General features: G+C 39.8%; 2 protein-coding genes across 2 annotated transcripts; one reads left to right on the forward strand and one right to left on the reverse strand.

The window, feature by feature from the left end:
- Nucleotides 1–4,090: 4,090 nt before the first annotated feature.
- On the reverse strand, nucleotides 4,091–36,953 carry LOC122208821 (zinc finger protein 708-like). The gene is made up of 8 exons (XM_042920279.1): nucleotides 36,889–36,953; nucleotides 35,329–35,532; nucleotides 34,985–35,090; nucleotides 22,001–22,127; nucleotides 21,403–21,498; nucleotides 5,957–6,654; nucleotides 4,735–5,797; nucleotides 4,091–4,488 (listed from the first exon to the last, which is right to left on the reverse strand). The coding sequence occupies exons 1-8, from the start codon at nucleotides 36,951–36,953 to the stop codon at nucleotides 4,091–4,093; spliced, it is 2,757 nt and encodes a 918-aa protein (XP_042776213.1).
- Nucleotides 36,954–37,835: 882 nt separating this feature from the next.
- Nucleotides 37,836–38,707, forward strand: LOC122208822 (putative protein ZNF720). The gene is made up of 3 exons (XM_042920280.1): nucleotides 37,836–37,856; nucleotides 37,977–38,103; nucleotides 38,598–38,707. The coding sequence occupies exons 1-3, from the start codon at nucleotides 37,836–37,838 to the stop codon at nucleotides 38,705–38,707; spliced, it is 258 nt and encodes an 85-aa protein (XP_042776214.1).
- Nucleotides 38,708–53,916: the final 15,209 nt, after the last annotated feature.

The following is a 53,916-nucleotide window of genomic DNA, read 5'->3' on the forward strand; positions in this document are numbered from 1 at the left end:
TGATGCTAGATATGGGTCAATCTTACTCCAATGTCTGGTATCCTTATAAGAAAAGAAAAATGAAGACACACACAGAACAAGGTGTGATGATGAAGGCAATGGTGGAGTGAGATACATCAACAAACCAAGCCAGGCCAGGGACAGCTGGCAGTCCCCAGGAGTTAGAAAGAGCCAAGTCTCACTTCTTGAGGTACAGTGTGGCCCTGCCAGCTGCTCGCTTCAGACTTCAAGAAACTCCAGAACTGTGAGACAGTAATTCCTCAGTGTGCTTAGACTAAGAGACCAATGCGGCATTGCTCATTTTAGCCAGCCTATATTGTATATATGCAGCATATTATCTACACAACTGACTATGGACACAAGTTATTTTCATGTCTTGGTTATTATGAATAATGGGGCATGTTGCTTAGTTTTTACATATTTGTGAGTTTTCTAGTTTTGTCGTTTTACCTGACTCTAGTTTCATGCCATTGTGGTTGAAAAGCTGCTTGATGGGATTTCACTCATAAGTTTATTAAGACTTGCTTTGTGTGCCAACATATAATCTATACTGGAGAATGTTCTGTGTCCGTGTGAGAAGAATGTGTTTTCTGTTGCTGTTGGATGCAATGTTGTAGGTCCGTCTGCTGAATGTCCTTGAAGTCCGATGTTTCCATCTTGATGTTGTGTCTGAATACTCAATCCATTATTGAAAGTGCAGTGCTGAAGTCCTGCTGTATACATATACAGGTGCTTTTATGCGGGGGGGCGGGGGATAAATATTTATACAAGTTCTATCCTTTGGTGGAATTCATTCCTTTATTTTTGGAGTTTTTTTCTTAGCAAAAGCAGCTTATATTTATTTCAAAACACTATAAAAGTTGAGTATATATCTATAAAAGAAAATTGATTTAAAAATAAGTGATGTGTATGTATCCAAATGTGACCAGATCAACACAACAATTCAATGCACAATAAGACTATTATGTAACTCGTGGAACAAAAAGCAAGACACAACTAAATGGTTTCTCAATACAAATGCTACACACATTTACAAACCTACAGCTGTAATGCAACACAAAGAAATCCTAAGTCCATGGGATAGCTACCTTTCTCCTACATTAAAGGAGTGAATGTCTTCTATGTAGTAAAGAGACATATGATGTATAAAAACCTTAGTCACATGTAATGTAATCTAAAATGTGGGACCCAAGTGGAATGTAAGATTAGCTTATGGGAAGATGTACATTTCAGAAAGAACTCAACTTGAAATAAATCTGCTATATTGACACGGTGACCCATAAAAAACCCATCATTGCAAATGTATACACAGAACTGCCCAGAAATATCAGAAATCTTACTGAGAGGTATTATGGTTGAAATAAAAAATAACTTGCTTGATGGGTTTAAAAGAGCACATAGCAATGAAAATCATATAACAATGTGAGTGAAAAAAAACTGCAAGATATAATAGCATGATGTTTGAAAAGTGAATAATCTGGGAAAGATGTATTAGCCTGTACAAGTTGGTTTTGATGAACTATTGGCTGCTTTTGCAGTAAATTACCAAGATTGTCATTGCAACAGTATTTTCCCACACACTTCAAAATCTGGAAGCAATAGTCTTTCTCACATTGTCATTTAGCGTTCTTTTTTTTTTTTTTTCCCCAGCCCTCTAAAAGTAGCAATCGGTTTTTGAATATCAAGTAGCCATTTCGAGGAGTCATAAGATACGGATGTTCAGAAACATAACACAAACTACAATTCAGGCATCTGCACAAACACCACCCACACTTACAGAAAAAGGTGTTTCTTTTCAATGTGTCAGTACGTGAGTTAAAAAACCATACTATTATTGTCTTCCAAAACCAAAATGGGGGCAAACTTTGTTGCCATTCTGCCAAACAGCACATTAACTAAAAATTCTGCACAAACTGACCCGTTTGTTTAATACTGACCTTTGCCGCGTCTTATTATAGTCCTTGCATTCAAGTCTATTTTGTCTGAAGGATAGCTACCCCATTTCTTTGGGTTTCCAATGGCATGCAATATCGTTTTGAATATTTGCACTTTCAGGCTGAGTGTGTTCTGAAAGCAGATGGGAGTCCCATGAAGGCAGCATAGCATTGGGTCTTGGATCTCTTTCCATTCAGCCAATCTCTATCTTTTGATTGGGGAATTTAGTCCCTTTATATTTAAAGGAAGTATTGATCCAGGCATGGAGTTACTGTTGTCATTCTTCTCATGGTTTTCTGGCTACTTTAGAATTCTTGCTCCCTTTCTTCTCCATTTTCTCTTTACCTTTGTGATCTGATGATTTTCAAGAATAGTAAACCTTGATTCTTCTCTCTTTATCTTTTGGGTATCAATTAACAGTTTTGCTTGGTGGTTACCATGAGGACTCAGAAGACATGACAGTCTATTTTAAATTATGTACAGCTTAATTTTGCCTACTGAAATTCTTTCAGGCCTGAGGTGATTCTTCAAACATGTGAATGTAGAATCCTAGCCATCTTAGGAAGGTTTTGCTCTTCTCTTTCTGATATCTGTGAACATTTCTTCCTTTCAATCACATCAGTTGATATTCTGTACTTGTAACTATCGCTAAGATGAACCTGCATCACGTTTTTCCGTGGACTGACCCTCTTTCCCTTAAAGACCATTTAGTACAACTTTTTATTTGTGATATACACTTTTAGTTGAAATAAATGGACAATGGTGTCCTGAACACCTCTTTCATGATAATTACAGCAAGGTTAGAGGCACAGAAATTATCTCCATTTAGATTTTATTCAACTCTTCTTCACCTTCCATGGAAAATTACATATGTATGAGTCCCACCTAAGAAAGAAGGGAACTCATATCATTGATGTAGCAACACTCAGCCGTGTACATTCACATGCCCACTAGGAATAAATGAATTTTCTGAAGTGATTTGAGAATAAGAAGTATATTGATGTTTACTAGTCACAAATCTTAAAAAGGTTAATGTAAAAACATTGAGATTATACCTATGCAAAAATCCATCCCTTTTATCATTTAAAGCATAATAGCGTATACATTATCTAAATGTTTACCTTTGTATTATTCCTTCTAATAAGTATTTTGATGTAATGTCTGAATACACTGACTTATTGCTTTCTGCTGTGAATCCTGTGACACGTGTTGACATTTTATGTTCAGTTACATATGTTTTTAAACGTAATTTTCTTTCAACTTACTTTCCTTTTGGTACTCTCTGATGTTTTCCAAATGGTGTATTTATGAAGAAGGGCTTTCCTCATGCATTAGGTTTGTATGGTTTCAACTCAGCATGCATTTAGGGATATTGAATAAGGATTGAACACCAGATGAAAGCTTTGTCATTCAATTTACATTTTAGAGATTTCCTCTGATAAGGGAATTATGATGTTGAATAAGTTAGGACTTCCACCTAGGGGTGTGCCACATTCATCACATTTGCAATGTTCCTCCTATGTATGAACAATGTGATGGTGAGTAAGGCTTGAGCCAAGTGAAACGTTTCACCACATTCTCTACAATTGTAAGGTGTCTCTCAAGTATGAATTTGGTGGTATGGAATGAGGCTTAAGCACCATTAAAGGGCTTCCCAGATTCTTTTTTTTTGTGTAAAATCATCTCTATAACACATTCTCTGACAAGAAATCAGGGATCAGCATTGGTTAAAGTCTTGCCACCTTGTTTACTTGGGTATCGTTAATCCTCAATGTGGATTCTGTGATGTGGAGTAGCGTTGACCCCTCCTTAAGAGTTCTCTCACTCTTGGGGTGCCTGGGTGGCTCAGTCAGTGAAGCCTCCAACTTCACCTCATGTCATGATATAGCAGTTTATGGGTTGGAGCCCTGCATCAGGCTCTCAGCTGTCTGTGCCGAAACCTTGGAGCCTGGAACCTGCTTTTCCTTCTGTGTGTGTGTCTGCCTCTGCACCCTCCCACTCATTCTGTTGAAGAAAAACTTTTTAAAAAGTGGGGGGAAAATTCCTTCACAGTCTTAAACTCTGTAACATTTGCTCCAAGATGATTTCTGTAATCTTGAATAAAGGATGATTGGTGATTAAAGCCTTTTGCACACGGTACATTGGTAAGGTTGGCTCAAGTATGAATTCTGTGATGTTGATGAAGTTCTGAGCATTTGGTAAAGCCCTTGCCACATATCTGACATTGGTAAGGTTTCTCTCCAGTATGAATTCTGTGATGGACTTTAAGTTTTGACTTAATCCTAAAGGCTTTTCCACATTGTTGACATTGGAAAGGTTTCTCTCCAGTATGAATTCTGTGATGGTAATTAAGGTTTGACTTCAACCTAAAGGCCTTGCCACATTCTTGACATTTGTGAGGTTTCTCTCCACTATGAATTCTCTGATGCTGACTAAGGGATGCTTGCTGGCTAAAGACCTTGCCACATACTTGACATTTGTAAGGTTTCTCTCCAGTATGAATTACATGATGCTGAGTAAGTGTTCTTCGCTGGCTAAAGACCTTTCCACATTCTTGACATTTGTAAGGTTTCTCTCCCGTATGCATTCTGTGATGCCGAGTAAGGGATGATAGCCGCATAAATGCTCTACCACATTCTTGACATTGGTAAGGTTTCTCTCCAGTATGGATTCTGTGATGCTGAGTAAGCCTTGAAGGTAAATTAAAGGTTTTGCTGCATTTGTTACATTGGTAAGGTTTCCGTCCGGTATGAATTATGCGATGTAGAAAAAGGGTTGAGTATCTGCTAAAGGCCTTACCACATTCTTTGCATTTGTAAGGTTTCTCTCCAGTATGAATTATGTGATGTTGAGTAAGCTGTGAGTACACTTTATAGGCCTTGCCACATTCTTTACATTTGTGGGGTTTCTCTCCAGTATGAATTCTGTGATGTTCAGTAAGTTGTGAGGAACAGTTAAAGGCTTTTCCACATTCTTGACATTGGTAAGGTTTCTCCCCAGTATGGATTCTGTGATGCTGAGTAAGGGATGATGGGTGGCTAAAGGTCTTGCCACATTCTTGACAGTTGTAAGGTCTCTCTCCAGTATGAATTCTGTGATGTCGACTAAGGGATGATTGCTGGGGAAAGGCCTTGCCACATTCTTGACATTTGTAAGGTTTCTCTCCAGTATGTATTCTGTGATGCTGAGGAAGGGATGATTGGTGGCTGAAGGCCTTGCCACATTCTTGACATTTGTAAGGTTTCTCTCCAGTATGTCTTCTGTGATGCTGAGGAAGGGATGATCGGTGGCTAAAGGCCTTGCCACATTCTTGACATTTGTAAGGTTTCTCTCCAGTATGTATTCTGTGATGCTGAGAAAGGGATGATTGGTGGCTAAAGGCCTTGCCACATTCTTGACATTTGTAAGGTTTCTCTCCAGTATGTATTCTGTGATGCTTAGTAAGGGATGATTGCTGCTTAAAGGCCTTTCCACATTCTTGACATTTGTAAGGTTTCTCTCCAGTATGCATTCTGTGATGTTTAATAAGGTATGAGTGACATTTAAAGGCCTTGCCACATTCTTGACATTCATAAGGTTTCTCTCCAGTGTGGATTCTTTGATGCTGAGTAAGCAATGATTGCTGGCTAAAGGCCTTGCCACATTGCTGACATTTGTAAGGTTTCTGTGCAGTACGGATTCGCCTGTCTGAATGGAGTGATGACCCATCCTTAAAGGTTTGACCACCTTCTTCACAGTTGTCAATTTTCTTTGCAGTATGCATTTGCTGATGTTGAGATAGTTTCGAGTGCCTGTCAAAGGTTTTGCCACATTCCTTGCCAATGTACCTTTTCTCTCCAGTACCACTTGTCTTATACGTATTTAGGCTTAATGATTGATTAAACATGTTCCCAGATTCATTATATGTGTATGGGTTTCCACCGCCATGAATCCTCTGATGATCAGCAATACTGGAGGACTGCTTCAGAGCTTTCCCACATTCATCATATTTAGAAGTAATTTCTCCCCTCTGTGTACTCTTACTATTGGTATATTTGGAGTTTGGATAAAACACTTCCTCATCTTTATTAGATTCAAAATGGTTTTCTTGCAGAGTCCTCAGACGTTTGCTAACATGAGAGCCCTGGTTAGACTGTGCCTCAGATTCACTGTATTGAGCCAGCGTAGCTCCATTGAAAATGCTCTGGTAATGTTGCGGGGTCACCTCCTCTGTGAAGCACCTCCCAAACTGAGACGTCCTAGGCCTTTTATCTTCATTTTTGAATCTCTGAGTTTTAGAAATATTTGACTGAAAGGTCAATCCAATCCCACTTTCACAATGGTTCACAGCATTGTTTTCAGTGTGGATGAGGTAATTTTCCAAATGTTCCAAATTTTCTTTGCACAAATATGTATGTTTGCATGTTTGATTGGAACTTCTGCTTACAGATGCACACTGCTTTGCACAAATAGTGGATGTAAAAAGGGCGGTTTTCCAAGATGTTTTATGTCCTTCATCACTTGGGGCCATGAGGTTCTTATTATGGGCAGTCATCTCAATTGGACTACGTCCTTCATGAAACTTCTGATGTGCTTCATTCTTTCTACCACTGTCCCAGTTTATCATTAAGTGTAAATTCTCAAGGGCATGATGTTTCCATGTACCCAGTGACACATTTTGTAAAGAGGCTTCTATGCATGGCTTTGGCAGGAAGCTCTGGGTGCCATGTGAAGATATAGCTGAAAGATAGCAAATAACAAAAAAAGGAACATCATTCCAATTACTACTTTCACATGAAGGTACTGACAACTTCTAATATACAACCTTCAAATCAGTCTGAGAATGTCAGGAAGATGGTTGAGAAGGATTCATCGGGACTTCATTCTTCCTTGACACAGAAGATTACACACAATGTGAAAACGTAGCCTAATAGATCATTCTGTACTTGTTTAATGGTGTAGCACAAATCATATTCCTGTGTCACAAAGAATCAGGAAATTACCCTATGAGCCAAAATTTAGAAGGAAGCACATTTAATTTAAAAGTCAAACAGAAATTATGAAAATACGATATAGCAAAAGTAGGAATAAAACAACAGGACGAGTTTGTTTTCAGAAGTAACCCAAAAATTGGACAGACCTATAACACCATCAAGTAAGGAAGAAAAATTGAAGTTCACCTAAAATCGGAAGTGAAGAACTAAAACAAGACACAGTACATGTGATATCATAGAAATAAAAGTAATCATAATTGGGAAAAAGGATAATTACATGCTAACAAATAGGTATCCAAAAAAAAAAAAAAGTACCTATTTCAAATAAGGTATAACCTACCTGACATCATCATGGAGAAAAAAATGTAATGAAAGAGGAACCTGGGTGGCTTAGTCGGTTAGGCATCCAACTCTTGATTTTGGCTCAGGTCATGATCTTAGGGTCATGTGATGGACACCCGTATCAGGCTCTACCCTAAGCACGAAGTCTGTTTAAGATTCTCTCTATCTCTCCCTCTGCTTTCTCTCCCACTCACTGACTCTCACACTCAAAAAAAAAAAAAAAAAAAAAAGAAAGAAAGAAAAGAAAAGAAAAAAGTCAACAGATCTACAACTACTAAGTACTTTAACACTGTAATAAATAAAATCCCAATGGGACACCTGGGTGGCTCAATTGGGTAAGCATCAGACTTCAGCTCAGGCCATAATCTCACAGTGCATGAGTTCAAGCCCCTCATCGGGCTCTGTGCTGACAGGTTAGAGCCTTGAGCCTGCTTCGGATTCTGTGTCTCCCTCTCTCTCCTACCCTCCCCTGCTCATGCTCTGTCTCTTTCTGTCTCTCCCTGTCTCAAAAATAAATAAAAACATTAAAAATGGTTTTTTAATTAAAAATAAATTAAAAAAATAAACTCCCAGCAAGGAAAACTCATATGCCACATGAATTCACAGAATAATTCATAAACACACATGACAAAGTACTTGAAATCGCCCCAGACATTTCTAGGGAGTGAAGAGAAGGGAGATTATGAAAACCCTTGACCATACCAGCCTTAACAGGTTATCAAAGCTGAAGGAAGATGCTACAAGTATAGAAGACTATGAATTACCATCTGTGGGGAATATTCATGCAACGTCCACCATAAAACTAAGCAAATAGGGGAGCCTGGGAGGCTAAGTTGGTGAAGCACCTGACCCTTGACTTCAGCTCAGGTCATGACCTCACTCGTGAGATCAGGCCCCATGTCCAGCTCATTACAAACTGAAAAACCTGCTTGGGATCCTCTTTCCTCCTCACTCTCTGCCCCTCCCATTGTCCTCTTCCTTCCTCTCCCTCTCAAAACAAATAAACAAATGAAAAACAAACTGAATCAAAAGCACATTTTACCATTTTACGACATAATCAACTGGGAATTCTTCCTGAAATTCAAGAGTGTTTCACCATATGGAAAACTATCGAGTTGGGACTGCACATTACAGACTAAAGATCACAAAGAGAGGATTATCTTAATTGATACGGGACAGGAATGAGCATATTGGACACCATTTCATGATTAAAGATACTCAATAAGGAAGAATCCAAGGAAACTACTTCATCCTAATAAAGATCATGTATGTGTGAAAAGCTGAAATCCAACAGAATCGATGAGAAGGCCAAAAGCTCCTCCTATAGGATCACAAATAAGATATTGAAGCAACTTTCCCATGTCCATTCCACACAGTACTGGCACTATTCAGAACAATTAGGAAAAAAATACATAAAAAGAAACCAAATTGGGGGCGGTAGGTTGGATCACTTAATTGTCTGACTCTTGGTTTTCAACCTGGCACTATGTGAGTTTGAGCCCCGCATCAGGCTCCATGCTGACAGCACAGAGACTGTTGGGTTTCTCTCTGTCTCTCTCTCTCTCCCTTTCTCTCTGCTTCTCCCGACTCTGACTCTCTCAAAATAAATAAACTTAAAACAATTCTAAAATGGAAACAACTTGGAAGAGAAAAAGCAAAATTATCGCTGTTAGAGGATGACATTATCTATACAAAATCCAAGGAAACTTTTTTTTTTGGTAATCATTATTATTCATTTTTTCCTAATTTTTCTACTAGACCCTCCACTTTCAATTTTTTATGCTATAAATGATTGAGTTAATTATTGTATTTCACCTTTTTCTTTTATTACACCTCAATCAACAAAAGAATGAAGAAATTTAGCTAAAATTCTGTAAAAGGAAATGCTAAAGAAAAATAAGAAAGAGGTAAAATGAAGACCCAAATAAACATAACATTGAAAGTAATTCCGTTTCTCCAATACAACAAACAAACTTGACAATACTTTAAATATATTTACAGTGAAAAAAAAAAACCCACCAACGAAAAAGAAAAATGGTAAAGAAAACGAGGCAACAGTTACACACAGAAACATATAGTGTGATAAACGATTCCTAAAGCAAACATACACTAACATATTAGACAATTTGGAAAAGACCAAGACCACATGCCTTCACTGGTCAATGGACCAAACTTTTAAACAAGTAATTCCTTGGATGCCCCGGTGGCTCAGTTGGTTTAGCATCCAACTGTTGGTTTTGGTTCAGGTCATGATCTCACTTTGTGAGTTCCAGCCCCACACTGGGCTCTGCTCTGATAGTGGGTATCCTTCTTGGGATTCTCTCTATCTCTATCTCTCCTTACCTCTTCCTTCTTATCTCTCCTCTCAAAATAAATAGTTATTAAAAAGGTAATGGAGAACATTATATATTTTTAAAAAAGCAATTGCTGATAAAATTCATCAAAATTCTACAAATAATAGAATACAGGGAACCCATTGAAAATCATTCTAGGTGGCAGGCATTACCCTGGTACCCAAGAGGACATAACCACAATACAAAAACGAAAAAAAGGCTAGCTTGTCGAATATAAATATTGCTACACTGGCCTTCTTTTGACATCCATTTGCATGATAACGTTTCTCTAGCCCCTCACTTTCAACTGGCAGACAACTTCAGGTCTAAATTGAGTCTTTTGTAGGCAACAGGTTAACCGGTTTGGGTTTTTTTTAATCCATTCAGACACCCTATGTGTTTTGATTGCAGTGCATAGTACATTTCCCTTCAAAGGAATTATTATTTTTTTTTTTTAATTTTTTTTTTTCAACGTTTATTTATTTTTGGGACAGAGAGAGACAGAGCATGAACGGGGGAGGGGCAGAGAGAGGGAGACACAGAATCTGAAACAGGCTCCAGGCTCTGAGCCATCAGCCCAGAGCCTGACGCGGAGCTCGAACTCACGGACCGTGAGATCGTGACCTGGCTGAAGTCGGACGCTTAACCGACTGCGCCACCCAGGCGCCCCAGGAATTATTGACTAGATACTTATTTGCTGCCATTTTATTATTACTTTTGGCGTTGTTTCTGGAGATTGTTTTCTGATACTTTCTTGTCTTTCTCACTTTTGGTCTCTCCTCTGAAGTCAAAGACTATCCTTAAACATTTCTTGGAGGGCTGTTCCAGTGGTCACAAACTCCTTTAGTTTCTGTTTGACTGGAAATCTCTCTCTCTCCTCTAGTCTGAATGATAGTCTTCCTGGATAGACTGTTCTTGGCTGCCTATTTTTCCCCTTTCAGCATTTTGAATCTGTCATGTCCCTCCCTCAGGGTTACCAAGTTTCTGTTGAGAAATCTTGAGCTGGCCTTATGCTTTTCAGGATGGGTGAAATACTTCCTCTGTGTTGCTGCTTTTAAGATTTTGTCATTATCACCATAGTTTGCTAATTGGATTCCAAGATGTCTTGGTGTTGGCCTCCTTTTGGTGATTTCGATGCAGTTCTGTGCCTCCTGAATCTGCAAGTCTGTTTCCTTCAACTGATTAGGGATGCTTTTTTCTATTATTCCCTGAAGTAACTTTTCTGACCCCCTTGCTCATCTTCTTCTGTGACCCCTGTAATATAAATCTTATCACTTTTGAGGGAGTCCCTGATTTCCTAAGGCTATTTCATGTTGCATAGTTCTACTCTGTCTCTCTGTCTCTCTCTTCCTTAAGTTTCACTATTTTCCATTATTTTGTCTTTAAGGCACCAATTTGCTGCTCTCATTCTTCCAACATGCTGTTCATTGAATCAAGTGCATTTCTTATCTTTTATTGCATTTTACATCACTCTTCCTTTGCTAAGCCTCTTATCTCTGTAGTAAGAGCCTCACTGCTGTCTTCTTTTCACAAGCTCAGTGAGAATCCTTATGACAGTTGCCTTCAATTTTCCATTTGGAATGTTACTGATACTGTGTTTCACTGAAATCTCTGGCCACGGCCATATCTTGTTGTTTCATTTTGGAAAAATTCTTCCATCTTGGTATTTTGTCTACATCTCCACCACCCTCTGTATGTTAAAATAGCCACTTATGTCTCCTGCTCTATCTTTGACGCCAGTGGTCTGCAGAAGCTCTCCTGCCAGTGTTTGGACCCTGTCCTCAATGGGGCGAGTTTTGACTGGTTATGCTGTGGTCTGCTTGTGAGATGAGACCAGACATCAACTCCACCAGAACTGAGGCCATGCAGAACTGTGTGGTCACATGTGGTGTGGGCAGCAGATTATGCAGGTCCCCTGAGGTAGGGGCCAACCTTGCTGGGATTGAGTCAGGCTTGACTGAGAAGGGCAGTTCCACCAGAGCATAGGGGCTTGGGGCTTGTTGTAAGCAAGGGAGGCAGCCAGTGTCCCCGCTGAGCCCTTTCTCTCAGAGTGCTCTGTGTTCATGCTGAGGAACATGGGAAGGAAATGGAACCAGTCAGCTCCTTTGTTCCCCATCATGCACCTCATTGAAGGGCCCCTAGAATATCAAATAATCTCACTCATCTGTGCCCCAAATGCTCTTCACATTGCTGTTTCCATGCTCTACCCCCAGGTTGTGAACCTACCTTCTGTCCAGGACAGTGCAGTACCCTCCTGGACTTTCCAAGCTAATTCCGCCGACTTCCAAACTCAAGGCTTGAAGCCACACTATTTGTAAGAAAGCACAAAATGCAGGCCTTCTCCTTTTCCAAGACAATGACATTAGGGAAATGTTCTCCTTGTGCATTCTTTCTTGGGCTCCACTCTCTCTCTTCCTTCTCCACAACCACAGTTCCCTGCTTTCAGCAGCACTATAATCTGTTGCTCCCCCAGCCAAATCTCTATACTTCCTACAATCTTCGATGTGCCTCTTCTCTCATCAGCTGGGTAATTCCTCTGTCAGTCTTAAGGTTGCTTTTTGGGATACGTAGGACGGTTTGGTGGTTAGCTAGATGTGTTTGTGGGATGTGATGAGGGTAGGGTACTCCTAGTCTGTCACGATACTATCTTCTTCTCTGAAGAATCCCTATTTTTTTTTAATTTTAAATTATTATCTTTTGAGACAGAGTGTGTGTACAAGTAGGTTAGGGGCACAGGGAGGCAGAGACTCTCAAGCAAGCTGCATGTTAGGTGTGGAGCCTGAGGCAGGTCTTCATCCCATGACCCTGGGATCATGACCTGAGCCAAAAACAACAGTCAGACATTCCACCAACTGAGCCACCCAAGTGCCCCTAAAGAATCCTCATTTCAAAAAACCTGCTAAAACTCAAGCAAATTTTACAAAATTGGAGATCACAAACCCAACAAATAAGAATTCATGGTGTATACACAACAAAAAACAATCCCCCCCCCCAAATATAATTATAGTTACAGTAGCATCACAAAGAATAAACTACTTAAGACTTGACATAATGCTAGAGGTCAAAACTGGTGCAGAGAAAACTATAAAATATTCTGAAGGAATTGAAAGAAGAAGTAAGTGAAAACACATCCATGTTCTTACATTGGAATACTTCAAATTATCCAACTGTCGCTATATTCAAAGTGATCTACTGATTTCATGTGACCTCCATCAAATTCCCAATGACATTTTTGGCAGAAAGATCACAATCAAATGGAACATTCACATGGATGGAATAATATATACCCACAATAATCTTGAAACATAAAGAGTATTCTGGTGGCACCAAACTTCCTAATTTACAACATACCACAAAATCAGTTGTCAAAATGTACTACAGAAGAAAACAGACACAGAATAATAAAAAAATGATGGTGAGCTACGCGTGCACTTCAATGTCAATGTGACACTGTCAGTGTGATGTATGAAAACGAACAGAGCATCTTCTTAAAACTCACATTCTGATTTCCAATTTTATGTGGGGTCTGAGTTTCTACATTTCTCACAAACCTGAAACTCATGCCAACATCTTCACTTCAAGAGCCACACTTCTATATTCCAAGAAAAAAAAAAGCACAGAAGAAATCATGGAGGACTTTGAACTTGAAGAATGAGGAAATTACTAAGCCTCATATCATGAACAGAAGCAACCATTCTCCTTAAACACTTACTACACAGTACAGACCATTCTAACAGTTTTGCATGAATTCACCCATCTATCCCAGTAATCTATGAGAACAATAGTGTTGTTTTTCATCTTTCAAAAGAATATCTGGCAAAATTGCAATAATACTATAATATGTGTCTTTATCCAGATTATCCGACTTTAAATTCATCTAAGAGGAACACACCAACCATTATACAGAGACAATCCTAAAAGTAAGTTTACCGAAAGTTTCAACGTGGTGATGGTGATGCAAATATATTAAAACCATGAAACTGAGTAACATAAAGAGAAAAGTGAAGATTCCACATAAAATACAAAAATTACCAATTGAATACAAAAGAATAAAAGTGATAGAATGAAAAATGTTTACTCTCCCTGAAACTAAGAAATGTTTTCAGTGACATACAGATTATACATCTATTTGTGGAGAAAGGTTTTTGTGACTTGCAAATACACCACAAACACACAAACTCAGAAATACAGAGGAGGACAGAAGGAGGGGAAGATGGCAGTGTAGGAGATGCTGGGCTCACCACGTTCTGCTGATCACTTAGATTCCACCCACATCTGCCTAAATAACCCAGAAAACTGCCAGAAGACTAGCAGAATGGACTCTCTGGAGCCAAGCGTAGACAGGAGGCCCACAGAAGAGGGTAGGAAGGGCGGAGAGGCGGTGCGCACTACATGGACTGGTGGGAGGGAGCCAGGGCAGTGGAGGGGTAGCCTGCCCTGCAACGCAGAGCCCCCAGTCTGACTTGCAAATGTAGAGGGGCTGTACTGAGTGTTTTCTGACAGCCAAGCGGGACATAACATCTGGAATGTCATAAGTCAACAGTTCTTCTCGGAGAGCAGAAGGGCTAGAAATAATGGGAGGAATAGTCGTTGAACCCTGGGGGACAGAGCTCAGCTCACCAGGGAACAAAGGTGCTGGCCAGCACCAACTCCCTCACCCATCCACCTGCCAAAATTTCAAGGGAACCAGTTCCCATCACAGAACTTGCTTGAACTGCATGAACACCCACACTGTGCTTCTGTGGAACCATCCCTCCAAAGGGTCTGCCTCCCTCCCAGTGCTGCAGGGCCCCTCCCGCAGCGGACCTTGGAGCACCAGAGGCAAAGTGAGCTGAACCTGCCCCTCTCGCCCCTGTGCACCGTGCGGATCCACCCCGGTTAATACGCCAGATCCCACAGAGGAAGCACCACAAGCCTGGCAGTGTGGAAGTAGTCCAGACAGGGGCCACACCACTACACAGTGAGTCCTGCCCCTGGGAGAGGGGAAGATAAGGTACACAGCAGTCTGACTGTGGCCCCGCGGTGGGCTGGGGGCAGACATCGGGTCTGACTGCGACCCCGCCCACCAACACAAGTTACCCCAGAAAGCACAGGGGAAGAGCCCTGCAGTTCTGTGCCACTCCAGGGAATATCCAAAATGACAAAACGGAAGAATTCTCCTCAAAAGAAATGCCAGGATGTAGTGTCAGCTAACAAACTGATCAAAAACGAATAAGCAATATAACAGAAAATGAATTTAAAATAATAGGCGTGCCTGCATGGCCCAGTCGGTTAAGCATCCAACTTTCACTCAGGGCATGATCTCGGGGTCCGTGAGTTCGAGTCCCGCGTGGGCTCTGTGCTGACAGCTCAGAGCCTGGAGCCTGTTTCAGATTCTGTGTCTCCCTCTCTCTCTGACCGTCCCCCGTGCATGCTGTCTCTCCCTGTCTCAAAAATTAACTAAATGTTGACAAACAAATAAAATAAAATAAAAGCCATAAAATTAATCATTGGGCTTGAAAAAAGTATAGAGGACAGCAGAGAATCTATTGCTACAGAGATCAAGGGATTAAGAAACAGGAGGAGCTAAAATATGCTATAAATGAGGTGCAAATTAAAATGGAGGCGACCACAGCTCAGATTGAAGAGGCAGAGGAGAGAATAGGTGAATTAGAAGAGAAAATTATGGAAAAAGAGGAAGCTGAGAAAAAGATAAAAAAAAAATCCAGGAGTATGAGGGAGAATTAGAGAACTAAGTGATATGAAGAAACGCAATAATATACGCATAATTGGGATTCCAGAGGAGGAAGAGAGGGAAAAGTGTTGAAGGTGTACTTGAAGAAATCATAGCTGAAAACTTCCCTGATCTGGGGAAGGAAAATGGCATTGAAATCCAAGAGGCACAGAGAACTCCCTTCAGACGTAACTTAAATCGATCCTCTGCATGACATATCATAGTGAAACTGGCAAAGTACAAGGATAAAGAGAGACTTCTGAAAGCAGCTAGGGATAAACATGCTCTAACATATAAAGAGAGACCGATAAGACTCGTGACGGATCTATCTACTGAAACTTGGCAGGCCAGAAAGGAATGGCAGGAAATCTTCAATGTGGTGAACAGAAAAAATATGCAGCTGAGAATCCTCTATGCAGCCATTCTGTCATTTAGAATAGAAGGAAATAAAGTTCTTCCCAAACACTGAAGGAAATCATCACCACTAAACCAGCCCGACAAGAGATCCTAAGGGGGATCCTGTGAAACAAAGTACCAGAGACATCACTACAAGCATGAAACCTACAGACATCACAGTGACTCTAAACCCATATCTTTTTATAAGGACCCTGAATGTAAATGAACTAAATGCTCCAACCAAAAGACATAGGGTATCAGAATGGAAAACAAAACAAAACAAAACAAGACCCATCTATTTGCTATCTACAAGAGACTCATTGTAGACCTGAGGACACCTTCAGACTAAAAGTGAGGAGATGGAGAACTATCTGTCATGCTACTGGAACTCAAAAGAAAGCTGGAGTAGCCATACTTATATCAGACAAACTAGACTTTAAATTAAAGACTGTACCCTTCATAAGTATACAAGAATTGAGATCATACCATGCCTACTTCCAGACCACAATGCTATGAAGCTTGAAATCAACCACAGGAAAAAGTCTGGAAAACCTCCAAAAGCATGGAGGTTAAAGAACACCCTACTAAAGAATGAATGGGCCAACCAGACAATTAGAGAAGAAATTAAAAAATATATGGAAACAAATGAAAATGAAAATACAACAATCCAAACGCTGTGGGATACAGCGAAGGCAGTCCTAAGAGGAAAATACATTGCAATCCAGACCTATCGCAAGAAACAAGAAAATTCCCAAATAAAAAATCTAACAGCACACCTAAAGGAAACAGAAGCAGAACAGCAAAGACAACCCAAACCCAGCAGAAGAAGACAAATAATAAAGATCAGAGAGAAATAAACAATATAGAATCTAAAAAAACAGTAGAGCAGATCAATGAAACCAAGAGTTGGTGTTTTGAAAAAATAAACAAAATTGACAAACCTCTAACCAGGCTTCTCAAAAAGAAAAGGGAGATGACCCAAATAGATAAAATCATGAATGAAAATGGATTTATTACAACCAATCCCTCAGAAATACAAGCAGTTATCAGGGAATACTATGAAAAATTATATGCCAACAAACTGGACAACCTGGAAGATATGGACAAATTCCTAAACACTCACACACTTCCAAACTCAAACAGGAAGAAATTGAAAGCTTGAACAGACCCATAACCAGAGAAGCAATCGAATCAGTTATCAAAAACCTCCCAACAAATATGAGTCCAGGGCCAGATGGCTTCCCAGGGGAATTCTACCAGACATTTAAAGCAGAGATAATACCTATCTTTCTGAAGCTACTCCAAAAAGTAGAAAGGGAAGGAACACTTCCAGACTCATTCTATGAAGCCAGCATTACATTGATTCCTAAACCAGAGACCCAGTAAAAAAAGAGAACTATAGCCCAATATCCCTGATGAATATGAAAGAAAACATTCTCAATAAGATACTAGCAAATCGAATACAACAGCATATAAAAAGAATTATTTACCATGATCAAGTGGGATTCATTCCTGAGCATCAGTGCTGGTTCAGCATTCGCAAATCAATCAACGTGATACATCACATTAGTAAAAGAAAAAATAAGAACCATATGATCTTGTCAATAGAGGCAGAAAAAGCATTACACAAAATTCAGCATCCTTTCTTAATAAAAACCCTTGAGAAAGTCAAGATAGAAAGAACACACTTAAACATCATAAAAGCCATTTATGAAAGCCCACAGCTAATATCATCCTCAATGGGGAAAAACTGAGAGCTTTCTCCCTGAGATCAGGAACACGACAGGGATGTCCACTCTCTCCGCTGTTGTTTAACATAGTGTTGGAAGTGCTAGCATAAGCACACAGAAAACAAGAGGAAATCAAAGGCATCAAAATTGACAAACATGAAGCCAATCTTTCACTTTTTGCAGATGACATGATACTACACGTGGAAAACCCGTGATAGACTCCACCAAAAGTCTACTAGACCTGATACATGAATTCAGCAAAGTCGTAGGATACAAAATCAATGTACAGACATCAGTTGCATTCTTATACACGAATAATGAAGCAACAGGAAGACAAATAAAGAAACTTATCCCATTCACAATTGCACCAAGAGGCATAAAATACCCAGGATTAACCTAACCAAAGGTGTAAAATATCTGTATCCTGAAAACTATAGAAAGCTTATGGAGGAAAATGAAGAAGATATGAAGAAATGGAAAAACATTCCATGTTCATGGATTGGAAGAATAAATATTGTCAAAATGTCAATACTACCCAAAGCTATCTACACATTCAATGCAATCCCAATCAAAATTGTACCAGCATTCTTCTCAAAGCTAGAACAAGCAATCCTAACATTTGTATGGAACCACAAAAGACCCCGAAAGCCAAAGTAATATTGTTGAAGAAGAACAAACCGGGAGGCATCACAATCCCAGACTTTAGCCTCTACTACAAAGCTGTCATCATCAAGACAGCATGGTATTGGCACAAAAACAGACACATAGACCAATGGAATAGAATGGAAACCCCAGAACTAGACCCACAAAAATATGGCCAGCTAATCTTTGACAAAGCAGGAAAGAATATCCAATGGAAAAAAAGACAGTCTCTTTAACAAAGGGTGCTGGGAGAACTGGACAGCAACATGCAGAAGGTTGAAACTAGATGACTTTCTTACACCATTCACAAAAATAAACTCAAAATGGATGAAGGACCTGAATGTGAGACAGGAAACCATCAAAACCCTAGAGGAGAAAGCAGGGAAAAACCTCTCTGACCTCAGCCACAGCAATTTCTTACTTGGCACATCCCCAAAGGCCAGGGAATTAAAAGCAAAAATGAACTATTGAGATCTCATGAAGATAAAAAGCTTCTGCACAGCAAAGGAAACAATCAACAAAACTAAAAGGCAACCAACGGAATGGCAAAAGATATTTGCAAATGATATATGAGACAAAGGGGTAGCATCCAAAATCTAAAAAGAACTCCCCAAACTCCACACCCGAAAAACAAAAAATCAAGTGAAGAAATGAGCAGAAAACATGAATAGACACTTCTCTAAAGAAGACATCCAGATGGCCAACAGGCACATGAAAAGATGCTCAACGTCGCTCCTCATCAGGGAAATACAAATCAAAACCACACTCAGATACCACCGCACACCAGTCATAGTGGCTAAAATGAACACATCGGGAGACTATAGATGCTGACGAGGATGTGCAGAAACGGGAACCTTCTTGCACTGTTGGTGGGAATGCAAACTGGTGCAGTCGCTCTGGAAAACAGTGTGGAGATTCCTGAAAAAATTAAAAATAGCGCTACCCTATGACCCAGCGATAGCACTGTTAGGAATTTACCCAAGGGATACAGGAGTGTTAATTCATAGGAGCACTTGTACCCCAATGTTTATAGCAGCACTCTCAACAATAGCCAAATTATGGAAAGAGCCTAAATGTCCATCAACTGACGAATGGATAAAGAAATTGTGGCTTATATACACAATGGACTACTACTTGGCAATGAGAAAGAATGAAATATGGCCTTTTGTTGCAACGTGGATGGAACTGGAGAGTGTTATGCTAAGTGAAAGAAGTCATACAGAGAAAGACAGATACCATGTATTTTCACTCTTATGTGGATCCTGAGAAACTTAGGACTATGGGGGAGGTAAAGAAAATAAAAAAAACAGGTTAGAGAAGGAGGGAGGCAAACCATAAGAGACTCTTAAATCTGAGGACAAACTGAGGGTTGATGGGCGGTGGGAGGGAGGGTAGGGTGGGTGATGGGTATTGAGGAGGGCCCCTGTTGGTAGGAGCACTGGGTGTTATATGGAAAACAATTTGACAATAAATTTCATATTAAAAAAAAAAAGAAATACCAGTAGGTATTGTTTTTGAGTCTTCTATAGCATTAAAAGTCTAGGTCTCCTTTATGTTTTGTGCTGGATTACATTCACAATTTTAAGGCATTTGAACTAATGTGATACACATTTTCTTTATTTGCAGCAACAGAAAAGAGATAAGGAAGAGTATCTATGGGACATGAGGGCAGAATAAAATGGAAGTTTACAGGGCAGAACTTTCATTCACAATCTCTACTTTAAACAGCAATTCCTACAGCAAACATAGGAGGAAACCTTCATTTTCCAAAGCAGACAACAAACAAGGTGAAATGAAGGAGGAAGCTTCCAGAATAAATGAGATGATTAGTGCACATCTTCCCATAAAGATACTTAATGATAACAGAGAAAAAATATCAACCTTCTAGTGGAGGGATCCAGCAGAGAGCACACAGGAAATAAGGAACCTGTAATGGGTGACACTGGGATCAGGTGGCTAATGTTCTTCAAAGGACACAGAATGACAGCTGTGAAATAAATGTCCAGAACAAATATGTAAATCACAGTCTAACACCGAAAAGGAAAATAACCATTTTATTCAAATATCAAGCCACTATTCCATGGCAAACAATTCAAATGATCATCTTAGAGAGACTTATGGAGGAAGAAGAGAGAACAGGTAACTAAATGATATCAGGAAAACTCTGCAAGACCAACAGGTCAACCCAAATGATCTACCTCATACCTCATGATGCACATGCAATGTCAGAATTTTCATCTAATAAGTCAGAAATGAATCTCATAAAGAGCCACGCAGAAAGTGAAAACATTTATGACAAAGGCACAGGAAGTTTCTATTATACAAGAAAAAAGATGAAAATTATGAAGTTACTGAGAAATAACGTACCCATTGAGTCTTTATTGTAGGCTGTGAGTTCTAAGTTCTCAGTGTTCTAGTTCCCCTGTGGCATTAATGTTGGTAGGAATATTAGAATACACATGGACAAATTATTTCACCATTGAGGAATGGAAGACATAAATTGGAAATTTCTTATTATCATTCATAAGAAAAATAAGCTTCTGAAGTGAAATAGAGCATGAGATTTTCTCATTTTAGAAAATGCTTTTTTATCTGAGGGAATTACTGAATCTCAGTGTTGTATGATTAAGCCTAAAGCATCAGTGGGGCGCCTGGGTGGCTCAGTTGGTTGACCATCCAACTTCAGCTCAGGTCATGATCTTGTGGTCTGTGAGTTCGAACCCCACATCAAGCTCTGTGCTGACTGCTCAAAGCCTGAGGCTCCTTCAAATTCTATGTCTCTGTCTCTCTCTGCCCCTCCCCCACAATTGCTCTGTCTGTCTGCCTCTCTCTGTCTCTCTCTCAAAAACAAACATTAAAATAAAAGAAAAAGATTATAGCCTCAGGAACATTGGAAAGCATAAACCGGAAATCACGTGATCCCTGTCTCCAGTGCTCCTGGGATTTGGACACCAAAACCCACTCTGTCCACCACTACTATGACACACTTCTCACGAAAACAGAAACTGGGAATGACTTACAATAGAGTTTCTCAGAATATGGAGAATTCTCCAGGGCCTTCAAAGCAAAGGAGAAGCTTTCAGACTTTGGAGATACTCAACGCACAAGGGGAGTCTCCTGGCACTCACTGTGGATGTGATGGACCATCACTGGAGCAGAACAAAGAATCCTTCGAGAATGTAAGAGTATGACGGGTTGGAAAGCTGATGTCCCGCTATGAGTGGGACAGACATAAAACTGGGCTTCCAAACTAATTTCCATTCAAGGAGAGCTACTTGAGCCATATTTTAAATATTTGCATATCACCACTGTCATCTGTTTTGTTCATGCCCACCTACCTGCTGGTGAGGCTACCGTCTTCTTTCTCTTCACATCCCAGAGCTCCCTCTTTTGTTCCAAAAAAATGACCAGGTGTGGTTTTGACACAATGAGGCCTGATTATCAGAAAAAAAAAAAAAAAGAACATACCTGTTTCTCAGATTCTGTCACGCCAATACTGTGCTCAGTACACGAGAGAGGACATTGTAGAATTCCAGAAAATGGTTTCTGAATGCTGTTGCCCACAAGCCCCTTTAGTATACTTGACAGGAATTTCCAACGTTCACATCGTGACCTCACATCCAAGTACTACCACGACAGGAATGAGTAGCAGTTGGGAGCTTAAGTGGGCAGTACCATTTTATGCCACTCAATGTTTACAATTACCACTCATCTACAGATGATGATGCTCTCACCTCACCGTAAAGAAGGGGAATCTACAGCTGGAAAGGAAACCTCATGAAGATATTTCTCTATATCTACAAACTCAACTTCTTTCTCTGACTGCAGGGATCTGAATCCCAGTCATGCAAAGAGGATGTTTCCAAGAGACAGTCTTCCAAGGAAGGAACAAACCCGCGAGTGTGGTTTGGGAAGTCTGGAAGGAGTTATCCTCACCCAAGAAGAGGAGGTGTCCATAGGTCTCTAACATCACATCCCTGTACAGTTCTCGCTGACTCTGGTTCAGGCATCCCCATTCCTCCTGAGAGAATTCTATGGCCACATCCCTGAAGGTCAGCAGTCCCTGCAACAAATACCACAGTTACCAAGTAGCCATAGGCAGCATTCATAATGGTACCTAAGATGCAAGAGGGAGTTAATGTCACCAGCTGGACCCCAAGACCTGATCTTCACTGCTTACTTGTTGATACCCACTGCCCTTAGTCCCTCATTTTATTTCACTTGTTCTTTCAACCTTATCTGTTACTTCAGGCAACAACACCCCAGGGCCATCGTCTCTTGTGATGGAAACAGAAAGTATACAACAAAAGGTATGTCATCTGAGAAAGAGCTTATACCCACCGTGTCTGAGCTCATCCCCTGACTCACGCCTAAGCAGGTAGACAGTGGTGCCAACCATGGGGAGAGGATTGTTACCATGACCTCATTATAATACTAAACTCTCCACCTAAGAGCGAGCACAAACCTCATTTACTATGTAACATCCAGAGTAGGTATGGAACTGCTTGTTTTCAAAAAGTAAACATTCCAATGTGTATTTACTTATCTTTGAGAGAGAGAGACAGAGCAGGAGCAGGGGAAGGACAGGGAGGGAGACAGAATTGGAAGCAGGCTCCAGGCTCTGAGCTGCCAGCACAGAGCCCAGTGCAGGGCTCGAACTCACAAAACGCAAGATTTCGAGCACACAGACTGCATGATCATGACCTGAGCTGAAGCTGGATGCTCAGCCAACTGAACCACCCAGGCCCCCCTGTATACAACTGTTTTCTTCAGCCCCAAGTTTAACCTGATCTGCACCTTTACATAAGGTGATGGGCTCTCCCTCTAATTCTCCACCCTGACTATATATGAAACCATTCCCTTCCCGGGGTCTCTGCTTTGGAAGTGATTCCCTGTGATCTCCTTAACTGTTGAAAATCACATTTCCTTTGTGTGACAACCCCAGCTGGTATGGATTCTATCTGTGACTCACCAAGAAGTGAATTCTTGTTTGTTTAGGTATATTGGGAAAACTGGTTCTGACTTTGAGGAGTTTCCTGCTTTCCGCAGGAAGACATTTTTCAACACAATGATATGCTTTCATCTATTTTCTTACTTTGAGGTAAGAACCAGTGTAAATATTGTGTTTATTCAAGCGAATTTATAAAATGAAGGCATCAACAAAGGCATCCACATTTTTAAATACTATATTCACATCACGTAGTATACCTGGTGTCTATTTCTTAGATGGAAAGTCTGGGTGTGTTACAATGTACGTAGCATATTCTAATATGAATTACAATTTCACAATGGTGCATTGAAGAGCTTTATTTTTTTTAAGTTTATATGCTTATTTTGAGAGAGGGGGAGAGAGAGCAATGGGGGAGGGGTAGAGAGAGGGAGAGAGAGAGAATCCCAAGGAGGCTCCCCACTGACAGTGCAGAGCTTGACTTGGGGCTCCATCTCAGGAACCATGAGCTACTGACCTAAGCGAAATCAAGAGTCAGATGCTTAACTGACTGAGCCACCCAAGTGCCCCCAGATTCTGCATTGCTGACAAGACATTAGCCTATTGGCCAGGGAATAGATATTTGAATAACAAAGAGCAAGAATTCAAAGGCAGGAACTCATGGAGTACTTGGAACTAAATGGGTTTTATAACAACCACAGGTTCTACTAGAATAGCAAAAAAGGCAACAAGGCGCCTTTCTGAGCATTTCCTACTTAGTAGATAGCATCTACTCATTTTTCATAAATTAATGGAAAATGAATAATAATCATAATTATAAACAATTATCATCTATGAGAGGAAACAGGTTATTCTATTTCTCTGTGGATATTTTGTCAAGCATCCAGTACATGGAAGAGATTCCGTTTTAACCTGGGTTATCTGACCTAGAGTTGATCTAAAATGACACAGTGGTCAATATCCAGACGGGACCCTAAAGCAACGTTAGTAACACGTGAGAAAGGTGAAAAGAATGATGGAAACCAGAAAGTGTCCACACGAAATTGATCTCCTGTTTTACACTTCATGCACACACCCATACATTTAGAAAGCAGTTATATACATATTAAAAGTGATAGAGTGGAGGGCCACCTGGGTGGCTCACTTAGTTAAGCATCTGACTTCTGATTTTGACTGAGATTGTGATCTCCAGGCTCCTGTGTATGTGCCCTACATTGGGCTCTGCGATGATAACAGGGAGCCTGCCTTTAAATTGTCTCTCTCTCTTCCTCTCTCTCTCTGCGCCTTCTCCACTTGTTCTCTCAATCTCCCCGTCTCTCACACAAACTACAGGAAACAAGGGAAGAGAAGAAAATGGTCGTGGAAACTAAGAAACATCTTCAATGACATTACACTCATAAATCTAGTTTTGGATAACGATGCTTAGGTCTTTTATTCACACTGTCAACACAAACACATTGAATGATATACATAAACCAGCTATTATTTCTGGATCTAGTATGATGAGGGATACAAACAGGAAAATGTGCACCTCCACCAGAGAAGCCTGACCTAGAACCTGCAGAGTTTTAATAAGCATCAAGTAAGTGCTGGTTGCTACATTCTTAAGGGGTCTCCTGACTGCCTATACATCTCAATAAGTAACCTTGAACTGAATGGTAATCACCAGAGAAATCCTGCAGCAGTTTTACACTCAGAAATTCAAAGGAAGGGCCTCCTCAGTTGCTCAGCGGGTTAAGCCTCTGTCTCTTGGTTGTGGTTTCGGTCATGATCTCACAGTTCATGAGTTTGAGCCCCCAGGAGGGCTCCATGCTGCTGAGTATGTGGAGCCTGCTTGCGATTCTCTTTCTCTCCCATTTTTTCCCCGTTCCCCCCCTCACGTGCTCTGTCTCCTTCTCAAAATAAGTAAATAAACTTAAAAAAAATAAAAGGAACATTTGTGATCTAATACTGCGTGCAGCTCCCCTTCCCCCCAGGACATATAAGCTTCATGAAGCCACCGTATGGCTCTCTCTGCCCACAGGTCCAGTCTCTGTGCTACTCCAATAAGCTATCTTGCATCATCCAACATCTCCAGAATTGTTTCTTGACCATTGTGCTTGATGATCCCACCATATACTGTTTCATTAAAAGCTTTTGTTTCAATCCTCATTTCTGCTCTATTCTGTTTCAGGTTTCGAAGGTGCAAGCATGTAAACTATGGGATTCTTCTTTTCCTGTTCTGAAAATACAAACTAAATAGAAGAATAGATTTGCATCAAGAATGTGGAGTAAACTAACAGTCTACAGGATGGAGGTCTGAGTGATTTAGAACCTCCACTCCCAGAAGTCATTATCTCTACTACACAAAGGTGAGAGCCTTCATTGTCCAGTGGCAACGGGTGGGATGTGGGTTGGGAGCAAGTGGTCAAGAAAGGATTCTGGAGACCTCTTTGGTCAAAAAAGCTGTTTTCATGAAAGCACAGGGAGAGGAATTGTGGGCGCCAAGGGCTGCAGTAGGATTTGAGGAGACACTGATGGTATGCTTTAAGTTGGAGGCATAGAGATAAAAGAAGTTTCTAAAGCATTTTCAGATAGTCAAGAAGACTTACAGGATACTGGCAGTCTGGCTCTCCTCAAGCTGAGCTTCCCTTTTGCCTCTGGCAAAGCATTCACATGAAGGCAATTCTGAATTCCTTGAGCAATGTTATATTCTGCCTATATCTAGTGTTTATCAATGGATGGCAAACTGTAAGAAAATTTAATCCTATCGACATTTCTTTTACCTCTGTTCCTTTCATCAGAAACTACAGGCAAAGAGAAACTTTGCCAGAAGAAAGATTGTTCCAGTTGAAATGGGATGGTTTCTGCATATCACTCGGTAAATCTACCTAATGAAATAAATTGAAATGAAATTGTAATGAAACAACCTGAAAATGGGGTATCTTTTTAACATTCTAAGCAGCAAGAGTCTTCCTTTTATCTGACAACTTTGGAGTTAATCCGGACCTCATATCTATCCTGTGTATTTGTGCATTTTCTTCATCCTGGTCTCTAGAGAGGTGATTAAGCATCCAGATCTGACCTAAATGGGAACGGTTTTCCTTGAGTGCTATGCAGGACCAGACTCCACCAGCAACAGGAATCTTGGACTCAACGCCTTCCCCTGTGGATCGTTCACAAAGGGAATATTTTCAATACTTGCAGAACTTTAATTTGGAGTTGGAGAAGGGGGAGAAGGCTCAGCGATACAAGGGAAGAGTGTTCTACAAACCTAATCTTGAGTATCATCTGAAAAGGTTAAAAATTGGGTGAAAAAATAAAGCAGAAATCTCAGAACTAGAAAAACCAACACTTGCGATTTCAGTTTGCATGGGCCTTCAAGAGAAAAACAGGGCAGGGTCCCTGCCCTCAGATGCACAGCTTACCTGAGAACTGGCCATTTCTTCTTTCACCTGGTCCCCTGGGTTTCTTCTCTGAAGATTTTGCTGGAGATCTCACAGCTGCATCAGCAGAAAATGTCTTCCAAGCCACTAACACAGCCTCTACACCTGTAAACCGATCACCTGCAGGCCAGACTTTGAAATGTAGAAAAGGCCCAACTTCCTACTCCTTTGTGTAAAAAGCTATTCAGAACCTTTTGAGCTCCTAATTGGATGCCAACCTCTGAGTTTTCCTCTTCTCCTTTCCACAGATGCTTCTCCTCCCACAGATGCCACTACACCCCACAAATGCTGCTACACCATAGGCACACTTTGTTACACGGCCTTGATCCTCTCCAACTCCTATAGAGGAGACCCTGGCACCTCTCCTAGAGCCAAAGCCTGCACTCACCCCTCCTAAATTGTTGGGAAACCTTTGTGCTTCATCCTGGATTCCTTTAGAATCACCTGGAGCACTTAATTAAAACAACACCATTGTTTCAACAAACATTGATTGACAGAATCTGGTGGGGGGGGGGGGCGATATGATCATTTTTTGAAATTCCACAAGTGATCCTATTGGGAAGTATTTAGGAAGTTGACCAGACAAAAAGCATGATCATAGCTATGGTTTTTGTCCATATTTAAATCCATGCCTTCTCCACTGATCAGAGTTTCTGGAGATTTACACATCCCCCCTCTTTCTTCTATGCAGTGGGAGACACCCTTCCACAGGGAGCTTTCCCTTATACATGCAAATGCCTCTTTCAAAAGGGTTTCAGACCTTTTCCTTTGTCTGCTCCTTTAAAGTAATCCTTATGCCAAAGAGACACTTTTTGGAATGGTAAAATGCTCCCATTCAGTAGCAAAGTTTACTTCCTAAATCACCGCTAAACAGTTTTCCCAACTGAATGCATTTTTTAACTCCTTCCAGGAATATTTGAGATTTCTAATTCCTCATTATTTTCACTGAAATTTGGTGTTATCCTCTTTTCCTTATTTTGGCCATTCTAGAAAATATTGAGTGGTTTCTCACAGTAAAATATAGAGTGATCTAAGACAGTTGTGCTGCTGCCTGAAATTGAAACCACTTAAAAGCATAAAGTTGAACAATTCAAAATGGTGGCATTAAAACATCAACAAAGCTTCCTACTAAACTTAGTAACCTTTTTTCTCTTGGGGAAACCTCCCATAATTCCTTCTTAACCACCCCCCCCCTTTTCTTTTAACCAAAGAGTACCAAACTGGAAATATGATGACCAATGTTTGTAGCACAAAAACAACTCTTGTCAAAACAAGATGGATCCTGTTTTTCCCTATAAAAATCCCCAGCCCCTTCCTCTGGGTGGGCTTGCAATGTTGAAGGCCTTAACCTACTTCAGCCTCTTCTGCCTGGGAAAACAATAAAGCTCTTATTCCTCTTTTGCCCAAACTCTGTCTTCACATTATATTTTAGCTCTGAAGAACAGAAGTCAGTTTTCAACAACAGGATGAATGTGTACGAGAAGGAAACATTTTCCTTCATCTGTGCTCTATTCTTTGGCCAGTCTAACGATTAAACTGACATCAGGCAGGTTCAAAAGAGAAAAATAAGAATTTCTTGATGATGGGAACCTCAAAGATTTGAGGCTCAAAGACAGGCAATCGATGCTTATATGCCATTTGGAATGAAGGAGAAGGGGGTGGGGCTTTACAACTCAAGGAGGAACTATATCTACATGCAATGAAAAAGGAAAGAGCAAATGTTTATCAAACATGTTTGCACTGCCACGCACATAACTCTTTATAAATGGTTCATCGCTGGGGACACCTGAATGCCTCAGTCAGTTAAGTGTCCCTCCTTGGCTTAGGTCATGAACTAGCAGTTGGTTAGTTTGAGCCCCACATCAGGCTCTCTGCTGTCAGCACAGAGCCCACTTCAGATCCTCTGTCTCCCTATCTGCTCCAACCCTGGTCATTCTCTCTCTGTGTCTCTGGAATAAATCAATAAACTATAAAAAAATAAAATAAAAATTAAATGTTCATCTCTGCTATTAACTCCTTCCTAGTAGAGGTCCCTCATCTAATTTATTCTTGGTATATGTATCAGCCTCCGGAAAGAAGGACATTTTTCCATTGCCAGCAACTTAGAGGTTGCTAGAGGATATTTTGTTAAGTTAAATAAACCACATACAGAAAAATATATACTGTATGAAATCACATACACGCAAATCTTAAAAATTGTAATGCCTGAAGTTCCAAAACCTCCCACAAAAGACCACCAGAGTTGTAAGTCAAAGCCAAGCGGCAAGGGTCGTTTATTGCAGGTTCGAACCTGGTCCTCTGCGCACTCGTCGCCGGTGACACAAGAGGCCACGATTAGGGTTGGTATAGCGTTTTTATAGACAGAGACAAATAGCACAGGGGAGGTTTTTACTTGTGGCGAGAGGAAGAAAAGGGGAAGGGGGTAGGTGAGGAATGTGCTAAGCAAGCAGGTTTACAGAAGCGAGAAATGCCGGTTAGTTTGTATACAATCACTCATTCCATTACATATCAGACTACATTTAGGAAGTTTTACAGCCCATTCTACAGTGGGTTACAATCAGGAAAGGTCTCACAATGCTCATAGCAAACAGCAAGCAAAACAAACTTCTCAGCAATTGTATTTCTTATCAAACATCCATAATAAGCAGAAAAGAGAACCTAGCTTTAAACTAAGGCGGGGCTGTCATTTGGATTCAAAGCTGTTCCTTTCAAAATGGCAAAATTATTAAAGATTAGCAAGTTTGTTGCCAGGGGCTGAGGATGGGGGAAATGTTTAGATGTTGGTCAAGTGGCAAAAAGCACTACTAATGCAGGATGTGTGAGCAGTGAATGTTTACACCTCGGTGAGTGTGCTTAATACTAGTGTGTTGTACCCTTGAGATTTGCTAAGAGAGGCTATCGGAAGTGTTCTCAAGACACACGCATACACACACACATATTAACAATGGGAGATGAGGGACATGTTTATTGGATAGATGGTAGTAATGACTTTGTAAGCAGGACCCAAGGGTACAGGAGCACCTGGTTCCAGTGGCCCCAGACAGACCCAGTTCTGCCACTCATGGCTGACCAAATCCAAGGGCAAGACAGAGGACTTTTGCTGCCTCAATTTTGACCTCAAACTTGCTCACTGGGTTCCTTCCAGCTTGTCTCCTGGCTCAGGAGGAAGACCCTGAGGACAAAGTATCCCTCAGGGGAACTGGAACTACCTCGCATGCCTCAAAGACTGCCCTGAGCCAGAAAGACCCCACCCTAGACTGACTCCTAGATGACAGACTTCACTGTCTACCTGCAGGTCCTGACTCCTTTTGCCCCTCCACCCACCTCTCCCCTTTTCCCTTCCATAAACCTGGAAGTGTATCCAGCACTTTGGAGACAGTCCTTGAGACGTTATTCAGCCATCTTTGCAGTGTCAGCCTCCCTGAAATAACTTCCTCTCGTGTTTCGCCACCTCTCATCTCTCTGCCTTTGGATTTTGTCAGTGGTAAGTGGCCAAACCCGGTCTGTGTGGGACCCCCGGAGTCGGCAAGAACACCGGCGAGATGAATGGTGATAAAACAAGGAGATTTTCTTCACGGAGGCCAACACTGAGAAGAGAGGTGACCAACATCTCAAACACTGTCCCCAACCTGCTGAAAATCCTTCCAGGTTTATATAAAGAAAATGTAGGACGAAGGGTGGTGTACATGCAGGTGGTGAAGGTCAGGCCAATCACTGCATTGCTGTGAGGCATGTGGGGTCTTGCTGGCTCAGGGCAGTGCCTGTTGCTGGAGGGGGTAGTTTCCTTTCCCATCCTGGGATGCTTTGCCTGCTGGGGCTTCTTCCTGAGCTAAATGCTGACCTGGAAAGAAGAATGGAATCAGCTAGAAAGTACAGACGAAGGTCAAAAGAGAGACAGTTGAAGGCACTGCTGGGCCCTCTTTCCATTTCACAAAGTCTATGTATATTTACTTTTTAACACTTGACTGACGTCTAGATGTTCAGAAATGGAAAACAGGGTGATGAATGGGTTGGCTCCTGAAACTCCCATGGAGCAAGAATGTCCTATCCCCTTTTGCGGGTGCCAGAATTCCTGTCTCTTTCCAGTTGTTCAGGCTGAACTAAGAAGTTGACATGAGACTGGGTGGCTCAGTTGGTTGAGCATCTCTTGGTTTTGTTTGTGAGATCAGGGATTGTGAGAGCAAGCCCCACATCAGGCTCTGCTCTGACAGCGCAGAGCCTGTTTGGGATTCTCTTTGTCCCTCTCTCTCTCTCTGCCCCTCCCTGGTTCTCACTTGCTCTCTCTCTCTCTCAGTCTCCCATTCTCTCTCTCTCAAAATCAATAAACTAACATTTTTAAGAAAATCGAGACTGGCAAAGACTATCCTTGTAACCTGTTTCTTTTCAAAAGAATCAATTGACATCGAAGCTCAATATAGACCAAGTGAACTTCAGCACATCTATTTCAGTGCCTCAGCCTGGAATGTCTATTCATTATTGACTACCTACAAGCATTCTTTTTATATGTATCAGCTGACTCATCTGCCTGCATTTTCTTCTGTCCCAGGCAGTTCACTATTACACTTATGACTGAAAACACTTAAATATGCTAATGGATTTCCTTGAGCATTTCATCTATCAAGACATCAACATTTCTCCTAGGACACAAGGCACAATGTTCAACACTTGGTCTCGAATGCCTGCATTCCCTAAAACCTAGCTTTCCCTACACCTTCACCTGTGGTCAATCACATTAAAGTTCAAAAACAGTTTCCCTTACCCCTATTTCTTGAAGGACCTTTGAACTGTCTTTGTGCAACAGTCTTCAAACTTCATGCCCAGATAAATGTTGCACAACTATAATCTCTCATATTGAAAGATACACATTCAAAGATAATTTAAAGTATTTCTTCAATATTACAGGACAAACTGTTATATTACTGATGAGATTCTGGCCTGATTGCTGGGGCCATTAACAACATATTTGAACAGCTATTTATATGATAATTATAAAAGGGTTCATTTTATGCCTGTAATTTATTATTTATTACTAGAATAGATATATTTTGGTTAGCTTATTAACTAATTTATTTTGTGTCTGTGTATGTGAGAAAGAGAGCACAAGAAGGGGAGGAGGCAGGGAAGGGAAGACAGAATCCCATGCCTTTAGCACACAGCCTGATGTGGGGCTGGAACTCAAACCATGAAAACAGGACCTTAGCCAAGATCAAGACTCCGAGGCTTAACTGACTTGTGCCACCCAAGCGTCCCTAGAATAGATTACTTTAGTCACAATTTTACTTACAAGGTCACTGATGTGTAATTGACCTTAACACTCTTGGAGGCATGAATATATAAATGGTTGACAGGAAGAACAACAGACTACATTTTTCTCATGAGATGGGAGGTTTTGTAATTTCTCCAGGCTACAGAGAAGAACGTGAACACGTAGTGATTGTCACTCAGGATAAATGTCCTGACAGTTGGGAAAAATACCTTGATTAAGCCCCAGTTTTTACTTCCTTCCAGGTGGCCTACTGAAAAACAGAAAAATTGTAATGATGGAACAGGGTATAGAAAGTTGCAAAGATGCTCCCTAGGACAAGGATATTTGGGGTAGCTGTTATCTCAGGACACTACCTACTTGGGATTACTTCCTATCAATAGGTTGGCTCCTCAGCTTGTGCATGCACAAAGCATGAAAACCATAAATGAGTCATAAACACAAAATATATGAGGTATAAGGATCATCATCTAGTATAGATGATGTGCAAGCCTGCAAAAAAAAAAAAAAGTCTTAAGAAATGTAGAAAGAGTTAAATCATACAAATATCTTACTTTGGCCACCATGGATTGAAACTAAGTTGTTGCTTTTAATGTTTATTTATTTGAGGGAGATTGTGAGCAAGTGTGAATGGGGGAGTAGCAGAGAAAGGAAGAGAGGCTCCATGCTCACTTTGGAGCCCCATGTGGGGCTTGAGCCATGCCCATGAGACCAAGACCTGAGAAAAATCAAGAGTTAGACCCTCCACCAACTGAGGCACCCAAGCACCTCTAATTCCATTTTTAGTTATTTTAAAACCTCATACTGTTCTCCTGAATGGCTGATGCACCACTTTGTTTTCCCACCTACAGTGCAACAGGGTTCCCCTTCTCTTCATCCTCACCAACACCCATGGTTTCTTGTGTTGTTAATTTTACCCATTTTGGCAGGTGGGAAGTGGTATCTCGTCCGTGTTTTGATTTGTGTTGCCATGATGATGAGGGATGTTGATCATCTTTACATGTGTCTGTTAGTATTCTGGCTATCTTCTCTCAAAAACTGTCTATTCATGTCTTTTGCCCATTTCTTACCTGGGTTGCTTGATTTGTGGGTGTTGACTTTGAGAAGCTTGTATAGATTTAGACTTTTCATTCAAGTCTCAATTACTGTGTCATCCCCCTCTTTTCAAATAATTGGGTAAGGTTTGTCCTGTTTTAGTAAAGCATATGCACTTTCAACTGTAAGAGAGAAGTTTGGAATCAAACTTCAGAAATGAACAAACAGTCCCAGAGAGTCTCAGAATTGGTACTTAGTTTCAGGTTTTTGATTCCCAGGATGTCTTGAAATCTAGTCCTTGTTCTCACAGCAGGTGACTTAAATATCTAAGCTGGTTTTGAGCAAACTGCAATTTTTCTTTGGGCACCTGATGTCTCTTTAAAGCCACAAGTTTTCACAGGTGTGTGCTGGTGTCATGCAAAGAACCTTGAGAAGGGGAGCAGAGAATGAAATTATGTCATACTATAACAAAAGAGAGCCTGCAGAAAACTTACTGTCATGTAGTATAACATTTAAGTTTGTCACATATAGAATGGACCCTCTGTGGAACCCTGAGGTGTTACTCAACAGGTGTATTGCCATTCCTTCCAACTGAAGGTAAACAGTACTGGCTATCCTTATCAACTGGACTATTTTGAAAAGGACTGCATGGGTGTTTCAGGGAACAATCAGTTTTCAGTGGGAATCGACATCACTAGTGGATGAACGTTGGGAACAAAAGATAAAGACAGATAGCAATGTTATTTTTTGCTCAGGGGTCCTAATCAAACTTCCATCCTCAGCCTTTGGGTTTTCTCTCAGGTACAATAGGGGTCATACAGGGACCAGTATCCCCTTCTCTTGTTAGGACTCTCCTTCCCAGGAACCTCCTATCCCCTGGAACCTCCACCCCATGCTCTCCAGCCCCTGCCCCCCATGGCTGCCATGGTCCAAAGTCCTGGCCTTCGATGCAGCTGTGGCCCAAGATGGCTTCAGCATGACCATTGATCTAGGGCCTAAGCTTTGTGTTCCTCTATTATGTGCTTGCTTCCCTGTTGGGTTTCCTTATTTATGGGGCAATGATTAACTCAGGGCAGAGATTTTGACGGATCTCTTTGAAGCTTGATGAGTGATGCACTGTGGAGTGTGCCAGTATCAGTTGAACATTTTCCTCACAAGAAGGTTGGTAGCTCATCGAATAGGACTGATCATTTGATCAGTACCACTAACCTCAGCTAAAGTGCCATGAGAGACAGAGCATAGAAAACACGTTGAAATGTCATTTATTTCCTCTTGTTTTCAAATGTGGTTACTACTGTCAAAATCTAGATATTTTCCCCTTTGCGGGAAAAAGAATTTCTGCATGACATTTTTCAAAGAAATCTCAGTCCAGTAAATGAATTGGGGCAGGTAAACTAAGGAGAAATGGGTGTGTAATGCTCAAAAGGCCTAGACACAAAGGAATAAATTCATAGACAGGGACCCATTGTTATTTATGGGAGACCGATATTTTTCGAACTGTTTTAGCTCTCTGAGGCAGGGGCTGCTGGTAGCACTGGGTTTGAGCACTAAAAGTGTAGGTCAGCTGTAAGGACAGAAAGAGTTTTATTCCCAGTGCAGAGAGTAGTTTCTCCAAGCCAGTTGACAGGGAGGACTAGGAAGATGCCTGTGGTTCCTTGGAGCCCTGTCATTGGGAATTAGGGAGACATGGAAAATGTCGGCTAAAGAGCTGAAGGTGTGTTTGGCTCTTAAATTTATAAGTCTCTTTTTTCCAATGTCCAGAAACTCTGATCACTGGAGAAGAAATGTGTTTAAACCTGGATAATAACCATAGCCTTCCTTACTTCCCTAAATGGTTCCCAAAGGGATCCCGTGTGGAGTTTCAAAACCGACCCTTGCTGTTGCCCCCTCTCCTCAGATTCTGTCAATTTGTGTGGATTGAAACAACAGTGTTGGCTTAATTAAGTGCTCCAGGTGATTCTCCCTGAGGCCAGAGTCAGTTGGCAAGGCTTCCCATTAATTCATGAGATTTGAGTGCAGGCTTTTGCTCAAGGAGAGGTAACTCCTCTACGTGTGTGTGGGAGGATTAAGTCCACCAGCACACTGTTCCTATGCTGTAGCAGAATTTGCAGGTGCCTGTGGGAGTGGAAGCCACTGAAAGTATAGAAGAAAAACTCAGAATTGGGCTCCAAGTACATAGTCTCCGTTTCTGAAAAGCTCCTGACACAAAAAACTAGGAAGTTTTGTCCTTCTGCATTCCAAAGTCCCGCCTGCCAGTGAGCATTTTTCTTTTGAAGACGTTCTGTTGGTGCCTTTAAGGGCATTTTCTCCTGATGCATGTGTGATTTGTCCACAAATACCTTCTGAGAAAGAAATCTAGAGGACAAGGGGAAAGAAGAAGAAATGGCCAGCTCTCAGGTAAGCCTGGTGTTCCAGGTCGAAGTCCGTGTCATCTTTTCCCCCTAAAATTCCATGCATTTATAAATTGCAAATGTTGGTTTTTCTGTGTGTGGTGTTTCTGCCTTATGTTTTCACCAAAGCTTTACAACCTTCTCAGGAACGATACTCAAGGTTGGGTCTTTAGAACTCTTCTCCCCTATATGCAGGAATCTACTCTATGCTCTCAAACAAGGCTTTCACTAGGACATCAACACTTGTCACTTTGAGGTAAAGTCCTGCAAGTATTGCAAACATTCCCTTTAGGACAGATCCAAAAGGGAAGTTGTTGAGTCCAAGATTCCAGTTGATGATGGGGTCTGGTGGTGGGATTTCATTCAAGGAGAACCGTTCCCCTTTAGGTCCCCCATTTAGTACCTCTCTGTAGAGCAGGATGAAGAAAATGAAAAATACAAGGCCCCCAGTATCTTAGGAGTCCTCTTAAGCATATGGGAATCCTTCTGGAGACCTCCCTTTTGCCTTTCCCTCCCCTGGCTGCATAGTCACTCTTCACAACCCCACTGTGGATCTTGGTGCCCACAGGTCCTCTTTTTGTGTTATAATAAAACGAACTTTTTGCACCAAAAAATAAATGCAAAAAAACAGAGAATGGATATGAGGCCTGAATAACTTGGAAAGTTAAAAAAGCAGGGGGAGAGCAGTCTTGGTTTGTAAAATGTGAAAAAGATACTCTGTTTAAAATATACTAGACATTACAGGACAGGGAAACAGCCATCTAAATGTGGTGTTTCTCCCATTTAGATGGGGCTCCCAAATATGGGGCAATGATCCTGTGGAAGCTGAGGGCATGAGTGGTGAAAAGAATTCACCTGTGGCAGAATAAGATTTATGAATACACCTCAAGGGAGTGGTGGGCAGGACAGCAGAGGAGAGGCTCTTGCCTTGAGGCAGTGACTTCGGGCTGATTTTGCAGGGGGAAGATGAGTATGTATGGTGACTTATGGAATTTGCCCTCATGTGGTAATTCTGCCTGGTTGTAAGTATCCATTTGTTAGTTAGGGCCTATAGATATTTTAAGGCAGGTCACCTGCTGGGCCTGCCTCTCTTCAGCCAGGTGGGCCCTGTGGACTCCTCTACAATCCATTGCTTGAAACCGTTTGCCTCAAAGCAGCCTCTACTGAAAGTATATGTGATTGAAGTTTGTATAAATACACTGTATTCTCTCATAATTAGACTGATAATCTGATTTAACAGAACACACCAGTGATCATGTATCCTTTGGTGTTTCTTAGGCACTGATAGCAGTTTGTTTCCTTACAGTTGTTGTTCACTTCTTTAACTGTCCTGGTTCTCTATTCCAGATTTCTCCCCTATAACGTTCATCTTTTCCCCCCATCTTTCCTAAAGATCTTAGATTTGCTGAGCGATGTGCAGAAACCATCACATTTCAACTGGAAACTTCTTTCTTCTGAGTTTCTCTTTGCTTGTAGCTTCTGATGATAACTAAGGCAAAAGAAATGTAGCTTCAATTAAATTTCCTTATAACTTTCAGCCCATTGATAAAGGATGTCATACTCTGCCTGTCTCAAGAATTGAATTAAAAAAAAAAAACATGAAGGCACAATAGCAGCTATGATTTCCTTCAGGAAGGGCATGTTCTGCCTGTCTCAGGTGTCTATCATTGGGCTGCAAGGTGCAAGGAAGTTTTATTTAAGCTACGTGTCTCTTGACCTTGTATCATTCATCATTTTCCTCCTTTAACACCTTTGACCCTTACATCTTTAAGGTTGTTAAAGTGGAAGGTCTCCTCTTCCGTAGCTTCTTCCTGATGAATAAGGGCATAGAGATGTTCCTACCTATGAGGGAAGATTGGTCAGTTGAGAATTTTAGTAGGAGTTAGGAAAGGCTAAGGCAGCTGTCTTTAGAGTTGATAACATGTGGGAGTTTCCTTGAGGAGAAAGAATCATCTGTCCCCTTGATGTTCTGCCACTGAGTGTCATCACCAGGTGGAGAGAAAAAGGAGAAAACAGCAAAACATGATAGAATAACAAAAAGAAAAAAAGCCCTAATAAATTTTTATTTTACTCCACACTCTGGTCACAGAAATACCCTTTTATTTACTGCTTTATATGTTGAGAAAATGAAAACAATAATCACATAATTGATGTATTTGTGTGTCTTAAAATCCTCCAAGATAATAGAGTCATAGATAGAAAGTGCAGCAGCTGGGGTTGTCACACAAAGGAAAATTGATTTGCAGCCGATAAGAAGATCAGAGGGAATAACTTCCAAAGGAGACTCTCAGATCAAGGGTGTGTGTGTGTGTGATGATTTCCTCTTATTTTAGATTTGGGTGGATAATGAGGAAGTGGAACCTGGTCATTTTATGTAGAACTGGACATAATGTCACACATGTGACTTAAGAGAACACTTCTATGCATACTTTGTGTTATGTAGGTGAGGTTTGTGTTCTTCCTTGGGTGGAGATTTTGGTATTACAAGAGGTTAAGATAGCTGTCCTCACTCCATGTGTTAACTCCATCATCCATATACATAAATATGAGTTGGGTTAAGCTCAAAGTGGCCTGCCCAAGCTCTTTCTTAGGACAGTCATTATATTTTGTTGAATGTTTTCTGTTTCCATGACAGGAGACTGTGTCCACAGGGTGTTTTGCCAGAAATAAAAGTTAAAATAGAAAAAAGAGGTTAAGTAAAATGAGGAATATGGTCAGTGGGTACATGCAGGTAAGTGGTGAAAGTCAGTTCTTGTAGTCTATCTGGTGACAATAATTCCCTCTTTCATCTTAGGTACCATTATGAACTATGCCAATGGCCACTTCTTAGTAACTGTGGTATTTATTGCAGGGACTGCTGACCTTCAGGGATGTGGCAATAGAATTCTCTCAGGAGGAGTGGGGATGCCTGAATCACAGTCAGAGGGAACTGTACATGGGTGTGATGTTAGACACCTATGGACACCTCCTTTTCTTGGGTAAGGGTAACACCTTCTAGATTTCCCACACCACCCTCAGAGTTTTGTTCCTTCCTTTGACAACTCTCTCTTGGAAGCTTCCTCTTTGCATGACTGAAATTGAGATTCCTGCAGTAAGGGAAGGAGGTAAGGATTTGTAGATGTAGAGAAATATCTTCATGATGTTTCCTTTTCAGCTTTAGTCTCCCCTTTTTTTCACCATTTCTGAAGATTAATGTCAATTCTAAACATTGAGTGGCATAAGATGGTATTGCCCAAATTTTAAACTCCAATTTTTATTCCTTATTGTATTGGTAGTACTTGGAATGCAGGTCATGATGTGAATATTTGAAACTCCTCCTGCATGTTCTAAAGGGGCTTTTTCTTGTGCAGCTCTGTTTGGGAAATCATTTTTTTTAGAATTCTCCTTTGTCCCTTCTTGTTTGCTGAGTACAATACTGGGTTGAAAGATAGAATCTCCAGCGATAATTATATTCCTTCTTTCTGATAAATAGGTCTTGTTGTGTCAAAAACAGACCTGGTCATTGTTTTGGAACAAGAGAAGGAGCTGTGGGGTGTGAAGAGAAAGGAGACAGTAGCCTTACACCCAGGTAGGTGGAAGTGAAGCAGATGACACAAGTGAGGTCCAAATGTGAAGGAGGAAGATGGGTCTTAAAATGTTGTTCAGGTAGCTCTCCTTGAATGGAAATTCATTTACAAAGCCAAGTTTTATGTCTTTCCCTCTCCCAGAGGGACATCTGCTGTCTAACACATCATGCTCTTTGATTCTCCAAGGACTGTCCTTCAGCTCCATTGAAGGTCCACCACATCCACGGTGAGGGCCTCCATAATCTGAGAGCTTCTCCATTGCTGTAAGAACCCTAGAGTAAGGAGATTGAGCCATATGTCAGGCTATGAGCTGAGAATGGAGCCTGCTTGAGATTCTCTCTCCCTCTCCTCCTGCCCTTCCCCAGCTCTGTCTCTCAAAATAATAATAATAATAATAATAATAATAATAACAACAACTAATAATAATAATACTCTACCTGTGTATCAAGTTTAGATTTTTTTTTTATCTTTAATTGGGTGTCATACCCAGGACATGCTTTGGTACCATTCTCATTAACTTTTGTGTCTTCTTTAATATTTTCTTTGTGGTTTACATAAAGGTTACTTAAAACATCTTAAAGATATAAAAACCCATTTTAAACTGATAATTGCATACAAAATTATTCTACTTATAAGCTCCATCCCTGCACCCACCTTAAGTTACTGATATCACAAATTCTATCTTTTAATATGTAATTTATTACCTAGATTTATGATTTTTGTACTTCTTTAAGATTTGTTTATTTATTTATATAGGGAGAATGAGCAGGGAAGGGGCAGAGAGCAAGGGGGTCAAAGGATTGGAAGCAGGCTCTGTGCTGTAAGCATGGAGCCTGATGTGGGGCTCAGACTCTTGAACTGTAAGATCATGACCTGAGCTGAAGTCTGATGCTTAATCCACTGAGACACCCAGGTGTCCCTGATATTTTATACTCCTACTGAAAAATAAATACTGTAGCAGAAATTAAAGTGACTTGTGCTACCTCATTACAACATGACAGGTTTCCATAATTGTGCATTTAAAAAAAAAATTCTTAATGTGTTTTTATTATTGAGAGAGAGAGTAAGAGAGCGCAAATGTGGAGAGGCAGAGAGAGTCAGAGACACAGAATCTGAAACCGACCCCAGGCTCGGACTGTCAGCACAGAGCCTGATGGGGGGTAGAACTCATGGGCCTTGAGATCATGATCTGAGCCAAAGTCAGTCGCTTAACCAACTGAGTCACCACCCAACTGAGTGGGCCAACTGAGTGGCCCAATTGTGTAAATTTTTATATTTAGCAGAGAGTTTTATGTTCTCATGTGGTTTCAGTTACTATTTACAATCCTATTATTTCAACCAGAAGGACCTCCTTTAATATTTCTTGTAGGACAGGTCTACTTGTAAACTTAGAGGGGTTTTTATTGGGAAAGTCTCTATTTCTACATTCGTGGAAAACGGTTTTGCCAGGTAGGGTATTCTTAATGGATGTGTCTTGACCTTTCAATACTTGAATACATTGGCCCACGTACTGCCTCCATAAGGTCTACTGAGAACCCCAATACTAGTCTTACAGGAGCTCTCTTGTAAGAGATGAGTGGCTTTTTCCATGCTGGTTCAAATTTCTCTTTTCACTTGTGAGTTTTCATAGGTTAAGTATAAGATGTCACTGTGTTCATGTCTTGACATTTATCCTGCTGTGAATTGACTGAGCTTGTATCATTTGTCTCTTCTTTCCACATACAGACTTGACTTCTTGATGTCAATGCTCTGCCCCTTTCCCTCCCCTCTCTTCAGGAGTTCCCTTAATGTACATATTGAATTACCAGTTGGTGTTGCATGAGTCCCTAGACTCTGTCCTTTGATTCTTCGTAGATAGTTTAATACAAGAGTACTTTAGGTTGTCTGATTCTTTTTTCTGCTTGATCAAGTCTGTCACTGACCCCTTAGTGTATTTTTAAATTCAGTAATTATACTTTTTGTCTCCCAATTTCTTGTTAACTGTTGGTTATAATTTGTTTCCTTGGGTTTACATTTTGGTCATGAATAGTTTTCCTGGTATATTTTAGTTACATATCTATTTTTCTTCTTCCTCCATAAGCATCTTTATGATGGTTATTTTTAATTCTTTTCAAGCAATTAATACTACTTTATTAATTTAATACCAGTTTTGGAGATATATTTTGTTGCTCTAGTTGGAACACAATTTCCTATTTCTTTGTATCCCTTTATATCTTTGGTTGATATTTGTGAATTTAAAAAAAAAAAAAACAAGCAAACAAAAAACCCTACCAAAGGTAAAACAAAACAAAACAAACAAACAAAAAAACCTACAGCCTCTGGGCTCAGGATTATGGACTTTTGTTGTACAGAAGAACACAAATTATAGTAATTCTGGGGACAGTGACACATTCTGGGCATTTGTCATGTCTGAATTTCTGTAACTGCAAAGTTTAAAAAATGTAGTTACTCTTTAGAGCTCGTGATACCTTCCTCTCTCTGTCTTCAGCTCTGTAGTCTCTCCAGTGTTTGAACAAATGCTCACCTTTTGTCTGAGCAGCCGCCACAGTGTATCCAGAGGATGCTCTCATTTCTTCTGTTTTCCATGCCGTGCATGACAGAAACAAGTCCCTCAAGACAACAAAGAAACCAGATCGTTGAACATACATTTGTTTCTCTCCTCAACAGAAGGAAGACTTTTCTCACAGTGTTGCCATGGAGTGTCAGGAAGGGTGAGCAGCTGTTGTAGGCAACTGTCCTACACGTTCTTTGTTTTTTCAATGTGGATCTTCTTTTACACTTGTCTGGATGTGCTGTGTTCTGCTAACTGGCTTCTGGAGCACTCAAGAAGGTTCTTTGGTCTATATTTTGTCTTCATGAAAGAGTAAAGTCCTGTTGCCTACTATTTCTCTATTCTGCTGATGTCCTATCATGGGTATTAATTTTGCATATTAGCCTTTTTACATATATGCCTGTCAGTGTAGTAACTGCAGTGACTTCTTTTGTATCTTTTAGTTGTATCTTTCTGTAACACCCTAGGCTTGTTGGCACCGGGAGACTCTCCTGTACCAAAAGAGAGTCATTTGGTACAGTGATATGGGAAGAAGTAGAAGCTGTGTCTCTGAGTATTTCTACTTAAGAAAATGACGAGGAAGATGAAGGGGGTATAAGAAATGCAGAAAGTATATTATACTGGATGTAACCAAAAAGAGACAATTACTTGTAAATGAAATCCTACTGCTAGAAGATATCAACTATAGAAAACATTTGGGGGAAAACCCCTCCTTAAGTCAGTTATATTTGCAGAACAATGTCTTTGAAGTAAAATCCAAAAATCCATTTTTAAACCTAAACATTCTCTGGAAGGACATTTGGAAATGCAGGAAAATCACCTCGTCCATACCAGAAGTAATTGCTGAAAGCACTTCAAATATAAAACTGGATTAATTCTGCAAATTTGGCATTTGAAAAGGAAGATAAAAATTCTAAATACAATTGATTTGAGAAGTCCTGTTTAGAGAGTTCATTATTCTTCCACCAACGCATAATTCCCCCTGTTTCAAAGTCTCTAATTTTGATAAACACGGGGGTGGGGGGTGGAGATTATCCAAACATCAGTGTTCAATAGCTATCATATAATACTAAATTTGGAGCAAGCATTTATGTGCTGTGTTCTTAGGAAGGCCTTTAGTGAGGACGCTATCATTTGGATTACTGAGGTGTTAATAATGCAGATAGAATTTACAAAGGCAATGAATGTGGGAAAAATATGAATCGAGGGTCAAGTCCTAATAAACATCAGAGAACTCCATCTCCAGAGAACCAGTGTGAAAGTAAAAGCTATGGAAAAGTCTTCTATGAAAGCTCAAATCTTATCGTACATTATATCCTTACTGCAGAGAAGACTAGCAAATATAACACCTCTGGGACAGTTTTTTTATTTTTTTTTTTAATTAAAAAAAATTAATTGTATTTTTTTAATTCACATCCAAATTAGTTAGCCTATAGTGCAACCATGATTTCAGGAGTAGATTCCTTGGTGGCTCTTACCCATTTAGCCCACCCCCCCTCTCACAATCCCTCCCATAACCCTCAGTTTGTTCTCCACATTTATGAGTCTCTTTTGTTTTTCCCCCTCCTTGTTTTTATATTATTTTTGTTTCCCTTCCCTTATGTTCATCTGTTTTGTCTCTTAAAGTCCTCATATGAGTGAAGTCATATGATTTTTCTCTTTCTCTGACTAATTTCACTTAGCATAATACCCTCCAGTTCCATCCACGTAGTTGCAAATGACAAGATCTCATTCTTTTTAATTGCCGAGTAATACTCCATTGTATGTATATGTATGGACTCTTTCCATACTTGGGCTATTGTTAATAGTGCTGCTATAACCATTGGGGTGCATGTGTCCCCTCAAAACAGCACACCTGTATCCCTTGGATAAATGCCTAGTAGTGCAATTGCTGGGTCGTAGGGTAGTTCTATTTTTAGTTTTTTGAGGAACCTCCATACTGATTTCCAGACTGGCTGTACCAGTTTACATTCCCACCAGCAATGCAAAAGAGATTCTCTTTCTCTGCATCCTTGCCAACATCTGTTGTTGCCTGAGTTGTTAATGTGAGCCATTCTGACAGCTGTGAGGTGGTATCTCATTGTGGTTTTGATAACTCTGGGACAGCTTTTAACTGTTCTTCAAAATTCACTCAACAGCAGAGATTTCATAATGGGAAGAAATCTAACAAATTTAAACAAGGCAAAGTCTTTACCACTCAAAACTTATCAACCTAAGGAGATACATACTGGGGAGAAGGCTGACTGATGTAGGTATATATGTAGGTGTACACATACACAAAAATAAATAAATGGCAAAGTTGTTAATCACAACTAAAAACCTCCTGAACATCAGAAAAACATACTGAGTGAAACCCTACAAATGTAAAGGATGTGGTGAAGTGTTTAGTTTGTAAGTAAAAGTATTCAACATGAAACATACTGGGGAGATAACTTACAAATACCAAGAATACTGGCAAAGTCTTTACCTGGAACAGAACCTTAAGTAAAGAAAACATACTGGATAGAAACCCTAGAAATGTAATGAATAAGGAAAGACTTTGAATTTTAATACACACATCAGTAAAAACCAGAGTCTTTATAAAGGATAAAAACTTGAAATATGTAGACATTTGGCAATCTAATGAAAAGGCAAATCTAAACAAAACCAGAGAATTCACAGCAGGAAGCAGTAAGTCAATACCACTTTTCAAACATGATTCTAAATCAGAGTGTTTATTACAGAAAAAAATCCAAAGTTAAAATACTGAGATCACTTACATCAGTGTAGGATAAGGGGCACTAACCCCTCTACCATTGAAAATCTCTGTGTATCTTTTGAGTCCCCAGAACTTAAAACCATACCTACTTTTCCATGGAAATAGTCTATTGTTGAGGCTCTGTGCTGACAGCTCAGAGTCTGGAGCCTTCTTCAGATTCTGTGTCTCCCTCTTTCAGCCCCTCCCCTGTCTGTCTCTCTTTGTCCCCTGCTCTGTCTGTCTCTCCTTCAAATATAAACATTAAAAAAAAGTTTTAAGTTAGAGTTTAAGAATTTAAACTTTTAAGTTTTAAGAATTTAACTTTTAAGTTAAATTCTGAATTTAAATGTTTGCTAATTAGTGTATAGAAAAAATACGGTAGCAACTCATAAAAATCTGAGTAGATCTTCATAATAGCAATTGTTACAAGTCAAGAATATTATTTATGCAGTTAAAATAAAGACATTTTCACAGATATCTGAGACTAGTATAGCTAGTCTTCTATAAAAGGATGTAAGATTATTGTAAATCTACTTTTACTCAATAATTAGCCTTAATTTGGGTAGCATGGAAAGTACAACTCACAGATCATTATATCAGAAGAACAAGAATGGTTCTTGAAAAACCGTAATGTGCATTTTGGCCAAGGTCATACAGTGATTTTGCAGTAGTTTGCTTAGAGTGTATTTGAAATTAATATATACCCATTAATAACCCTGAATGGATTTTACGCTGTGTAATGAAAGAAGTGTTATCCTATACCAACCTTAGCTTACCCCACCTTCATCAAGGTTGCAGGTAAACAGACAGTAACCCAAATTACACTTGACCCTCGTACAGCATGGTTTTGAACTGTGTGGGTCCACTTATAGGCAGATTTATTTATAGTACAGTACTGTAAATATAACTTCTCTTCCTTTTGACTTTTTAAATATTTTCTTGAACTTCCTTTATTATAGGAATACCATATACAGCAACTATAACATATCAAATATGTGTTAACTATTTTTGATAAGGTTTCTTGCCAATAGTAAGCTATTAAAATAACGTGTTGGGGAGTCAAACTTGTACACGGACTTTCAGCTGCATGGGTGGTGGGAACACCAAACACCTGCATTATTCAAGGGGTGCTTTTTAAGCAGTGGGGTGATATCACTAATAATCTCTTTTCCCAGTGGTCTTAAACCTCAAATTATTTGAACTTAATTTTCCCAAAGTTTACATATTATATCTTTTCTTCCTTTTTGTAAGTGCTGGGGCATTAGGTGCTTTTAATAAGGATGATATAGGACTATTACTGAGAGTGTAGCTGGACAATTTCCGGATACTGCTGACTTGGAATCCATAATGTATAACCAGGCTGGCTGCAGGGGGCTTGAACTGACTCTAGCTCCGCCTAATAGCAAACACACTAGAGAACAGCCGCACAGTCACAAGCAAATATAAGTTCTTCATAGGAATTCCCCGATCATCATTTGTATAAGAGTTCCCACACTCAGTATATTTACCTTGTGCGTCCCTTAGAGAAGAGCCCCACAGAGTCTGCAATTCTCCCTTCATTTTTATTTGAATTGTGCATTCTAGACTTAGCTCAGGAATTCTGAAGCAGTTCAACCATGTGCCCTAAAAAGGCATCTGCCCCAATCCCTGCCATTCTCTCTGCCTGCACTCAGTCTTGACCTCTCCATGTTACCCTCATGGCATATTGTGTACATTCTCCATTATCTATGAGCAGTAAATTATTTCAATTTGTTGTTGTTGTTGTTTGTTGATCCATGGCTCACAAAATAATACACAGGGGTTCTACTTAACAATTGTTAATTCAACAAAGTCACTACAAATATAAGACATATCTACAGAATTCTCAATCACTAGTCTTATCCTATGTGTTTTTTAGTTTTGTTTTGTTTTTGCTTGTGTGGTTTTGGTGAGCATACAGAACAGAGTTTTATGATTTTGATATGTCCAGAATGCAATATATTATATTAAGCTAAAGATGGATTTTGGAGTGACGGTACTAATTAGGAAGAAGTATGCATGTGTATATGTGTGTATGCAAACCTGTATCTTCAGAAGGAATGGGAATATTAGTTCAAATGAGGATATTTCAAATTTCAAAATTGATGATTTCCTGACAATCAAAAATGTTACAGATTTATAATGGGAATAATTCTCTCTACATTGTTTGTATTAAACTTATATCCCCTAAATCTCTGTGTATCTTGGTTTGAGAATCTCCCCATACAAATCCTGTCTTATCTACCTGGCTATTAGTCATGTAGGGTCTACGCTGTTTTCATGTTCCAATGTTCGTGAACTGTTGCTTATATGACTTGCTCAGGGATTTTAAGATTATTTGCATGAAATGACATGGTGATCAAATGTTAATTTGAATATAGGAGTAATTCTACAGGGAGCATATTCCATGTAGTTTAACCGATACATTTCCTTCCTTCTCAATTGGAGAAGAACACTGAGTAAGATTTCTTTAATGTTCTTTTCCCTTCTTGGAAATGATACCATCCATTTTACTCACTTAAGTAGGACAATTTGATGAGATGAAAACTTGGAGAGTCATGGGTTGCTTTCACATTTATTTCAAGGGAAAAAGACATGGACAGTGCTAAGAATTTAGTAGATGTTCTAAATGTAGGAAGAAAACAATATTCTATTAAGATTGGTGCAGTCCAAGATAAGAAATAAAAAACATCTAGGCTGAAGCATTGGCACAAATTCTTTTTGTGGGGAAGGACATCTGTCCTAGGCTGCATGAGAGACTGAGTTATAGAAGGATAAATTTTACTCATTTTCTTTACAAATCATCTCCAGTTCTTCTGTCTCCTCATCCCCATTCCACTGATGTAGCCATCACAGTGTTTTTCTTTGCTGTGTTAGGGAGAATCTTCCCTTCCCATGTAAGCCCTGTAGGCACTTGTTTATTCTTAGTAGCTTGGAATTTTTAATTTTTTTAAGTTTATTTAATCATCTTGAGAAAGAGAGACAGAGAGACAGAGGGAAAGAGAAAGAATCCCAAGCAGAATCTGCACTGTCAGCACAGAACCTGATGCGGAGCTCAAACTCACAAAATGTGAGATCATGACCTGAGCTGAAGTCCGATGCTAAACTGATGGAACTACCAGGTGCCTCTAGAATTTGTTAATATAATAGGAAATGGTTGGTAATTAGATCATTTGAGTCCATCTCTAATATTTAAATACCATTTTGTCACCACTTCCCTGGAAGAACAGAAAAAACACCATCAATGGACCACAGGATTATTTCAGGCACTTGGTACTGAGACAGTTATGAGGACAGATAAAACATGAGGATAGTATACTTTGAGAGGAAGATAGATCTTACTAAAAGCAAATATGGAGCAGTCCTGAAAGGCAAGGACAGAGTGGGAGGCTCCCTTTGGTCACTGTAAGGTCTTAGGAAACTTCTTGTGACAGAGATGTGGACTTGGGAACCAACATGGTGGTTTTCTGGGATTGAGGGAAGTCAGATCCTTTTTTTTTATGATTTAATGAATTCCCCAGTGGTACTAAGGACTAGATGCTGTTGGATGCCATAGGTAACTCTAGTTTGACAGACCCAGATGTATGGGGGTTGATGGAGAGGGGATATTGGATGACTTAAACATTGTGGGCATAGCTTGAAGATGTCATATGACAAAGTTGATGTCGAAGAAGAAAGCTGCTGGACACTAATAGTCAGAACCAGCAAGACCTGTGGGTAGTTCCCGAAAGCACTGACATTGCAGGTATATAAGCCCAACATAGGTCTGACCTGGTGTTGATGGGAGACCTTCCAAGGATCCTGACCCACAGCTGGCAGAAACCTCCCTCACTTCCACTTGGCCCTGTGACAAGTTTAATCCTGTCTCTGAACTGTGTGCCGAGCACTGATTAGTCTGGAAGCAGGTCACCAGTCACCAATACTGAGCATATTTCTGCTCTAAACAGCCTACCCAGTTTTTAGGCTAGATGTCCCTATGTTGTTTCATGGCCTAGGCTGTCCTTACACCCATTTGGACCTGAGTGGAAAGAGAATGTCTATCAGTTGTAGAAACCAGTAAAATAAAGTAGGGTAACATGTTCTACTCCCATTTACATTTGTTCAATGGAAGGAGAATTCATTTTCACTACTTGTTATGTTGGGGCATTGAGATTTGCCCAGTGATGTCTAATGTGAATAGTTGCCAATTCAGTTTCTTCTGAGAAGTACTGAAGTGGGGACTACCTATGTCACCATCCTAATGATGTCAATCTGTCAGTTCTCTGTGATGAATGTTTTTATGTCTCATGAGCTAAAAAAGAAAGGTTTCCCTATATACATGTGTTTATATTTGTACATGTATACACACACACATATATATGTATGTGTTATATATATATTTATATTTATATATACACATACACGCACACAGATATATGCATATATACATATATACACATAAGTATATATGTGTGTGTGTATTTATTTATTTATTTATTTATTTATATTTGGGGGGTATATATCTGTGTGTGTGTATGTATAAATATGCATACACACAGATTGCTTGTTATCCATGAAGTAAAATATTGAAATAATGTAACTTAATATTGAAAATAACACTATAATTACAAAATCCTTGTTTGTTAAAAATTATTTTATATGATATATTGCCTTGCTGGTTGTTTGGTTATGACTACATGGTTTTTGTTTGTCTTTTTTGTTTGTTTTTTCAATTTTATCATCCTGTTTTAGGTATAGTTCTAGGAAAATTCCAATGTACTATCTTCAAGCAAAGTTTAGTGTTACCAGGAACATAGTGTTTATTTATGTTAATATTCCAGTGAAGATATTGGGGTTTAGATTTACCACATTTGTTTTTCTTACATCTTATATACATTTTTTTAATTTTCTGTTACCTGTGTTTTCTTGTATTCATATTCAGAAAATACTTCTACATATCATTCTATTTCTGTGGACATTGTGTACTCAGTAACATATTGCTTTAGATAGAAATTAAAGCATGCTTTTTTTGAAGTATGCTTTTAAAATCTAGTCACTGTGTAAAATTACTTTCTACATTTAGTATCAATTTGTCAGTATATACACATTGATACTTATCTATTTACTTCTATTTTTTAATGGAGTTTTTTTTTAAGTAAAGTCACATGTACAATTGATAAGTGAACATCTCAAGGGAATTTCACAAGCTGATCACATCTCTGTAAGCCACTGAGATCAAGAAACATAAATGTTTGTCCTCTATACTTCCTTTTCATGATTAGTGGGTTTTTTTTCATCATTTTTAGAAATCTTCCTTTATATTGAGACCACAGAGTCACATTCCTTTTTCTTTTTCTAAAAATACCATTATCTTTACAATTTCAATAAGAAATGTATTAAAAATCCCTGTGTTGTGTGGTGTGTGTACTGACTGAGATTTTCTATTCTTTTCTTTTTCCCCCAACATGGCTAACAAACTACAATGTTAATGAATATGTTGTATTGTGCTTTCTTTTCATTTGCTTGCATAAGTCATTTCTTGACATGGATTGACATCAGCGCGATCTTAGAACAGAGTTTTGTTGTTTCTCTTTTTCTACCTCTGGTGATGTTTAGAAATCTCACAAGATGACATACTCAATGTCAATTTTGATGTCAAAAGCCTTAAATGAACCTCTTTGCTTATATCAATGCTTATTCCTCTATATCCATGACAGAATGACCTGCAAGGTCTTGACAATAGCAATAATTTCATGTCACAGACTCTAGCATATGTAGAATACTGGCAAACCAATTGCTCATTTACCATTATCTCTCTCTTTACTGAGTGTACATTGATTTCTAGATTTTTTTTTTTTTTTTTTTTTTTTTTTTGCCAAAGAAATGAGTGTAGTCAACCCATTGGTCATTGTCTCTAAAGGAGTCTGAACCACAGTGAAAACTTTTGGGTGAAAAGATTTCTGCCATGATTTTTGATGCACAATTTCTGGTATGTTTGTAGAATGGCCAGGGGTGTATCCATTGTGGTACAATGTGCATCTTTGGTGACTTCCAGACCATTCATATTAGCCCCATCAACCTGGTTGGAAGGAGCTTAAAGTAAAAGCTTCCAGATACATTGAGTTTTTAATTTTCCTCTGTATGTCACTACAAAATGAGCAGCAAAACATCATGAAGGCAAATGTATTTTGGGTACTGTTCTGAATATCTGAAGAAAATCATATATTTGCTATATACAGCATTGTTACTATTTCTTGAGATCATGTTGTAACCTTATGAACTGGACCAGCATTTCTTTGATTTTCATCCAGTACAGGTAGAAGCAGTAGGTCAAGTGCATTCATAAGATCACTGTCTCTTCCATATCTTCATCTAGGTTCAGAGCCATCCACAGTATTTTTGTCCTTGTGGCCACCCCTCTGTTTGATTTCACACAGTGTCCTCCACCTTTTATCTTTGTGTTGTACTTTTCAATATTCCCTATAGATGGTTGGTGAACACATGTCCTAATTCTGATCTGTTTTGCACTATCAGCCCTTTTATTGCAATGTGCCATGATTTCATGGTATCTAGGACCTGCTCTGCCTGGGTAAGGAATACAAAATTCTCTCATCTTATCAGATACATGTAAGTCCTATGCTTTTGCACATTTCAGGTGTTTCTTCATCCATCTCCCTTAGAAAGTTCACTACAGAAATTCAAGGTAGACCATCATGGGTAGTAGGATATCTTTACCTGGTTGAATGTAGTACCCACGGTGACATTGAAAAAGTGAATGCTACAGGTCACCTGATTTTTCTGCATTGAATCTTGCTGATCACAGTCTTGGAAAATGTTTCGTGGTGTAAATTGAATAGGTCTTATTCCAGATCCTGTGTCAGGTTAATGACAGAATTAGTGCTTGATGAGGTGGTGTACACATGGGAAAATTATGCAGGAGCCAAAGCAAGGTCAAACTGGTGGATATTGCTGAGAGATTCTTCTCTATGAGTTTAAGCTTCTCTAAGGGTTATGTATAGAAGCATTGAAAGTTCTTATTTTAATTTTTTTTAACATTCAGTTTTGAAAGGCAGAGAGAGAACGTGAATGGGGGAGGGGCAGAGAGAGAGACACAAAGAAACAGAAGCAGGCTCCAGGCTCTGAGCTATCAGCACAGAGCCCAACGCGGGGCTCGAACTCATGGACTGCAAGATCATGACCTGAGCCGAAATCGGCCACTTAACCAACTGAGCCACCCAGGGTGCCCCGAAAGTTCTTATTTTAATGTCATTCCAGTTATGTGTGTGTGTGTGTGTGTGTGTGTGTGTGTGTGTGTGTGTACATATATATGTAAATTTTTGGAATATAATGGTAGCATCTTGCTCTTGGATGGAGGACAGATTTGTTTCTTGGGTATGAAAACACATGTCTCCTTCCACAGCAATGTTCAAGCAGATATGCTAGATGTTCATTTAAGATACTAGGGTTTCCTATGCTCAGGGTCTCACAGATGTAACACAAACCCACTGCATGTGCAGCATCTACCCATAGGAATTGAAGGTGGGGCTGAGAAGTGAAATTAAAGTGATCAAGAAGTTGAAGGTGTTTGCTGTGTCGTGACCCATAAGATCCTTAGATTTCGATCTAGGAATTTCCTGTCTTCAGCCAGGATTGGAAAATTGTTACAGACCAACTTGTTACATCATGGAATGTGTGCAACCTTGGAATTTTTACAGTTCTTGAGATTATGTGTGGACTTGGTTCAAAACAAAGTCAATATTCATGGGTATATTTCTCCTCTTGTTTCTGTGTTTTGTTGTTTAGTTGTACATAGAAGTTAAATCATATGGTATTAGTCTATCTTTGACTTATGTCACATAGCATAATACTTTCTAGGTCTATCTACTTTGTCACAAATGGCAAGAAAGGACAACAAAGGTAGAAACAGCTATAAATATCTCTGATTGACTTTAATAAAGCCCCTTGGAAGTATGAGCATGATACCTTGCTTACAGAGTTCCCAACAGCCTTAGCAGGTGAATCAAAAACTTCATTTCCTAGGGGCGCCTGGGTGGCTCAGTTGGTTGAGCATCCGACTTAGGCTCAGGTCATGATCTCACAATTCGTGGGTTTGAGCCCTGCATCAGGCTCTAGGCTGACTGCTCTTGATCAGAGCCTGGAGCCTGCTTCAAATTGTGTCTCCTTCTCTCTCTGCCCCTCCCCCGCTCATGATTTGTCTCACTCTGTTTCTCAAAAATAAATAAATGTAAAAAAAAAAAAAAACTTCATTTCCTAAAAGCTTCAATGATGCTTGGATATTTTGGAGACCTCAAGAATACAGGAATTCACCCAAATCTATAGGTATTGCAGACAAAGTCTGATGGCAAGTATTTGGCTTGTTTTATACACTTGAAAGGCTATTAATAGTTCAATCTAGTGATTCCTCAAGAAAAATTCCAGTAAAGCTGATTTTAAAGAATCTATAGATAAAAGCTCTATACTTGCTGCACTCATGAAAATAAACAGGCTGAGTTTTGTTTTGTTTTGTTTTTTTCTTAAAATACACTTAGTTGGCAATCAAATTAGTGTCAATTTGGCTCTGTTTGGTAAAAAATGAGGGTGACTAGAGTGAAAAAAATTTTCAATAATCCATCTTTGTAGGTATTTCATTTTAATACTATTCATCATAACCTGGACCAGATCCTGATTTCTTCTAGTGTCCTCCTATACCTGGCTAGAAATTCTGCAAGTAACACATTTATTAAATGTTTGTTTATTGATTTTGAGAGGGAGCATGAGTGAGAGAGGAGGAGGAGGAGAGAGAGAAAGAGAGAGAGAGAAAGGAAGAATCTCAAACAGTCTGCTCACTGTCAATCAGGGCAAAGTCCAAAAGGGGGCTCAATCCAAGGAACAGCTAGGTGAAGACCTGAACCAAAATCAATAGCCAGACACTTAATAGGCTTGGCCACCCAGATGCCCCTCTCCCCAAAGTAATATTTTTATTTGTCTCCTACCTTCCTGACTTGAAATCATTTGAAAACTAAAACTGCCTCTTTTCCTGAAGCTCTGCAAACTTAATATAAGTGATTTGATGTAAAGAAATTGTCATAATAGCTCATATATAGGCAATCTTAGTGCTGTGGTTCTATGGGCCACTGAAAAGATTGCCAGAAGTGTTTGCACTATAATACAGGAAGATCTGTCAGGTTGTCCCTACCTGCCCTACTGTATCTGAAGATGATTCAAGTCTGACATCTAGACGTCTGTGCCACTAGCCACCCTTAGAAGTCAGAAACTGATTTAATAATTGATCTAAATATGAAGCATAGTTTTTACTTTGTTTTCATATAAATGCCTCATTTAATAACATTACTTGAACCACAGAACTAACTTTGACAATATACTTGTGTTGTTGCCTCCTAAAATGATTTTGACTAAACTGATCAGTCAGGACTAAACTGCTGGATCAATGACATGAGACTGTCACATCAACTTTTAATATCAGAAACTCCTCGGGAAGTTTCTATGGGGGAACTGATGGGTTTAGGACAGTCTTTCCACCTCTAATCCCCACATTGTACTACTTTGTCCTGTGGATAATTGGAGATGAAGAAAGTTGAGAACCTACAGGTTCGAAAGAACGTTTCCCCCTTTGTTAACCACACAGAAGAATCTATATTGGGGGTCCTCCCAGAATAAGAGTTATTAACAGAGCCAAAGCTTATCTCAGTGACCCATATGTAAGGTAGGACAAACATCTATTTACCAAATATGTGCTTTTCTTATCCCTCTGTGAAAAGCATTAATTTCCTACAAAGAGCCAGACTCCTACCCATAGTTCACCATTATATTTGTACATCATCTTTCCGGCCAGTCTTTAGAATTGCATGTTTATGTGGATTTCCTGTACATACACCTATTAAATTTGATTTTCTCCTGTCAGTCTGTCTCATGGCAATTT

This window comes from Panthera leo, chromosome E2, assembly GCF_018350215.1.
Source record: "Panthera leo isolate Ple1 chromosome E2, P.leo_Ple1_pat1.1, whole genome shotgun sequence".
Lineage (NCBI taxonomy): Eukaryota > Metazoa > Chordata > Mammalia > Carnivora > Felidae > Panthera > Panthera leo.

What these genes read in the sequence shown, in the direction of transcription:
- LOC122208822 (XM_042920280.1), top strand. Translation starts at nt 37,836, where the DNA reads ATGGTCAGTGGGTACATGCAG. An exon ending in TGGTCAGTGGGTACATGCAG is followed by an intron (nt 37,857 to 37,976) that starts GTAAGTGGTGAA and finishes TATTTATTGCAG; the next exon opens with GGACTGCTGACCTTCAGGGA. An exon ending in TGGACACCTCCTTTTCTTGG is followed by an intron (nt 38,104 to 38,597) that starts GTAAGGGTAACA and finishes TCTGATAAATAG; the next exon opens with GTCTTGTTGTGTCAAAAACA.
- LOC122208821 (XM_042920279.1), bottom strand. Translation starts at nt 36,953, where the DNA reads ATGCCCTTATTCATCAGGAAGAAGCTACGGAAGAGGAGACCTTCCACT. An exon ending in GCCTTGTTTGAGAGCATAGA is followed by an intron (nt 35,091 to 35,328) that starts GTAGATTCCTGC and finishes CTTGTCCTCTAG; the next exon opens with ATTTCTTTCTCAGAAGGTAT. An exon ending in GACGGTAGCCTCACCAGCAG is followed by an intron (nt 6,655 to 21,402) that starts GTAGGTGGGCAT and finishes GCTATCTTTCAG; the next exon opens with CTATATCTTCACATGGCACC.